Source organism: Balaenoptera acutorostrata, chromosome 1, assembly GCF_949987535.1.
Source record: "Balaenoptera acutorostrata chromosome 1, mBalAcu1.1, whole genome shotgun sequence".
Classification (NCBI taxonomy): Eukaryota; Metazoa; Chordata; class Mammalia; order Artiodactyla; family Balaenopteridae; genus Balaenoptera; species Balaenoptera acutorostrata.
This window is the reverse complement of record NC_080064.1, coordinates 98,167,808-98,239,896: the sequence shown is the minus strand read 5'-3', so window position 1 is coordinate 98,239,896 and position 72,089 is coordinate 98,167,808. Positions and strand designations below refer to the sequence as shown.

General features: G+C 39.8%; 1 protein-coding gene and 1 non-coding gene across 2 annotated transcripts; both read right to left on the bottom strand.

The window, feature by feature from the left end:
* Window positions 1-19,627: 19,627 nt before the first annotated feature.
* LOC114236230 (U6 spliceosomal RNA) lies at window positions 19,628-19,734 on the bottom strand. The gene has a single exon (XR_003622219.1). It is a non-coding gene; the product is annotated as a U6 spliceosomal RNA (small nuclear RNA).
* A 10,006-nt stretch (window positions 19,735-29,740) lies between these two features.
* On the bottom strand, window positions 29,741-62,655 carry CD53 (CD53 molecule). The gene is made up of 8 exons (XM_007169433.3): window positions 62,568-62,655; window positions 44,145-44,224; window positions 43,065-43,253; window positions 40,929-41,003; window positions 40,259-40,354; window positions 32,585-32,665; window positions 31,453-31,536; window positions 29,741-30,598 (listed from the first exon to the last, which is right to left on the bottom strand). Exons 2-8 carry the CDS (start codon window positions 44,205-44,207, stop codon window positions 30,527-30,529), a joined length of 660 nt encoding a protein of 219 aa, XP_007169495.1. The 5' UTR covers window positions 44,208-44,224; window positions 62,568-62,655; the 3' UTR covers window positions 29,741-30,526.
* Window positions 62,656-72,089: the final 9,434 nt, after the last annotated feature.

Here is a 72,089-nt window from a genome sequence, read left to right as displayed (position 1 = left end):
TTTCCATCCCTTCACTTTCAGTTATGTGTGCCCTTAAAGCTGAGGTACATCTCTGGTACACAGCGTATAGTTGGGTCTTGGTTTTTGTTTTTCGGGTTTTTTGAATCCATGTAGTCACTCTGTGTGTTTTGATTGGAAAATTTAGTCCATTTACATTTAAAGTAATTATTGATAGGCGTGGACTTACTATTGCCATTTTTTTGTAGTGGTATTTTTTGATTCCTTTCTCTTTATCTTCTGTGTATCTACGATAAGTTTTAACTTTGTGGTTATTTTGAGACATATAAAATATATTTATAACAGTCTCTTTTAAGCTGATCACTTGTCTTTGAATGCATACAAATGCTCTACATTTTTACACTCCCTCTCTCCACACTTGGTTTTGATATCACTAATTTATATCTTTTTACAATGTGTATCCATTAACAAATTGATGTAATTATAGCTGTTTTTAATACTGTTGTTTTATACTTTCATATATTTTTCTGTTATTAATTAGAGCCCTTTTGTTTCAACTTGGAGGTGTTCTTTAACATTTCTTGTTAGGTCAGTCTAATGGTAATTAATTTCATAAGCTTTTGCTTGTCTGGAAAACTCTTTATCTTTCCTTCAGTTCTAAAGGCACACTTTGCCAGGTAGTGTATTCTTGGTTGGCAGATTTTTGTTCAACACTTTGAATACATCTTCCTGCCTGCAAAGTTTCTGCTTAAATATTTGCTGAAAGTTTATGGGGGTTCCCCTGTAAATTATAAGTTGCTTTTCTCTGGTTGTTTAAGATTCTCTCCTTGGTTTTTTTTTTTTAATTATTATTTATTTATTTATTTTGGCTGTGTTGGGTCTTTGTTTCTGTGCGAGGGCTTCCTCTAATTGCGGCAATTGGGGACCACTCTTCATCGCGGTGTGCGGGCCTCTCACTTTCGTGGCCTCTCTTGGTGCGGCGCACAGGCTCCAGGCACGCAGGCTCAGTAGTTGTGGCTCACGGGCCCAGTTGCTCCACGGCATGTGGGATCTTCCCAGACCAGGGCTCGAACCTGCGTCCCCTGCATTAGCAGGCAGATTCTTAACCACTGCGCCACCAGGGAAGCCCTCTCTCCTTGTTTTTAACTTTTGACAAGTTAATTATAATGTTCCTTGGTATGGTTTTTTGGGTTTATTTATTTGGGTCCCTCTCTGGGATTCCTGAACTTGGATATCTTTATCTTTCTCCAGGTTAGGGCAGTTTTCAGCCATTATTTTTTGAAAATAAGCTTTCTGCTCCCTTTCTCTCTCTTGTCTCCTTGTGGGACCTCTATAATGCATATATTGGTTGGCTTGATGATGTCTTCTATCATCATCAGGCTATATTCACTTTTTTTCATTCTTTTTTATTTACTCATCTGATTGGATGAATTCCACTGCCTTAGAATTCTTTCTTCTATTTGGTCTAGTCTGCTATTGAACCCTTCTAGTGAAATTTTCAGTTTAGTTATATTTTTCATCTCTATGGTTTCTTTTTGGTGCTTTGTAATATTTTCCATCTCTTCATTAAAATTCTCCCTTTGTTCTTACATTACTCTTCTGATATCACTGAGCATCTTTATGACTATTATTTTGAACTCTCTATCAGGTAAGTCACTTATCTCCAATTCATTAAGATCTGTTTCTGGAGATTTATCTTGCTTTTTTGTTTGGTACTTACTCCTCTGTTTCTTCATCTTCCTTGACTGTGTTGGTTTCTGTGCATTAGATAAAACAGCCACCTCTCCCCATCTTTTTTTTTTTTAACTTTTTCAATTTTTTTTTTTTAAGAATTTCACTTATTTATTTATTGGCTGTGTTGGGTCTTCGTTTCTGTGCGAGGGCTTTCTCTAGTTGCGGCAAGCAGGGGCCACTCTTCATCGCGGTGCACGGACCTCTCACTATCGCGGCCTCTCTTGTTGCGGCGCACAGGCTCCAGACGTGCAGGCTCAGTAGTTGTGGCACACGGGCTTAGTTGCTCCGCGGCATGTGGGATCTTCCCAGACCAGGGCTCAAACCCGTGTCCCCTGCATTGGCAGGCAGATTCTCAACCAGTGCGCCACCAGGGAAGCCCTCCCCATCTTGATAGAGTGGTCTTTTATAGGAGATTGAACCTCATTGATGGTTTGGCCTGAGCTCCTAGCTGTCTTTCAAACTTCTGTGACTGTCCAAGTCTCCTTCTTCATTTTCAGTGGCTCCCAGTAGTTTAGGGTATGCCAAGACATCTCAGTGTCCCAAAAGGGAGGATTTCAATCAGCACCTATATGCAGGTTGATTAGAACCTGGATCCTCAGGTAGCAGCTGGGAAAGTATGCATTTAAGCTCCTCCAAGGGAGAAACTGGGAGATGGTCATTTTGCCTGTTCCTTCTGTACTGATCCTTGGTGTATAGCCATGGAGAAGGAGATGCTCCTACACCTGTTAAGAAAGTGTTTCTATATTTGTTACAGTCCTGTGAGACTCATGAATGCAAGCACCACTGGCTATAGAGCCAAGTGATCCAGTGACCCATCCCTCATATGGGACCTGCAAATCCTGGGGCACTATATGTGTGTATAAGCTCCTTTCAGGAAGACACTGTCAACTTAATCTTGTTATTGGATCAGGGTGTACATAAGCTTTCTTGGTCTCTGGGGAAGATTGCAGTCAGTCCCTAGTGCCTGCTAAATTAGAAGTCTGGCCTTCAGACAGTAGTTTTTAAAGTATGCAAATAAACCTCTTTCAGGGAAAGACTTGGAGATGTATGATTTTGCCTGCTCCCTTTGCACTAAGCCTTGGGGGATAGCCTGTTAAGAATTGTTTCTTTTTTTTTTTTTTTTTTTTATTTATTTATTTATTTATTTATTTATTTATTTATTTATTTATCTATTTTTGGCTGTGTTGGGTCTTCGGTTCGTGCGAGGGCCTTCTCCAGTTGCGGCAAGTGGGGGCCACTCTTCATCGCGGTGCGGGGACCGCTCTTCATCGCGGTGCGCGGGCCTTTCTCTATCGCGGCCCCTCCCGTCGCGGGGCACAGGCTCCAGACGCGCAGGCTCAGCAATTGTGGCTCACGGGCCCAGCTGCTCCGTGGCACGTGGGATCTTCCCAGACCAGGGCTCGAACCCGTGTCCCCTGCATTAGCAGGCAGATTCTCAACCACTGCGCCACCAGGGAAGCCCAAGAATTGTTTCTTTATATGCTGTATGAGTCCTGTGGGACTTTTGAAGGAAATCTCTTTGGTTATCAGAGCCAGGCAATCTGGAGACATACCACTTTTGTGGAAGCTCTAAAAACTGGGTTGCACACATGTGTACAATTTCCTTCCAGTCAGATACTAATAATTTGGAATGGGCTGAAAGGAGAAGGTAGGATGGATGTTTGCCATCTTCCCTGGTCTTTGGGGAGAATTGCAGCCAGTCCCTAGTACCTGCAAAACTGGAAGGCTGGCCCTCAGATAGTAGATTTCAAAGTATTCCGATAACCTTATTTCAAGGAAATACTGGGAGATGCGTGATTTTACCTGCTTCCTCTGTGCTGAGCCCTGGAGGGAGAGGCATGGTGAGTTCTCATGCACCCATTAGGAATTGCTTTTTTTGGTTTGGCATTGTATCGTGGGTCTCTTGGACACAAGCCCCACTGGGTTTCAGAGCTAGGTGTTTTGGGAACCTGTCCTTCTGATGGGAGTCTCAAAAGTTGGGGTCCAAGCTTTTGTGGGGTCCAAACTCTTCACTCTTTGAAAAGAATCTGGGAGTTGGGTGTTCCCTCCCAACTGTATGGCACTGTGCTAAAGGTGGGGTTTATGGTGTAAGAGAGTGTCTCAGTCTTTCCTACCCATTTCAGTGTCAGTATTTTCTCATTCGTCTGTTGTGTAGAAATCACTCAGCTAGTTTCTGGATCTCTTTCAGAGGGAATTTTTATGTGTGTAACTGTACATTCATTGCATCCGTGGGAGGAGGGAAACTCAGGAGCATCCTATATCACCATCTTGTTGACTCCCAATCTAGAATTTCTTTTAATGAGGTTTTTCTGGTGATAAATGCCTGTATTATTTTTGCCTCAAATTGTCTTTATTTCACTTTCATTTTTTAGATTGCAAACTTTATTTTGTATTTTTTTATTTTTTTTCAAACATCTTTATTGAAGTATAATTGCCTTACAATAGTGTGTTAGCATCTGCTTTATAACAAAGTGAATCTGTTATACATATACAATATGTTCCCATTTCTCTTCCCTCTTGCATCTCCCTCCCTCCCACCCTCCCCATCCCACCCCTCTAGGTGGTCACAAAGCACCGAGCTGATCTCCCTGTGCTATGCGGCTGCTTCCCACTAGCTATCTATTTTACATTTGGTAGTGTATATATGTCCATGACACTCTCTTACCCTGTCACATCTCACCGCACCCCCTCCCCATATCCTCAAGTCCATTCTCTAGTAGGTCTGTGTCTTTATTCCCGTCTTGCCACTAGGTTCTTCATGGCCTTTTTTTTTTTTCCCTTAGATTCCATATATATGTGTTAGCATACTGTATTTGTTTTTCTCTTTCTGACTTACTTCACTCTGTATGACAGCCTCTAGGTCCATCCACCTCACTACAAATAACTCAGTTTCGTTTCTTTTTATGGCTGAGTAATATTCCATTGTATATATGTGCCACATCTTCTTTATCCATTCATCTGTCGATGGACATTTAGGTTCCTTCCGTGTCCTGGCTATTGTAAATAGAGCTGCAATGAACATTTTGGTACATGACTCTTTTTGACCTATGGTTTTCTCAGGGTATATGCCCAGTAGTGGGATTGCTGGGTCGTATGGTAGTTCTATTTGTAGTTTTTTAAGGAACCTCCATACTGTTCTCCATAGTGGCTGTATCAATTTACATTCCCACCAACAGTGCAAGAGTGTTCCCTTTCCTCCACACCCTCTCCAGCATTTATTGTTTCTAGTTTTTTTGATGCTGGCCATTCTGACCGGTGTGAGATGATATCTCATTGTAGTTTTGATTTGCATTTCTCTATTGATTAATGATGTTGAGCATTCTTTCATGTGTCTGTAGGCCATCTGTATATCTTCTTTGGAGAAATGTCTATTTAGATCTTCTGCCCATTTTTGGATTGGGTTGTTCGTTTTTTTGTTATTGAGCTGCATGAGCTGCTTGTAAATCTTGGGGATTAATCCTTTGTCAGTTGCTTCATTTGCAAATATTTTCTCCCATTCTGAGGGTTGTCTTTTGGTCTTGTTTATGGTTTCCTTTGCTGTGCAAAAGCTTTTCAGTTTCATTAGGTCCCATTTGTTTATTTGTGTTCTTATTTCCATTTCTCTGGGAGCTGGGTCAAAAAGAATCTTGCTGTGATGTATGTCATAGAGTGTTCTGCCTATGTTTTCCTCTAAGAGTTTGGTAGTGTCTGCCCTTACACTTAGGTCTTTAATCCATTTTGAGTTTATTTTTGTGCATGGTGTCAGGGAGTGTTCTAATTTCATACTTTTACATGTTCCTGTCCAATTTTCCCAGCACCACTTATTGAAGAGGCTGTCTTTTCTCCACTGTATATGCTTGCCTCCTTTATCAAAGATAAGTTGACCATATGTGTGTGGGTTTATCTCTGGGCTTTCTATCCTGTTCCATTGATCTATATTTCTGTTTTTGTGCCAGTACCAAACTGTCTTGATTACTGAAGCTTTGTAATATAGTCTGAAGTCAGGGAGCCTGATTCCCCCAGCTCCATTTTTCGTTCTCAAGATTGCTTTGGCTATTCGGGATCTTTTGTGTTTCCATACAAATTGTGAAATTTTTTGTTCTAGTTCTGTGAAAAATGCCAGTGGTAGTTTGATAGGGATTGCATTGAATCTGTAGATTGCTTTGGGTAGTAGAGACATTTTCACAATGTTGATTCTTCCAATCCAGGAACATGGTATATCTCTCCATCTATTTGTATCATCTTTAATTTCTTTCATCAGTGTCTTATAATTTTCTGCATACAGGTCTTTTGTCTCCTTAGGTAGGTTTATTCCTAGATATTTTATTCTTTTTGTTGCAATGGTAAATGGGAGTGTTTTCTTAATTTCACTTTCAGATTTTTCGTCATTAGTGTATAGAAATGCAAGAGATTTCTGTGCATTAATTTTGTATCCTGCTACTTTACCAAATTCATTGATTAGCTCTAGGAGTTTTCTGGTAGCATCTTTAGGATTCTCTATGTATAGTATCATGTCATCTGCAAATAGTGACAGCTTTACTTCTTCTTTTCCGATTTGGATTCCTTTTATTTCTTTGTCTTCTCTGATTGCTGTGGCTAGGACTTCCAGAACTATGTTGAATAATAGTGGTGAGAGTGGGCAACCTTGTCTTGTTCCTGATCTTAGTGGAAATGGTTTCAGTTTTTCACCATTGAGGACAATGTTGGCTGTGGGTTTGTCATATATGGCCTTTATTATGTTGAGGAAAGTTCCCTCTATGCCTACTTTCTGCAGGGCTTTTATCATAAATGGGTGTTGAATTTTGTCAAAAGCTTTCTCTGCATCTATTGAGATGATCATATGGTTTTTCTCCTTCAATTTGTTAATATGGTGTATCACATTGATTGATTTGCGTATATTGAAGAATCCTTGCATTCCTGGGATAAACCCCACTTGATCATGGTGTATGATCCTTTTAATGTGCTGTTGGATTCTGTTTGCTAGTATTTTGTTGAGGATTTTTGCATCTATGTTCATCAGTGATATTGGCCTGTAGTTTTCTTTCTTTGTGACATCTTTGTCTGGTTTTGGTATCAGGGTGATGGTGGCCTCGTAGAATGAGTTTGGGAGTGTTCCTCCCTCTGCAATATTTTGGAAGAGTTTGAGAAGGATAGGTGTTAGCTCTTCTCTAAATGTTTGATAGAATTCGCCTGTGAAGCCATCTGGTCCTGGGCTTTTGTTTGTTGGAAGGTTTTTAATCACAGTTTCAATTTCAGTGCTTGTGATTGGTCTGTTCATATTTTCTATTTCTTCCTGGTTCAGTCTCGGCAGTTTGTGCATTTCTAAGAATCTGTCCATTTCTTCCAGGTTGTCCATTTTATTGGCATAGAGTTGCTTGTAGTAATCTCTCATGATCTTTTGTATTTCTGCAGTGTCAGTGGTTACTTCTCCTTTTTCATTTCTAATTCTATTGATCTGAGTCTTCTCCCTTTTTCTCTTGATGAGTCTGGCTAATGGTTTATCAATTTTGTTTATCTTCTCAAAGAACCAGCTTTTAGTTTCATTGATTTTTGCTATTGTTTCCTTCATTTCTTTTTCATTTATTTCTGACCTGATCTTTATAATTTCTTTCCTTCTGCTGGCTTTGGGGTTTTTTTGTTCTTCTTTCTCTAATTGCTTTAGGTGCAAGGTTAGGTTGTTTATTCGAGATGTTGCCTGTTTCTTGAGGTAGGCTTGTATTGCTATAAACTTCCCTCTTAGCACTGCTTTTGCTGTGTCCCATAGGTTTTGGGTCGTCGTGTCTCCATTGTCATTTGTTCCTAGGTATTTTTTGATTTCCCCTTTGATTTCTTCAGTAATCACTTCGTTATTAAGTAATGTATTGTGCAGCCTCCATGTGTTTGTATTTTTTACATATCTTTTCCTGTAATTGATATCTAGTCTCATAGCGTTGTGGTCGGAAAAGATACTTGATACGATTTCAATTTTCTTAAATTTACCAAGGCTTGATTTGTGACCCAAGATATGATCTATCCTGGAGAATGTTCCATGAGCACTTGAGAAAAATGTGTATTCTGTTGTGTTTGGGTGGAATGTCCTATAAATATCAATTAAGTCCATATTGTTTAATGTATCATTTAAAGCTTGTGTTTCCTTATTTATTTTCATTTTGGATGATCTGTCCATTGGTGAAAGTGGGGTGTTAAAGTCCCCTACTATGATTGTGTTGCTGTCAATTTCCCCTTTCATGGCTGTTAGTATTTGCCTTATGTATTGAGGTGCTCCTATGTTGGGTGCATAAATATTTACAATTGTTATACCTTCCTCTTGGATCGATCCCTTGATCATTATATAGTGTCCTTCTTTGTCTCTTGTAATAGTCTTTATTTTAAAGTCTATTTTGTCTGATATGAGAATTGCTACTCCAGCTTTCTTTTGATTTCCATTTGCATGGAATATCTTTTTCCATCCCCTCACTTTCAGTCTGTATGTGTCCCTAGGTCTGAAGTGGGTCTCTTGTAGACAGCATATGTATGGGTCTTGTTTTTGTATCCATTCAGCCAGCCTGTGTCTTTTGGTGGGAGCATTTAATCCATTTACATTCAAGGTAATTATCGATATGTATGTTCCTATTCCCATTTTCTTAAATGTATTGGGTTTGTTATTGTAGGTGTTTTCCTTCTCTTGTGTTTCTTGCCTAGAGAATTTCCTTTAGCATTTGTTGTAAAGCTGGTTTGGTGGTGCTGAACTCTCTCAGCTTTTGCTTGTCTGTAAAGGTTTTAATTTCTCCATCGAATCTGAATGAGATCCTTGCTGGGTAGAGTAATCTTGGTTGTAGGTTTTTCTCCTTCATGACTTTAAGTATATCCTGCCACTCCCTTCTGGCTTGCAGAGTTTCTGCTGAGAGATCAGATGTTAACCTTATGGGGATTCCCTTGTGTGTTATTTGTTTTTTTTCCCTTGCTGCCTTTAATATGTTTTCCTTATATTTAATTTTTGACAGTTTGATTAATATGTGTCTTGGCGTGTTCCTCCTTGGGTTTATCCTGTGTGGGACTCTCTGTGCTTCCAGGACTTGATTAACTATTTCCTTTCCCATATTAGGGAAGTTTTCAACTATAATCTCTTCAAAAATTTTCTCAGTCCCTTTCTTTTTCTCTTCTTCTTCTGGTACCCCTATAATTCGAATGTTGGCACGTTTAATGTTGTCCCAGAGGTCCCTGAGACTGTCCTCAGTTCTTTTCATTCTTTTTTCTTTATCCTGCTCTGTAGTAGTTATTTCCACCATTTTATCTTCCAGGTCACTTATCCTTTCTTCTGCCTCAGTTATTCTACTATTGATCCCATCTAGAGTATTTTTAATTTCATTTATTGTGTTTTTCATCATTGCTTGGTTCCTCTTTAGTTCTTCTACATCCTTGTTAAATGTTTCTTGCATTTTGTCTATTCTATTTCCAAGATTTTGGATCATCCTTACTATCATTATTCTGAATTCTTTTTCAGGTAGACTACCTATTTCCTCTTCATTTGTTAAGTCCAGTGTGTTTTGAGCCTGCTCCTTCATCTGCTGTGTGTTTTTCTGTCGTCTCATTTTGCCTATCTTACTGTGTTTGGGGTCTCCTTTTCACAGGCTGCAGGTTCGTAGTTCCCGTTGTTTTTGGTATCTGTCCCCAGCGGCTAAAGTTGGTTCAGTGGGTTGTGTAGGCTTCCTGGTGGAGGGAACTAGTGCCTGAGTTCTGGTGGATGAGGCTAGATCTCGTCTTTCTGGTGGGCACGTCCACGTCTGGTGGTGTATTTTGTGGTGTCTGTGGCCTTATTATGATTTTAGGCAGCCTCTCTGCCAATGGATGGGGTTGTGTTCCTGTCTAGCTAGTTGTTTGGCATAGGATGTCCAGCACTGTAGCTTGCTGGTCGTTGAGTGAAGCTGGGTCTTGATGTTGAGATGGAGATCTCTGGGAGATTTTTGCCGTTTGGTATTACGTGGAGCTGGGAGGTCTCTTGTGGACCAGTGTTCTGAAGTTGGCTCTCCCACCTCAGAGGCAAGGCCCTGATGCCTGGCTGGAGCACCAAGAGCCTTTCGTCCACACGGCTCAGAGTAAAAGGGAGAAAAAATAGAAAGAAAGAAAGAAAGAGGCTATAATATAGTGAAGTAAAATAAAGCTATTGTAAAGCAAAGCTATACAGACAAAATCTCACCCAGAAGCATATACATATACACTCACAAAAAAAAGGAAAAGGGGAAAAATTAATATCTCCTGCTCCCAGAGTCCACCTCCTGACTTTGGGATGATTCGTTGTCTATTCAGGTATTCAACAGATGCAGGTACATCAAGTTGTTTGTGGAGTTTTAATCCGCTGCTTCTGAGGCTGCTGGGAGAGATTTCCCCTTCTCTTCCCTGTTCGCACAGCTCCTGGGGTTCAGCTTTGGATTTGGACCCGCCTCTGCGTGTAGGTCGCCTGAGGGCGTCTGTTCCCCGCCCAGACAGGACGGGGTTAAAGGAGCAGCTGCTTCGGGGGCTCTGGCTCACCCAGGCCGCGGGGAGGGAGGGGTACAGAGGAGGCGGGGCGAGCCTGCGGCGTCAGAGGCCGGCGTGACGTTGCACCAGCTCGAGGCGCGCAGTGCGTTCTCCCGGGGATGTTGTCCCCGGATCCCGGGACCCTGGCAGTGGCGGGCTGCACAGGCTCCCGGGAGGGGCGGTGTGGAGAGTGACCTGTGCTCACACACAGGCTTCTTTTTTTTTTTTTTTTTGGAGGCGGCAGCAGCAGCCCCAGCGTCTCACGCCCGTCTCTGGGGTCCGCGCTGATCGCCGCGGCTCGCGCCCTTCTCTGGAGTTCGTTTAGGCGGCACTCTGAATCCCCTCTCCTTGCGCGCAGCGAAACAAAGAGGCAAGAAAAAGTCTCTTGCCTCTTCGGCAGCTGCAGACCTTTTCCCGGTCTCCCTCCCGGCTAGCTGTGGTGCGCCAACCCCTTCAGGCTGTGTTCACGCTGCCAGCCCCAGTCCTCTCCCTGCGATCCGACCGCAGCCCGAGCCTCAGCTCCCAGCCCCGCCCGCCCCGGCGGGTGAGCAGACAAGCCTCTCGGGCTGGTGAGTGCTGCTCGGCGCCGAGCCTCTGTGCGGGAATCTCTCCGATTTTCCCTCTGCGCCCCTGTTGCTGTGGGATCCGCGCTGATAGCCGCGGCTCGCGCCCTTCTCTGGAGTTCGTTTAGGCGGCGCTCTGAATCCCCTCTCCTTGCCCGCCGCGAAACAAAGAGGCAAGAAAAAGTCTCTTGCCTCTTCGGCAGCTGCAGACTTTTTCCCGGACTTCTTCCGGGCTAGCTGTGGTGCGCTAACCCCTTCAGGCTGTGTTCACGCCGCCAGCCACAGTCCTCTCCCTGCGATCCGACCGCAGCCCGAGCCTCAGCTCCCAGCCCCGCCCGCCCCGGCGGGTGAGCAGACAAGCCTCTCGGGCTGGTGAGTGCTGCTCGGCGCCGAGCCTCTGTGCGGGAACCTCTCCGCTTTGCCCTCCGCACCTCTGTGGCTGCGCTCTCCTCCGTGGCTCTGAAGCTTCCCCCCTCCGCCCCCCGCAGTCTCCGCCCGCGAAGGGGCTCCTAGTGCGTGGAAACCTTTCCTCCTTCACGGCTCCCTCCCACTGGTGCAGGTGCCGTCCCTATTCTTTTGTCTCTGTTATTTCTTTTTTCTTTTGCCCTACCCAAGTACTGGGGGAGTTTCTTGCCTTTTTGGAGGTCGGACGTTTTCTGCCAGCGTTCAGTGGGTGTTCTGTAGGAGCAGTTCCACGTGTAGGTGTAATTCTACTGTATCTGTGGGAAGGAATGTGATCTCCGCGTCTTACTCTTCCGCCATCTTCTCTATCGAGTCCAAACTTTATTTTTTAGAGCAGTTTTAGATTCACAGAAAAATTTAGCAGAAAGTACAGAGTTTCCATATACCTCATGTCCCCATACATACACATCCTCCCCCCACTGTCGGCATCCTTCTCCACAGTTGTACATTTGTTAAACTTGATGCACCTACATTGACAAATCATGATCATCCAAAGCCCATAATTTACATAAGTGTTCACTTTGGTGAACATTCTATGGGTTTTGGCAAATGTATAATGACATGTATCAGCCATTATAGTATCATACATAATGGTTTCACTGCCCTAAAAATACTCTTTACTCTGCCTATTCATCCTCCTTCCCCCCAACCCCTGGTGATCACTAATCTTTTTTATTGTCTCCATAGATTTTCCTTCTCCAGAATGTCATATAGTTGGAATCATATAATATGTAGCTTTCAGATTGGCTTCTTTCACTTTGTAATATGCATGTAAGATTCCTCCATGTCTTTTCATGACTTGATAGCTAATTTCTTTTTAGCATTGAATAATATTCTAATTTCTTTTTAGCACTGAATAATATTCTATTGCCTGGATTTACCACAGTGTGTTTATCCATTCACCTACTGAAGGACATCTTGCTTGCTTCCAAGTTTTTGCAATTATGAATAAAATTGCTATAAACTTGTGCACAGGTTTTTTTGTGGGCATAAATTTCAACTCCATTAACCCCATTAGCCAGGGTGTCTGAGTGACTTCAGTGAGAAGTGGCCCTCTCCCAACAATAAATATGTAACACAAGCAAGAAATAAATCTGTGTTGTTTTCTGCTACTGTAGAATTATCTAGCTTATTCTAATAGATGATGCTCTTATTATCTGTTTAATGTCATTGCAGCATCTGTAATGATGTCCCCCATTCCATTCCTGGTATTTGCTTTTTCTCTCTGGTTTTTTCTCTCTCTCTCTCTCCCCACCCCCACCTCTCTTTCTCCTTTCTCCCCACCCCACCCCTAAGTCTCACCTCCAGAAGTTTGTCTTTTCAAAGAACATACTTTGGACTTTGCTTATGCTTGTTTTTTATTTTTTAACTTCTGCTCCTTTGTTTAATTTTCTTCCTTCTGCTTTAAAAAAATGTTTACGTTTAATTATTTTGCTTCTCTTTTTCTAACTTCTTGAGATGTTAGCTCATTAATTCTCATCTTTTCTTTTTTTCTAATATATGCATTTAAGGCTGTAAATTCTCTCCAAATTGCAGTGTCTTCCCATAGATCATGATATATAGTATTAGTGTTATCATTCAGTTCAAAATATATTCTAATTTATATTAGAAAATTTATATTTAATTTATATTTCTTCTCTGTTCCATGGGTTTCTAGGAAGTGTACTTCTTAAATTCTAAATGAATGGAAGTGCTTTTTTGTCTTTCTTTAGTAGATTTCCAGTCTAAATGGATTATGAGCAAAGGACATATCTTATATATTTTCATTCCTTTGAAATTTTAGATATTTCTCTTGTAAACAATATATAGTTTAATGTTAAAAAAATTCAGTATGATAATTTGTCCTTTGACTAGTTAATATCATTTATATACATTCAATTTAATTACTTATAAATTAGGGTTTCTTTCTACCCTCTTATTTTGTTCTTTACATTTATCATATATGTTCACTCTGTTTTATTTTTTTTCTTGACTTTGCTTTAATTGACTAAATATTATTTTATCATTATTATATTCTCTTGGAAGTTTTAAAATGTTATTTCTCCTCTTATGGTGCCTACCCTAGAAATTATAACATGCACACTTTACTTTTCAAAGTCTGAATTTAAAAAATATTTATCTACCTCCTAGATATACAATGAACATTTTAACTCCATTTATCCTCTTCTTGACTTGTTGTTGTCTAGTGTTTTAAATCTATCTCTTTTTCCATCCCAACAATACATTATTATAATTATTCTACAGAATCAATGGTCATTTACATTTACCCACATATTTACTACTATTTTTCTCTCCTTGATTCTATTTGTATTTCAGATCTTCCATCTAGGATCACTTTCTTTATGCCTGAAATTTATCCTTTAGAATTTTCTTTAGTGAACATCTGCTGATGACAAATTCTCTTGACTGTTATTTCTCTAAGAATATTCTTATTTCAAACTCAGCACTTTGAAGTCCACTGTCTTCGGAGAGATTTACTACTGATCAATGGTCAATCTGTCATTTCTTCAGAAATAATCTTTCTTTGGCTACTGTCAAGATTTTTCTGTCTTTGGTTTTCTTCAGTTTTCATATGATAGTCATGACTGTGGATTTATTTTTACTTATCCTTGAAATTAAATGGACGTTTTCAATCTATACATTGGAGCCTTTCATCAATTCTTAGATATATTCTCTTCAAATATTTCCTTTGGCTCATTTCTCTCTATTCATTCCAGGACTAAGATCAAATGAACTCAAACTGTATTTTATGTATCTCTTGTCCTCTGTACATTTTCTACATTTATATATATCTATGCTGCATTCTCAATATATTTTTCTCTTCTATCTTCCTGGTCACAAATTCTGTCTTTTGTTTGTATTCAATCTGTTACCACATACATCTGTTGAGGTTTTTAATTTCAGTTATTGCTTTTTTCATTTCTAGATGTTATTTGGTTCTTTTTAAAGTCTGTGATTTTTTCATAGTTTCTTATTTCTGGTAGAAATTTTAACATTTGTGACTTTTTTTTAAAACATCTTTATTGGAGTATAATTGCTTTACAATGGTGTGTTAGTTTCTGCTTTATAACAAAGTGAATCAGTTATACATATACATATGTTCCCATATCTCCTCCCTCTTGCATCTCCCTCCCTCCCACCCTCCCTATCCCACCCCTCCAGATGGTCACAAAGCACCGAGCTAATCTTCCTGTGCTATGCGGTTGCTTCCCACTGGCTATCCATTCCACGTTTGGTAGTGAATATATGTCCATGCCACTCTCCCACTTTGTCACAGCTTACCCTTCCCCCTCCCCGTGTCCTCAAGTCCATTCTCTACATCTGCATTTTTATTCCTGTCCTGCCCCTAGGTTCTTCAGAACCATTTTTTAAAATTTAGATTCCATATATATGTGTTAGCATACGGTATTTGTTTTTCTCTTTCTGACTTACTTCACTCTGTATGACAGACTCTAACTCCATCCACCTCACTACAAATAACTCCATTTTGTTTCCTTTTATTGCTGAGTAATATTCCATTGTATATATGTGCCACATCTTCTTTATCCATTCATCCGATGATGGACACTTAGGTTGCTTCCATGTACTGGCTATTGTAAATAGAGCTGCAATGAACATTTTGGTACATGACTCTTTTTGAATTATGGTTTTCTCAGGGTATATGCCCAGTAGTGGCATTGCTGGGTCGTATGGTAGTTCTATTTTTAGTTTTATAAGAAACCTCCATACTGTTCTCCATAGTGGCTGTATCAATTTACATTCCCACCAACAGTGCAAGTGTGTTCTCTTTTCTCCACACCCTCTCCAGCATTTATTGTTTCTAGATTTTTTGATGATAGCCATTCTGACTGGTGTGAGATGATACCTCATTGTAGTTCTGATTTCCATTTCTCTAATGATTAATGATGTTCAGCATTCTTTCATGTGTCTGTTGGCAATCTGTATATCTTCTTTGGAGAATGTCTATTTAGGTCTTCTGCCCATTTTTGGATTGGGTTGTCTGTTTTTTTTTTGTTATTGAGCTGCATGAGCTGCTTGTAAATTTAGGAGATTAATCCTTGGTCAGTTGCTTCATTTGCAAATATTATCTCCCATTCTGAGGGTTGTCTTTTGGTCTTGTTTATAGTTTCCTTTGTTGTGCAAAAGCTTTTAAGTTTCATTAGGTTCCATTTGTTTATTTTTGTTTTTATTTCCATTTCTCTAGGAGCTGGGTCAAAAAGGATCTTGCTTTGATTTATGTCATAGAGTGTTCTGCATATGTTTTCCTCTAAGAGTTTGATAGTGTCTGTCCTTACGTTTAGGCCTTTAATCCATTTTGAGTTTATTTTTGTGTATGGTGTCAGGGAGTGTTCTAATTTCATACTCTTACATGTACCTGTCCAATTTTCCCAGCACCACTTATTGAAGAGGCTGTCTTTTCTCCACTGTATATGCTTGCCTCCTTTATCAAAGATAAGGTGACCATGTGTGCATGGGTTTATCTCTGGGCTTTCTATCCTGTTCTATTGATCTATATTTCTGTTTTGTGCCAGTACCAAACTGTCTTGATTACTGTAGCTTTGTACTACCCAACTCATTCTACGAGGCCACCATCACCCTGATACCAAAACCAGACAAAGATGTCACAAAGAAAGAAAACTACAGGCCAATATCACTGATGAACATAGATGCAAAAATCCTCAATAAAATACGAGCAAACAGAATCCAACAGCACATTAAAAGGATCATACACCATGATCAAGTGGGGTTTATTCCAGGAATGCAAGGATTCTTCAATATACGCAAATCAATCAACGTGATACACCATATTAACAAATTGAAGGACAAAAACCATATGATCATCTCAATAGATGCAGAAAAAGCTTTTGACAAAATTCAACACCCATTTATGATAAAAGTCCTCCAGAAAGTAGGCATAGAGGGAACTTTCCTCAACATAATAAAGGCCATATATGACAAACCCACAGCCAACATTGTCCTCAATCTTGAAAAGCTGAAACCATTTCCACTAAGATCAGGAACAAGACAAGGTTGCCCACTCTCACCACTATTATTCAACATAGTTTGGGAAGTTTAGCCACAGCAATCAGAGAAGAAAAAGAAATAAAAGGAATCCAAATTGGAAAAGAAGAAGTAAAGCTGTCACTGTTTGCTGATGACATGATACGATACATAGAGAATCCTAAAGCTGCTGCCAGAAAACTACTAGAGCTAATCAATGAATTTGGTAAAGTAGCAGGATACAAAATTAATGCACAGAAATCTCTGGCCTTCCTATACACTAATGATGAAAAATCTGAAAGTGAAATTAAGAAAACACTCTCATTCACCATTGCAAGAAAAAGAATAAAATATCTAGGAATAAACCTACCTAAGGAGACAAAAGACCTGTATGCAGAAAATTATAAGACACTGATGAAAGAAATTAAAGATGATACAAATAGATGGAGAGAAATACCATGTTCTTGGATTGGAAGAATCAACACTGTGAAAATGACTCTACTACCCAAAGCAATCTACAGATTCGATGCAATCCCTATCAAACTACCACAGGCATTTTTCACAGAACTAGAACAAAAAATTTCACAATTTGTATGGAAACACATAAGACCCCGAATAGCCAAAGCAATCTTGAGAACGAAAAATGGAGCTGGAGGAATCAGGCTCCCTGACTTCAGATTTACTTTTACAACACGGTAAACACAGTTGATTTAAAACATGTGTCTGAAAATTTCAACATCTGAACTCTGTCTCTGCTGACTCTGGTTTATGTTGGTTCTTGCTCATGTTATATTGTTGCTCTCTTTTTTGGCTCAGAAACTTTGATTGCTTGCTAGCCATTGTCCTTGAAAAATTATTTTGGGACATTTCCTGAGGCATAACATGGATTTTCCCTCCTCAATATAGGTTTTTGATTCACCTCTCTTAGGTCTCTGGGCATGTTTAGTTGGGACAACTTCAAACCAAATTTAAGTTCTGCGAGTCATTAGTTCACTTAGACCTTGCTTTCTTAGTGTGCAACAACATGAGAGACTTGATCTGCTGTTATAACCACACAGGTATGTTTCTTTTTGTTTTTCCTGTTCTTTTTCCTTTCCTACTTGGTTCAAAACCACAGCAGTCCATCCACAATTAATCAGAGTTTGAAGGAAATATAGTGGGTCAACCTCTGGTTTGCTATGACTGAGGGTGTGGTTCAATATAAAGGTCTCCCACAAGACTTTTTCTCCAACCCCAAAAAATCAAAATGCAAGTACTTGTGGCATTAGTTCATACCTTTGGACATAGGCAACTTTGGTGTTCTAATATTATACTTCTGTTTGCCCATTACTAGAACCACAACTTCTATGGCTTTTTAAAAAGTCTTTTCTTTATTTTTACTGGGCGTCATCATGCTATGTCTAGGTTTGAGTTTCTATTTTCCCTCATGAAAATAATTCATTGGACTTCTTATTTATTAGTTGTATTTTTCATCATTTCTGGAATATTCTCAGCTGTTATCACTTCAAGTATTGTGTCTACCATGCTTTGTATCTCCTCTCTCTGGAATTCCAGTTACACTTACATTAGACTCTCTAACTCAGTCCTCATCATTTCTTAACTTTTATATTTTTCACTCTTTCTGTGTGATACTGTGTTCATTTGCTAGAGCTGCTGGAACAAACTACCATGATTTTGGTGCCTTCAAACCACATAAATTTATTTTCTCATGGTTCTGAAGTCCAGAAGTCCAAAATCAAGGTGTCTTCAGGGTTTGTTCCTTCTGGATGCTCTAGGGAAGAATCTGTTCCATGTCACTCTCTTACTTCTTGTGGTTGTTGGCAATTCTTGGTGTTCCTTGGCTTGTAGACCCATCACTCCATTCCCTGCCTCTGACTTTACATGGTCTTTCCTTATGGGTCTTCTCATCTGTATCTGTGTTTCAAATCTTCCTCTCCTTTCTCTTACAGAGACAACAGACATTGGATTTAGAGCCCACCCTAAAATTAGGATGAACTCATCTCAAGATTGTTAACTTAATCACATCTGCAAAAACCCTATTTCTGAATAAGGTCATATTCATAGGTGCCAAGGATTTTTTTTTAAGATTTATTTATTATTTATTTATTTATTTTTGGCTGTGTTGGGTCTTAGTTGCAGTGCACGGGATCTTCATTGAGGCATGCGGGATCTTTCATTGCAGAACATGGGCTTCTCTCTAGTTGTGGCGTGTGGGTTTTCTCTTCTCTAGTGTGGCGTGCAGGCTCCAGGTGCGTGGGCTCTGTAGTGGTGCACGGGTTCCAGAGCATGTGGGCTCTGTAGTTTGTGGCACGCAGGCTCTCTAGTTGAGGTGTGCAAGCTCAGTGGTAGTGGCACGCGGGCTTAGTTGCCTCATGGCATGTGGGATCTTAGTTCCCTGACCAAGGATTGACCCCATGTCCCCTGCATTTTAAGGCAGATTCTTTACCACTGGACCACCAGGGAAGTCCCAGTGCCAAGGATTTGAACATATCTTTTTTGGGGACACAATTCAACACACTGCAGCTACATTCTGATTAATCTACTTGTATAAATCTTCCTGTTTATTAATCTATCTTAGTTGAATCAAATCTGCTGTTAAACGTATTCATTTATGTTTTTAAATTTTCAATTATTAAATTTTCATTATTCAAAATGCTTAGTCTTTTAGATTCTTCTCTGCACATTTTTAAAAACTGTCCTTAATTTTTGTAAATATATAAAAATATGACTATCTATATTTTGTGTCAAGTTACTGCAATATCTGAAGTTTCATGCGTCCTTTCCTATTTTGTTGTTTCTCTTGGTTAAGAGTGCCTTGTTTTCTCATGTGTTTAGTGAATTTTGTCTGTGAGTAGTTCAATTTCATTGAAAATTTGCTTTTTAAGATTCATGGAGACCTGGTATTATGTGGGTTCCTTCAGAAAATGTGTGCATTTTGTTTCTGCCAGAGCTAAGGATAACATTTTATTTGGAACTATATTAAATTTTTAGTTTGAGAGTTTAAGAATGATTCAGACACTATAAGTTTGCACCTTAAGTGCAAATTTAATCTCACACCTTAAGCCAGATTATGAATTCAGTTTTTTAGGGCTGTTGCCTTCCTCTGCTAAACTGCCAAGTTTCAGACAGATTTTCGTGTAATCTTTGGTGAAAGTGAGCAGTATTTCTAGTTCTCTCTTACACTAAGGTGAAACCGTTCGGGGTCTTTGACTTAAAGGGGGAAAGATCTCTTCTTATACTCCCTATTTTGAGCAGATCACAAAATTTTCCTCCTGTACTCCATGTGCCATGAGACTATGAAAACTGATACCCAAGTTCATCTAGTTTGGCAAAGGCCCTCAAATTCATTTTACCTCTCTGGTTCACACCATCACTATATCCCTGGATTGAGAATTTCTTACTTTCTTTACAGCTCAAAAGTGCTTTTTTTTTTTTTAAATATGGAACGCTTCGCAAATTTGTGTATTATCCTTGTGCAGGGGCCATGCTAATCTTCTCTGTATCATTCCAATTTTAGCATATGTGCTGCTGAATCAAGCATTCAACAGTGCTCTTAATAAAACATTTTAAAGTTTTTATCTAGCATCTTAGTTATTTAAAATAGGAAGTTTAGTCTAGTAATATTGTCTGTTGTCTTATCAGAAACAGAAATCCTCTTTTTCTTTTTGAATCAATTTGGATGATTTCTATTATTTTAGAAAATTATCTCCACCACCTACATTTAAAAAATTGATTGGCCTAATTTTTTTTACCATATTATCTCAAGGGCTGTAAAATTTTAACTATATCTGTGGTTATGGCCCAATTTTTATTTATAGTTAATTTGTACATTTCCCCTCTCTTTTTCTTTTTTTAAACTAATTAATTAATTTATTTTTGGTGTGTTGGGTCTTCGTTTCTGTGCAAGGGCTTTCTCTAGTTGCAGCAAGCGGGGGCCACTCTTCATTGCGGTGCACAGGCCTCTCACTGTCACAGCCTCTCCCATTGCGGAGCACAGGCTCCAGACGCGCAGGCTCAGTAGTTGTGGCGCACAGGCTTAGTTGCTCGGCAGCATGTAGGATCTTCCCAGACCAGGGCTCGAACCCATGTACCCTGCATTAGCAGGAAGATTCTCAACCACTGCACCACCAGGGAAGCCCTCCCCTCTCTTTTTCTAATGTGATCAGGCCAATATAATTAATATAGACAAATAGTTGACAAAAGAAAATGTGGTAAGAACTATGAAATTTCTATGAGTGTGTTATGGAGGTAAACACAAGAGACATTTTGTCAAGATTTAAATAGGAATACGTATGTAAAGCTCTTAGCACACTCTCATACTTGATAAAATCTCAATAGATATTGATGCCGAAAGCTCAGCCTCTGTGCACCAGTGTGAAATCGAATCTTGGAGACAGAGTTTTGGGTGAAGTAGAAAAGAATAGCTTTATTGCTTTGCCAGGCAAAGGTGGACATAGTAGTCTCCTGCCCCAACAACTATGTGTCCCAACAGGGGAGGATTTGATGAGGAGTTTTATAGCAATGGTTCAAGGGTGAGGTTGCTGATAAGATTAGGGTGTATGCAGGGCCTGCACTCCTCTAATCTGATCTCAGGTAATCTTCTTGATCAGTTTCTCTGGTTCCTTTAATGTAGCCTCAGGTGGTCTTTCTCTGGTATGAAGAATGATGACATGTTAAAGAGCTTAAAGACATTGTTATGTGCATCCCTTGAGGTGGAACCAGGACCATGCCTTAAGACTGCACTATTGTTTCCTGGCTGCCCCTCCCTTGTCTTTGCATCCCTTCCGTTCCCAGATTAACAACTGTTGGACTCTGCCCTTTGGAACCCAGGGAAGGTCATGGAGGCCGGAGTCAAGAAACAGGAGACAGAAAGGCTTTTGAGCCCAGGAGCCCCACAGGGTTCTGCTCAATTTCAATACTAAACTTTACAGTATTAAGGAAAACTTTCTTAGAGAAAGCAGAGGGTAAGAATTATCCAGACAAAGTGGATCAGTGGATGAGTGGGAAAAGTTTAGTACTGATAAAGCTTAGAGCAACTAAATAAATTTTAACATAACTAAAGCATAGAATAAAAGAGTGGTAATGGCAGGGGGTGAGGTTGAAGACCTAAGAGTAAAGCATATCATGTAGAGCCTGGTAGGCATAATAAGGAATCTGGACTTTATTCTAAGAGAAACATAGTTATTGAAGGATTTCAAGCAGGAAAGTCTCCTGATTTTTTTTAAAGTTTTTTTTTATTGTGGTAAAAGTCACATAATATAAAATACATGATTTTAACCATATTTAACTGTACAGTTCTGTGGCACTAAGTACATTCACATAGTTGTGCAAATCTCACCATCATTCATCTCCAGAATTTTTCAACTTCCTAAACTGAAACTTTGTCCTCATTAAACACTAACTCCCCATTCCCCCTCCCCAACCCACCCCTCACTCCTTGGCCCCTGGCATCATTCAATGTACTTTCTGACTCTATGAATTTGACTATTCTAGGTACCTTGTATAAGTGGAATCAAACAGTATTTGTCTACAACTACTGTATATTAAAATGCATTTTTAAGGTTACCTTAATATATGTCTTACAAACAGATTGTATCTTCTTCCCCCCCCCCCCGTGCTATGCAGTAGGTTCTCATTAGTTATCTATTTTATACATAGTAGTGTATATATATCAATCTCAATCTCCCAATTTATCCCACCCACCCCCTTTCCTCCCTTGGTGTCGATACGTTTGTTCTTTATGTCTCTGTCTCTATTTCTGCTTTGCGAATAGGTTCATCTGTACTATTTTTCTACATTCCACATATATGTGTTAATATACGATATTTGTTTTTCTCTTGCTGACTTACTTCACCCTGTATGACAGTATCTAGGTCCATCCATGTCTCTGCATATAGCACAATTTTATTCCTTTTTATGGCTGAATAATATTCCATTGTATATATGTACCACATCTTCTTTATCCATTCCACTGTTGATGGACATTTAGGTTGCTTCCATGTCCTGGCAATTGTAAATAGAGCTGCAATGAATATTGGGGTGCATACATCTTTTGGAATTATGGTTTCCTCTGGGTATACACCCAGTAGTGGGATTGCTGGGTCATATGGCAGCTCTATTTTTAGCTTTTTAAGGAACCTCCATACTGTTCTCCATAGTGGCTGCATCCATTTACATTCCCACCCACAGTGCAAGAGGGTTCCCTTTTCTCCACACCCTCTCCAGCATTTATTGATTGTAGGTTTTTTGATGATGGCCATTCTGACCAGTGTGAGGTGATTGTAGCTTTGATTTGCATTTCTCTAATGATTAGTGATGTTGAGCATCCTTTCATGTGTTTGTTGGCAATCTGTATATCTTCTTTGGAGAAATGTCTATTTAGGTCTTCTGCCCATTTTTTGACTGGGTTGTTTGTTTTTTTGAAATTGAACTGCACGTGCTATTTGTATATTTTGGATATTAATCCCTTGTCAGTTGCTTCGTTTGCATATACTTTCTCCCATTCTGAGGGTTGTTTTTTCATCTCGTTTATGGTTTCCTTTGCTGTGCAAAAGATTTTAAGTTTCATTAGGTCCCATCTGTTTATTATTGTTTTTATTTTCATTACTCTAGGAGGTGGTCAAAAAGATCTTGTTGTAATTTATGTCAAAGAGTGTTCTGCCTATGTTTTCCCCTAAGAGTTCTGTAGTGTCTGGTCTTACATTCAGGTCTTTAATCCATTTTGAGTTTATTTTTGTGTATGGTGTTAGGGAGTGTTCTAATTTCATTCTTTTACATGTAGCTGTCCAGTTTTCCCAGCACCACTTATTGAAGAGGCTGTCTTTTCTCCATTGTATATTCTTGCCTCTTTTATCATAGATCAGGTGAGCATAGGTATGTGGGTTTATCTCTGGGCTTTCTATCCTGTTTCATTGATCTATATTTCTGTTTTTGTGCCAGTAGCATACTGTTTTGATTACTATGGTTTTGTAGTACTGTCTGAAGTCAAGGAGTCTGATTCTTTCACCTCCATGTTTGTTTGTTTGTTTTGTTCTGTTTTGTTTTTTTCTCAAGATTGCTTTGGCTATTTGGGGTCTTTTGTGTTTCCATACAAAGTGTAAAATTTTTTGTTCTAGTTCTGTGAAAAATACCATTGGTAATTTGATAGGGATTGCATTGAATCTGTAGACTGCTTTGGGAAATAGAATCATTTTGACAAACTTGTTTCTTCCAATCTAAGAACATGGTATATCTCTCCATCTGTTTGTGTCATCTTTGATTTCTTTCATCAGTATCTTATAGTTTTCTGCATACAGGTCTTTTGTCTCCTCAGGTAGTTTTATTCCTAGGTATTTTATTCTTTTTGTTGCAATGGTAAATGGGATTGTTTCCTTAATTTCTATTTCTGCTAATTCATTGCTAGTGTATAGGGATGCAAGTGATTTCTGTGCATTAATTTTGTATCCTGCAACTTTACCAAATTCATTGATTAGCATCAGTAGTTTTCTGGTGGCATCTTTAGGATTTTCTATGTATAGTATCATGTCATCTGCAAACAGTGACATTTTAGTTCTTTTCCAATTTGTATTCCTTTTATTTCTTTTTCTTCTCTGATTGCCATGAATGGATTTCCAAAACTATGTTGAATGATAGTGTCAAGAGCGGGCATCCTTGTCTTGTTCCTGATCTTAGAGGAAATGCTTTCAATTTTTCACCATTGAGAATGATGTTTGCTGTGGGTTTATCATATATGGCCTTTATTATGTTGAGGTAGGTTCCCACTATGCCCACTTTCTGGTGAGTTTTTATCATAAATGGGTGTTGAATTTTGTCAAAAGCTTTTTCTGCATCTATTGAGATTATCATATGGTTTTTATCCTTCAATTTGTTAATATGGTGTATACGTTGTTTGATTTGCATATAGTGAAGAATCCTTGCATTCCTGGGATAAACCCCACTTGTTCATGGTGTATGATCCTTCTAATGTGCTGTTGGATTCTGTTTGCTAGTATTTTGTTGAGGATTTTTGCATCTATATTCATCAGTGATATTGGTCTGTAATTTTCTTTTTTTGTAGTATCTTTGTCTGGTTTTGATATCAGGGTGATGGTGGCCTTGTAGTTTGAGTTTGGGAGTGTTCCTCCCTCTGCTATATTTTGGAAGAGTTTGAGGTGTTAGGTCTTCTCTAAATGTTTGATAGAATTCTCCTGTGAAGCCATCTGGTCCTGAACTTTTGTTTGTTGGAAGATTTTTAATCACAGTTTCAATTTCAGGGCTTGTGATTGGTCTGTTTATATTTTCTATTTCTTCCTGGTTCAGTCTTCGAAGTTTGTGCTTTTCTGAGAATTTGTCCATTTCTTCCAGGTTGTCCATTTTATTGACATATAGTTGCTTGTAGTAATCTCTCATGATCCTTTGTATTTCACAGTGTCAGTTGTTACTTCTCCTTTTTCATTTCTAATTCTATTTTTCTGAGTCATCTCCCTTTTCTTTCTTGATGAGTCTTGTTAAAGGTTTATCAATTTTGTTTATCTTCTCAAAGAACCAGCTTCTAATTTCATTGATCTTTGCTATTGTTTGCTTTGTTTCTATTTCATTTATTTCTCCACTAATTCTTATGATTTCTTTCCTTCTATTAACTTTGGGTTTTTTTTCTTCTGTTCTTCTGTCTCTAGTTCCTTTAGGTGTAAGGTTAGATTGTTTATTTGAGATTTTTCTCATATCTTGAGGTAGGATTGTATTGCTATCGACTTCCCTCTTAGGACTGCTTTTGCTGCATCCCAGAGGTTTTGGATGGTTGTGTTTTCTTTGCCATTTGTCTCTAGGTATTTTTTGATTTCCTCTTTGATTTCTTCAGTGATCTCTTGGTTATTTAGTAACGTATTGTTTAACCTCCAAGTGTTTGTGTTTTTTATGCGTTTTTTCCCCTGTAATTGATTTCTAATCTCATAGCGTTGTGGTCAGTAAAGATGCTTGACAAGATTTCAATTTTCTTAAATTTACCGAGGCTGGATTTGTGACCCAAGGTGTGATCTATCCTGGAGAATGGTCCATGTGCACTTGAGAAAAAGTGTTATCTGCTGTTTTCAGATGGAATGGCCTCTAAATATCAATTAAATCTATCTGGTCTATTGTGTCATTTAAAGCTTCTGCTTCCTTATTCATATTCTGTTTGGATGATCTTTCCATTGGTGTAAGTGAGGTGTTAAAGTCCCCCACTATTACTGTGTTACTGTTGATCTCCTCTTTTATAGCTTTTAGCAGTTGCCTTATGTATTGAGGTGCTCCTACGTTGGGTGCATATATATTTAAAATTGTTATATCTTCTTCTTGGATTGATCCCTTGGTCATTATGTAGTGTCTTTCTTTGTCTCTTGTAATAGTCTTTATTTTAAAGTCTATTTTGTCTGATATGAGAATTGCTACTCCAGCTTTCTTTTGATTTCTATTTGCATGGAATATCTTTTTTCCATCCCTTCACTTTCAGTCTGTATGTGTCCTTAGGTCTGAAGTGGGACTCTTGTACACAGCATATATACAGGTCTTGTGTTTGTATCCATTCAGCTAGCCTGTGTCTTTTGGTTGGAGTATTTAATCCATTCACATTTAAGGTAATTATCGATATGTATGTTCCTAGTACCATTTTCTTAATTGTTTTGGGTTTATTTTTGTAAGTCCTTTTCTTCTCTTGTGTTTCCCACTTACAGAAGTTCCTTTAGCATTTGTTGTATAGCTGGTTTGGTGGTGCTGAATTCTCTTAGCTTTTGCTTGTCTTTAAAGCTTTTGATTTCTCTGCCGAATCTGAATGAGATCCTTGCTGGGTAGAGTAATCTTGGTTGTAGGTTCTTCCCTTTCATCACTTTAAATATATCCTGCCACTCTATTCTGGATTGCAGGGTTTCTGCTGAAAAATCAGTTGATAACTTTATGGGGTTTCCCTTTTCTGTTATTTGTTGCTTTTCCCATGCTGCTTTCAATATTTCTTTGAATTTAATTTTTGTTGGTTTGATTAATAGGTGTCTCGACATGTTTCTCCTTGGATTTATCCTGTGTGGGATTCTCTGCACTTCCTGGACTTGGGTGACTATTTCCTTTCCCATGTTAGGGAAGTTTTTGACTATAATCTCTTCAAGTATTTTCTCAGGTCTTTTCTCTCTTTCTTCTTCTTCTGGGACCCCTATAATTCGAATGTTGGTGCATTTAATGTTGTTGCAGAAGTCTCTGTGACTGTCCTCCTTTCTTTTTATTCTTTTTTCTTTATTCTGCTCCTAGGCAGTTATTTCCACCATTCTATCTTCCAGCTCACTCATTCATTCTTCTCCCTCAATTATTCTGCTATTGATTCCTTCTATTGTATTTTTCATTTCAGTTATTGTGTTGTTTATCACTGATTGTTTGTCCTTTAGTTCTTCTAGGTCCTTGTTAAACATTTCTTGTATTTTCTTGACCCATTCCTCCATTCTATTTCTGAGATTTTGGATCATCTTTACTATCATTACTCTGAATTCTTTTTCAGGTAGATTGCCTATTTCCTCTTCATTTATTTGGTCTTGCAGGCTTTTATCTTGTTCCTCTATCTGTAACATATTTCTCTGTCATCTCATTTTTGTTGATGGGTGGGGCTATGTTCCTGTCTTGCTGCTTGTTTGGCTTGAGGCATCCAGCACTGGAGTTTGCAGGCAGTTGGGTGGAGCTGGATCTTGGTGCCAAGATGAGGATCTCTGTGAGAGCTCACAGAGATTATTGTTCCCTGGTGTCTGAAGTTCTCTGTTAGTCCAATGCTCCCACCACAGGTGCTCAGGCCCAACTTCCAGCCTGGAAACTACGATCCCACAAGCCAAGAGGTGCAGCAAAAAGGAACAAAAAAGAAAAATAGACAACAAACAAAAAAGAGCAGAACAATAACAAAGAATAAGAAATAAAATAAAATTAGAAAAATAAAAAATATATTAGAAAAAATAAAAATAAAAATGAAACAACAAAACACAACAGCAAAAAAATTTTTTTTTAACTTAAAAAATATTTTTAAATTAAAATTCCCTGGTGCCTCTGCTATCAATTTCATTGCCCCCACAGTGAGCTACATCCAACCCCTGCCTCCCTAGGAGGGCCTCCAACACCTTTAGGTAGCTATCTGGACCCGCTGTGTCTGCCCCACCTCTGTGTGTGTTTCTTTCACCAGTGTCTGCTCCTGAAGATGGCCCAGAGCACATATGCTCGTGCAAGCCAGCTTGGGGGCAGGCTTCCATGGGTGTGTCCACAGGGGCCATCATGGCTTGAGGAGGCTTTGGAGAATGGCGGTGCTCGGCCTGCCTGGACCCTTGCAGCCCTAAGAGGGGCTTTGTCAGGGGCGGCACATGGGCCACCAGGACCTGTGCAGCCTTTGTAGGCTTTGTGGGGGACAGTGCTCAGGTCCACCAGGACCCGAGCAGCCCCCAGAAGCCCTGGGGGGTGTTGTACTTGGGTCCGTTGGGACCCAAGAAGCCAGAGGAGGCCTCAGCAGGGGCAGAGCTCAGGCATGGGACCTATATGGCCTGAAGAGACCTCCATGAGGTTAGGGCTCAGGCCCAGCACCCTAGCAGGCTTGCTGGTGCCCAAGTGGTGGTGGGGAACTCTGGTTTGAGGGGCGGGTGAGCCTGCTCAGGTGTGTGCCCCTGCCACTGCCCAAGGAGGCCAGGCTGGTGGACAGGGAAGGGTGTTGCAATGGTGGCCTTTCCCTCTGCGCACCACTCAACAATTGCGCCCCACTTCCCTGGTGGCCTGGGCCTCCTCCACCAACCTTCCTGGCTGTGGAACCCTTCCCCCCTGCCACCCCAGGTCATCTCCCCACCTCCCACAACTGTCCCCTCCCTGGGTCCACCCTCCAAACCCCACTGTCCAGCACCCAGCCCTTCTCCCCACCAGGGGACACACAACCCGGGCTGGCGTGCGTAGGGGCCTAGCACAGACCACACACAGGCCCCACCCCTCTCTCCCCCCACAGACCTTTGCAGGGCACCCCTCTGACCCCCCGCCCCTTGAAGGTCCCCCCGTCTCTGCTGATGCCCCCACCACTAGTGGGTCCCCCTGAGTGCTGAAACCTCTCCTCTCCCCCAGACCCTCCCCCTAGGGGTGCCAGCTCTGTCCCGTCTCCATCACTCTTCCCTCCCACCTTCCCTCCCTCCTTCCCTTCCATGTCCCACCCAGCTGCACAGGGACCCCTCCTGTCCCCCAGGTGTCCAAGGTTCCCCATTAATGCCTAGCAGGTGCTCTGTGAGAACTGTTCTGATGCACCCCTGCTGTACCTGTGAGGAGATGCAAACTCCACTTTCTCCTACTCTGCCATCTTGACCCAGAGTTCGAAAGTCTCATTATTATATTTACGTTTTAGAAATATTATTTTGGCTACTGTATGGAGAATAGCTTAGATGGGGTCAATAGTGGGTACTAGGAGAACAGATAGCAGACAACTGAGGGAATATAGGTAAGAAATGAAATGGGGAGAGTGGATGAATTAGGTATTTTGCAGCTGAATCCTTAGAACTTTATGACTGAATGGATGTTGGGAGGGAAGGACAGGCTAGAGTTAGGACACAGCCCAGGTTTCTGGCTAGGGCAACCAGAAGGTGGTCTTATCACTCACTGATATGGGGGAACAAAGAAGAGAAACAGGCTTGGAAGATACAATAAGTTTTATTTTGTGCATGTTGAATGTGAGATATGTTTGATACTTGTGATAATCATTAGAATGTCCCCTCTGCTCCTTTGCCTCAGGAAAGTACAAAAGATATAGATTTCCCTATAAACTGCTATGAATTTGACCAATTTTCCTAAAAGGAAGTTGGAGATCCTACACAAATCTTTGAGAATAGAAACCAATTCTGTCACCCCTTTCTTTAACTTCTCTACATTTGACTCTGTATTAGATGTGGTCTGATCTTTTGCTTTCAAAGTATGGTTATCATATAGACAATTAAATTTAGCTTCTCCTGACCCAACAAACATGGTGTAGTTGACCACCTCTAAGATAGCCCCCAGTGATCTCCACCCCATAGTATCTACACACTTGTGTAATTTCCTCCCCTTGAGTGTGAACTTTTCAACTTACTTCTAAGGAATAGTATACAGCAGGACTGATGTGATGGCACTTCTGAGTTAGGTTATAAAAGGAGTGTATGGCTTGTTTTGGGTGCTGTATTTCATGCTGTCTCTTGAATACCTTACTATGGGGAGAATGAGCCTCCATGTCATAAGGCAGTGCTATGGAAAGGTGCATGTGGTAAAGAACTGATGCCTATCAGGAGCCATATGAGAACTTGGAAGTGTGTCCTTTTCTAGTTGAGACTTGAGATGACTGCAGCTGATTGTAGTCATGTGAGAGATCACGAGCCAGAATCACTCAGTAAAGCTGCTCCCAGATTCATGATCAACAAAAACTGTCAGATAATAAATGTTCATTGTTCTCAGCGACAAGTATTGGAGTAATTCATTATGTAGCAATAGATAATTAATATCCCTAACTTGCTGGCAGGGCAATCAGGCTGAGTCATGGAAATTATATTTGAGACAAAGGAATGAGAATGTAGTGATTGACAGAGCATAAGCTATTTTATTTATTGAAGAATTAAAATAGTACATTAACAAAACCTTATCTGAAAGAGAAATAACATCAGAACTCTTTTGAATGTGATTATCACCTAAACCACCAGAAATACCTATCCTGCTGAATTCCTTCATATTTATGTAAATCAAAGGCTAAGAGATTGGCAGAAATCAGGATGTGAGTCATTGGATAGTTTATTTTGGAAAGACTTAGATGAATCAATAAGACCCTTTAATAAAGAAATTGAAATGAAACCTAACCTTTGGAGAAAGGGTACTCTGTCATTCCTGTAGCCAAGGCCCCCAGCCAAAAGGAAACAGAGGATTGTGACAACGATCCAGTGAACCTGGCCCCAGAGCTCCCTTAAGCTTATCTCTTGATTGACTTTGGAGAGTGGGCTGGGCATGATTTAGAGGCCAGAGACTTGTTTGACAATGGGAAGATGCAAAAACTCAAGCTGCAGACCCATCCTTTGATCTTGAGCCATTAGTACCACAGGTTCTCTTGGACTTTCATGTCTGATAAATGCTCAGTTATTAATGAGTGACAAGGCTGCTGCCATGAATGGTAAAGGATTGTCTTGCTATCTGAGATGGGAAGTGCCTGACCAACACCCTCTTCTCTGGTTGTATGAGACAGGGACTCAACAGGGAAGAGATGGGAGGGGGACAAAGACACCAGTTCAGGAGGTGGTCATTTAGGGCTTCATGTTACAAGTGGTTTTGGATTTCCAGTGATGAAACAAGTCTCTCCAGCACAAGGCAGCCGCAGGTCATAATCCTAGGACCTGGCTGGTTTTGTCAATCTGGCAATTCAACGTCAGTGCAAAGGACATCCCCAATACCTGAGGGAAGAGTTGGGAAAATGTGAGGTCTTTACAGGTGGAAACATCTCACCCACATTCCCTGGGATCAGTCCCAGAGAAAAAGAAATTGTCCATCACACTGAGACTACCCTTCCTACTATCACTTCTAATTCTTTCTCAGGAGTTTTCTCCTTTAGCTTTAGAATGGCAGTGGGGAGACAAGTGGGGGTAATGATGGCAAGACAGTAGCGTATAAAGTATTGGGACATCTTTTGTCTCCTTAAGAAATCACAGAAGTCCTGCTGCTGGTATAATCAAGCTCTGCACAGGTCAACACTTTGTGCAGTGAGTGATCTCTACCCTTGCCTTAGGCCTCTTTGGTTTCCAAGCAGAGAAAAATCATTTCTCTCTGAGCGTCTTGATTAGGTCTTAGCTAATCTGTGATACACTCAAGACACTTGGGTATAAAAATGGTAGAAATATCACATAATAAAAAAAACAAAAAACTACCCCCCATTCACCCTTGACTTGTCAAACTAAGCAGAGAAGCAATGAGGAAATTGATTACAGTTTTCATCACCAACTCCTGCTTAGCACACAAGGCCAATTTTTCAAGTGGAATGCTTTATTCATCACAGGCTTTTCCAGACCAGCTCTGTGAGGGACCAAAGTAAGGTTCTGCTTGGTGGTTTTTAATTTGACAATGAAATACTCATTTCCCTTAGGGATAAATTAACCAGATAGATCTTACAGCATATTTTCTGTATGCCTTAAACTGGTAATAACATCATTTTCTACTTGACTGGGGGAGCTCATATTTATGTACCTGGTACCGTTCTAAAAATTACATGACTTATTAAATCCTCAAAGTAGTCCTCTGGTTAAGCTCTTACCTGGATCACACATACACAGATAGTGATGATTCCGATATACAGGAAATTGGAGTGAAACCACAGTTTTGCTTTTACATAGCAACCCTAGAAAAAATTACAAGTACAAATGACACTACTATATTACTCAACTTTATCAGGAGGCTTATTTGGGAAGACAGTTTGTATTTTGCCTTATGCCAAGAGACTTAGCCCAGGCATTATATTTTAATTTTTTTATATGGATGAAGAAATGGGCATAAAATAGAAAATATTAAACTAGAAACTTTTCTGGGATTGTTATCATTACAGTGTCATCTAAAGTAGAAGTCTTAGATCTTTACACACTGAGTTAAACTAGATCCTAAGAGGCAGGTCAACAACATATGTCTTTGTGTTTTTTGAATATTCACTAGTGTCTTGGGATTGACAAATGGGAATATAGGTTATGCAATCCTAGGACTGGTTGCATTTCAGCTTCTGCTTCAAAAGCCAGTAAACATATAATAGGCCTGCCAAGCTGCAGGGCAGTTGCTGGTTGGTAGGTGTCCCAGTCTTTCTTCACAGACCCTCCCAAATTCCATAGATTTCCAAACAACCTCAAGTGAGCAACATGGGGTAACAGGACCTTAGGGACTTAGTCTAGTTGAAAGTTGATTTGGGCTTCTTCTCTGGGTCTAGTCAGAAGTTCCATCAACTCTCTCTTCCCCAGCTCCTCACTCCTTCACTTATGATTCATTCTGCTAAAGGGTTGGATGCTGCCATCTCCAAGGAAGGAGAGCAGGGAAACAGGTAGAGAGAGAAGCTTTTCTGCTTCAACCTTACAATTTCACTTTCAACCATAAGAAGACCTAATTCTTGCTCAAGAAAAATCTAGACATAGTCTTCTGCCACTATCACATAAAATTTCCCCTCTAATGTAATAGTTTAGAGTAGCAAGATTCTTCATGGCATCTCTAATCTAGATGAACTTACTCTTTTTTTTGTTTGTTTTTCTTATTTGTCTAGTTATATGAGTTGTTTCCCTGGTCTCTCTTTTGTTTAAGGTTTCCTGTTTCTGGCTGGGAGGACTAGGTCCTGTATGACTGGAGTTTCTAAGGTAATTAAAAGTTTAATCACAGTGGCCAATAGCAGAAAATTTCTAAAAATAAATTACCTTAACTTGTGGGTCTGAGGGGCAAGATGCTGGTGGGCTGCCCATCCAATCACTCGTGCCATTTACACCACAACATTGCAGCTGAAAGCCAAACCCCAAACAAGTGATGGTTAGTAAGATAACAGAAAGAAAACCATGGGCCAGAATTGGCCTGACTACTATGGCTCCTTAAAACTAAGTACTTTCAAACCTGTGATACCATTTCCTTCACACAAAACTTCTTGAAGTAGAGAGGGCATATTTAATTTATTCACATTTTACAAATAAAAAATTAGGCACACAGGAGACTTTATAATGGAGGGATCAGGCTGACCACAGCTAGACCCATTGTATGGCTGTTAGCATAGCTGATGCTATCTTGGGCCCTTACAGTTTCTCCTGTCCTACCGCTGACCCTACCCAGGGTACAGTAAATCACTTCTATGTCATAAAGAGCTTTGTAATTAATAGATATTGTGGCCTCTATGCTCTGTTAGTCCCCAAACAATGATGATAACCTTTGCTGATGTTCTCCCAGTGCCCACAAGACTAGTTACCATTCATTCTGACTTAGGAATGTATGTCCTGTTTCCAAGCATCTACCTCCATACACTAAGTTAACTATAAAATTGTCCCGATGGCTCCTTGGCAGTGTGGAGTGTAGCTGCAAATGCTTCCTGATCCTTGTCTTCCAGATCCTAATACTACCCTGTGAGTAAGTTACCCTATAATAAACTGATCCAGTGATTATATGGAGCTGCCTGCCTTGTTTTTTGGTCTCAAGATGCCTCCTCAGTTCACTGGGCACTTTTCGTTCCCTCCATCCTTGGACAATTGGCAAGCCAGGCAGGAGACTGAAAATAATGCAGGAATGGGTGAAGGGGCCAAACAGGGAAAAGCTTGTTGTCTGTGGGGGAAACCCCAGGTTGGCCAGCCATTTCCATGTGGGGTGATCTGGCTATATTTATGGAACACTTCAGGCTGGTGCAAGAGTAGAAGGATACCCTGAAAACACCAAAGGGCATACTAGATGTATTAACCGAAGAGGTAGCAAAGTGAAAGTGGGGTGGAAAAAAAGTGAGCAAGCTATTGCAGCTGTTGCATGGCCTTTGTTATGGACTCTAAATATTAGCACAGAAAAGGAATTACAGTTCACCTGGGAACTAGAGAAGACTAAAGAGACGCTGGCACTAGAGAGGACTGTCTGGATGGCATGTTCTGCAACTTAGAACATTATGTCAAAGAAAATACAACAAGAGGAAGAACATATTGAAGTGATGGAATGTAAGATGGCTAATCTTGACTTAGGAATGCACGTCCTGTTTCCAAGTATCTACCCCCATACCCTAGGTTACCTATAAGACCATCCCAATGGCCCCTTGACAGTGTGGAATGCATCTGCAAATGCCTCCAAATCATCTGCCTACTCCCAATCCCACTCTGTAAGTTACCCTATAATAAGCTGATCCATTGATTATATGGAGCTGCATCCTTCACTTTTTGGTCTCAAGATGCCTTCTCAGTTCGTTGGGCAGTTTTTGTTCCCTCTGTCCTCTGACACTCACCAACAAGTCTTAAGATCACAAAAAGTAGGACAATCAGATATTCTGTGCCTTCTTATGTGATGCTGTAGGAAATATCTATGTTAGTCTCACCACAAATAGAACCTTTATCAAGCCTCCAGATTCACAAGTATGGGAGACAGAGACTCCCTGTTGCTAAAATACTTTGAGAAGCAAATAGCCGAATCCAGAAATTGGGGAATTCTACAGGACAAACAACCTAATTTCTTTCCACAAGTAAATAGCATGAACACAGAGAGATACTATCATAGATTAAAAGAGATTTAGAGACATATTATCCAAATATAATATGTGGACCTCGTTTGGATCTTGGTTGGAAGAAACCAATTAAAAATAATATTTTTAGGTAAATGATTATAGACATTTATTAATGATATTAAAGAATTATTGTAAAATTTTAGGTGTATTAAAAATACATTATTTTACTAGAAGATTAAACAACACACTTCTAAATAACACATGATCAGAAAAGAAATCTCAAGAGAAATTTTAAAATATTTGAAAACATATATAAAAATGAAAACACACATGGAAACACAACTTATAAAAATATATGGGGGCTTCCCTGGTGGCGCAGTGGTTGAGAATCTGCCTGCTAATGCAGGGGACACGGGTTCGAGCCCTGGTCTGGGAAGATCCCACATGCCACGGAGCAGCTGGGCCCGTGAGCCACAACTACTGAGCCTGCGCGTCTGGAGCCTGTGCCCCGCAACGGGAGGGGCCGCGATAGTGAAAGGCCGGCGCACCGCGATGAAGAGCGGTCCCCGCACCGCGATGAAGAGTGGCCCCCACTTGCCGTAACCAGAGAAAGCCCTCGCACGAACCGAAGACCCAACACAGCCAAAAATAAATAAATAAAGTAGCTATAAAAGGATTTACATGACATGTTAAAAAAAACAGGAAACTGATTGATTTAAAAAAAATATATATATGGGATGCAGCAAAAGCAGTGCTTAGAGGGAAATTTATACACTGAATAAAAATATTAGAAAAGAAGAAAGATCAAAAAATCAATAATCTCAGTGTATATCTTAGAAAACTAGAAAAAGAAGAGCAAATTAAATGCAAAGTAAGAAGAAAAATAAATGAGAATTAAAGCAGAAATCAATAAAATTGAAAACAAGAAATCAATAGAGAAAATCATCAAAATTAAAAGGTGGCCTGGGGCTTCCTTGGAGGCGCAGTGGTTGGGAATCTGCCTGTCAATGCAGAGGACACGTGTTCAAGCCCTGGTCTGGGAAGATCCCACATGCCGCAGAGCAACTAGGTCCGTGAGCCACAATTACTGAGCCTGCGCGTCTGGAGCCTGTGCTCCGCAACAAGAGAGGCCGTGATAGTGAGAGGCCTGCGCACCACGATGAAGAGTGGCTCCTGCTTGCCGCAACTAGAGAAAGCCCTCACACAGAAACGAAGACCCAACACAGCCAAAAAAAAAAAAAAAAAGTGGCCTGGAGAGATTGATCAAGATGGTGGAGTATGAGGACGTGAAGCTCACCTCCCCCTATGAACACATCAAAAATACATCTACATGTGGAAAAATTCTCACTGAAAACTAACTAAAAACTGGCAGAAGGACTCCTGTACAACCAAGGCTGTAAAGAAAATACACATATAATTGGGTAGGAAGGGAAAAAAAGTGATTAGGTCAGGACCTGTGCCCCTGGGAGGGGACTCAGAGTGAAAGTGAGAATGCATGGGTGGGATACCGACCCTGGGGAGTGAGTGGTGAGAACCACAAATTTGGAGCCCCAGTCGTGGGGTCCTATGCTTGGGAGAAAAGGTGCCTTGTCTGACTGGAGTACTGGTTGGATTAACAGGAGGGCTGTGGAAGCCTGGACTCCACTCGTGAGGAGTGCATGCATGCTGGCTTGCCTCCAAGGCAGGGTGGAGAGATGTCTGCTTTAGCAGCTGCCAGATTTCTTGCAACCACCTACTCGCATGCCCTAACCCAAGCCAAGCAAACGCTCTGGCCCCACTCATTCCATGTCACAGTGCAACACTGGATCTGGGGTGGCCATGACCAAGGAGAAGATGCAAACCATGAGACACAGAGGTGACCCAGTATCGTGGCGGAGCCTGGGTGGGGCAGCAGCTGCCATTGTTGGTGTTTACTCAAGCAGTGCATCAGAAACATCCTAGATCTCTGATGGAGGCTGTTCTACCACCTTCCCCCCCGCCCGCCATACACTGAGAGTCCATGTGGACCCCACCTACCCTGAGGTGTGGCTCCACAACAAGGCAGGGGAGGCAGAGGCTGGGGGCAGTGATTGGCTGTGAGGGACAAGGGGATTTGCAGCCAAGGCTGCTTCTGAGCAGAATGAGGGAAACAATTGCAGGTGTCTGTGAAGCAGCACATCAAAGACAGCTCAGATGTCTGTCTTCAGCTGACATGAGCCAAGAGCCCATATGGGTCCCACTTGCTTCAGCACTTCCCCTTTCTGGGTCAAGGGTCCCAGTGCAGGCAGAGGGGAAAACACACACTAAGGGAACAGAGCCAGTTCAGGTCTGACTCTCAGGGCTTTGGCTCCAGCAACTTGGATCAGACCCTGCCACTGATAGGGCAGTGATGATCACTGAGCAGAGGGGAAGTTCCACCTTACATCTGGCTCTAGATCTAGCCCTTCCACCTCTAGTCCCACTCCCCACCAAGGTGAGAGCTGTCAGCACACACTAAGGAAAGACGTGACTTGCATCCCCATCAAATCCAGCTCTCCCACCAAAGGCTTTGGGCATGCATAGTCTATACAGGGACACTCCCACATAACAACACCCCTTCAAGACTGCAGTAGGTAACTCTTTCACCTAAATTCATAGAGGCAGAGAAAGTTAAGCAAAATGAAAAGGCAGAGAACCTGCTCTCAATTGAAAGAGCAAAAGAAAACCCCTGAATAAATAAATAATGCAATAGAAATAATTTACAGATAAAGAGTTCAAAATATTGGTAATAAAAATGTTAACTGAATTAGGGAAAATAAGAGATGTACACAGTGAAAACTTTAGAGGGGAACACAAAAATATAAAAAAGAAAGAAAGAAAGAGTATACAGAGTGGGAAGGAAGACATAAAACTGTTTTTGTTCACAGGTGATATGATCATCTATGAAGAGAATCTGAAAGAATTGACATAAAAAATTCCTGGGACTAACAAGCAATTATAACAAGGTTGCAGAACATAAAGTTAATATACAAAAGCCAATTGCTTTCCTATATTACAACAATGAATAAGTGGAATTTGAAATTAAAAACACAATACCATTTACATTAGCATCCCCCAAAATGAAATACTTAGGTATTCAATATAAATCTAACAAAATATGTATAGATCTGTATGAGGAAAAAACTCATAAAACTCTGATGAACAAAATCAAAGAAGAACCAAGTAAATGGGGAGATATGCCATGTTCGTGGATAGGAAGACTCAATGTTAAGGTATTAGTTCTTCCCAACTTGATCTATAGATTCAGTGCTACCCCAATCAAAATCCCAGCCGGTTATTTTATGGATATGAACCAACTGATTCTAAAGTTTATATAGAGAGGCAAAAGACCCAGAATAGTCAATACAATATTGAAGAAAAAGAACAAATTTGGAGGACTGATGCTACCCAGCTTCAAGACTTACTATAAAGCTACAGTAATCAAGACAGTATGGTATTGGTGAAAGAATAGACAAATAGATTTAGAGAGCCCAGAAACAGGCCTGCATAAATATAGTCAAATGATCTTTGACAAAGGAGCAAAGGCAATACAATGGAAAAAAGAGTCTGTTTAACAAATGGTGCTGGAATAACTGGACATACACATGCAAAAAAAAAAAAAAAGAAAGAAAGAAAGAAAGAAAAATATCTAGACTGAGACCTTACACCCTTCACAAAAATTAACTCCAAATAGATCATAGACCTAAAAGTAAAACACAAAACTATAAAAATCCTAGAAGATAATACAGGAGAAAACCTACATGACCTTGGTTATGATTATATATTTTTTGAAACAACACCAAAGGTATGACCCATGAAAGAAATAATTGATAAGCTGGACTCAGTTAAAATTAAAAACTTATATTCTGCAAAAGACAATATCAGGAGAATTAGAAGACAAGCCACAGACTGGGAGAAAATATTTGCAAAAGACACATCTGATAAAGGATTGTTGCCTAAATATTAAAACAAAAAAAACCTCTTAAAACTCAACAATAAGAAAACAACCAACCTGATTAAAAAATGAACCAACGACCTTAACAGACACCTCACCAAAGAAGATATACAGATGGCAAATAAACATATGAAAATCCACATCATACGTCATCAAGGAAATGAAAATTAAAACAATGAGCTACCAGTACACGCCTATGAAGGTGGTCAAAATCTGGAACACTGACACTAAATACTCATGAGATGTGGAGCAACAGGAACACCCATACATTGCTGGTGGGAATGAGAAATGGTACAGATGCTTTGGAATAACATTTGGAGGTTTTTTACAAATTATACATACTTTCACCAAATGAACAAGCAATCATGTTCCTCGGTATTTATCCAAAGGAGTTGAAAAGTTATGTCCACAGAAAAAAAACTGCTCATGGATGATTATAGCAGCTTTATTCATAATTGCCAAAACTTGAAAGCAACCAAGATGTCCTTCAATAGGAGAATGAATAAGTAAACTGTGGTATATCCAGAAAATGGAATATTAACACTAAAAGTAAATGAGCTATCAAGCCATGAAAAGACATGGAGGGATCTTAAAAGTATATTAGTAAGTGGAAGAAGTCAGCTTGAAATGATTATATACAGTATGACTTCAACTATATGACATTCTGGAAAAGGTAAAACTATGGAGACAATAAAAAGATCAGTGGTTGCCAAGGATGAGGGTAGGAGGAGGTATAAATAGGCAGAGCACAGAGGATTTTTATGGTAGGGAAACTACTCTGTATGATATTATAATGATGCACATATGTCATTATAAATTTGTTCAAATGAATAGAATGTGCAACACCAAGAGTGAACCCTAATGTTAACTATGGACTTTGGGTGATAATTATGTGTCAATGTAGGCTCATTCTTCATTTAAAAAAATGTACCATTCTGGTGAGCGATTTGATAATGGGGGAGACTATGCATGTGTGGGAGTATATGGGAAATCTCTGTACCTCCCTCTCAGTTCTGTTGTAAACCTAAGACTGCTCTAAAAAAATAAAGTGTTTGTGAAAAAAGAACTTATCTTTATATTTAATTTTAAATGATATGATATCTATTATTTGCTTTAATAAATACTAGCAAAAAAAGCATAGAGGGTTAGCTAAAACGCCATCGGCAACATGTTGACTATTGAAGCTTTGTGATATGTACCCAGAGATTCATTTTTCTATTATTCTCTTTTCTTTTGTATAAGTCTAGAAATTCTATAATAAGAAGGCTTCTAAACAGGATTTTTTTTAAAAAAAAAGGAAAGAAAAAGAAAGAATTGGGGATCCAGAAAGGTTAAGTGACTTTTCCAAGACCACCCAATCCTGGTCTCTGGGCTTTAATTCCTGTGCTATTTCTTTTACTCCACACTAAGCAGGCATAGCAGGGCCACAGGCGACTCCATGTGGTCATAATGGTATTGTCTGAGACACAAGCTATGCCAGTATCATGCTGGGTCCCTGACCCCAACACACCAAGGCAGGAATACCAATTTAATATATATGTTTGTTGGTGGGTTAGGGCATGAGGAATGGGGTGCTGGTGAGCTAGATAACAAGAATGATTTGGGATACTCAGGACTTCAAAAAAGATTTCTTGCATTAAACAATTTCTGTTTTCAGAAAAAATTTGGAAAATACATAAACGAATCCAGTATAACATGTTTGGGTCTTTCTTACATCTTAGTAGGGCTTTAAAAATGAGCCTGAGTGGGTGAAGGGTAAAAGAGAGAATGTAGACAACTTTGTACCAATCAAGCTGATTCCTGTGCTCTCCTGTTTGTGACAGCCAAGCATTATTCTGAACCTAGGGGCTGTGGACCTTAGATTCTGAAACTTTCATGAAAGGAAGACCCGTCTAGTCCCCAGGGACTGAGGTTGGAAAATTATGTCTGGGCTGAGCTGAGGAGGATTCCACTTGTACTCACAAATGACTGGATGGAGTCCCATGCCGCCTTGGTGCTGTTGTCTGAGTAATATTGCTGGATGCTCTCAGTCAGACCCTCAGCCACATAGTCATTCAGCTGGGTGGGGCACATTCCAGCAGAGAAGACATTGTAAAAAGCAAGTGAGTTCAAGGAACAAGGAATTTCTAATGTAGGCTAATAAAATGGTTCCATCTGCTCCTCCCTTCCAAATGGTCTCCTCAGAACTAGGAAGTGAGGGGAGGGAGCTTATATATAGGAAGAAATGCTGAGGATGAGATGCCACTGAAGGAAGAAGTACACAATGGTCTCTTGTCCATCCAGAACTCTGGTTTTACAAAGGAGGAAAATGGACAATCAAAGCATGTGTTCTCTCAGGCACTGAGACAGATATTCTGTACTGCCAAACACATGGAGAAAAGTAAATAGGTAACTAGGAGGAAGATAAACTTGTTTTTTTACTGTTCTTCCTATTCATGCTTGAAAACACCACTCAAATGCAATCTCCTTCATGATTTTTTTTCTCTCCCCAATTGCAATTAATCCCTCTTTCCTTCATCCTTCTACTTTGATTCTAACTCTATTATAGGACTTATTTTGTGCCAATTTCTTCTCCACTGCACACTACCCACTCTTCGCAATACAGCAATGAGTTTTATTCTTTATAACTTACCTTCTGTTCATACACGAAGAGCAGGATGGCCAAGGTCACCTCAGCAAGGAGGATAATCAGCAGCAGGACAAAGAACTGGGGCAAAGCAGAGAGATGCTCACAGCACTGATCCTCATTCCTCCCCCACTTCTACTTCACCCTGGGAGCATCCAGGCATGTCTCTGCACATGTGCTGCAGGTTCTGTTCCTGCCTGTTCGAGCCTTCATAAGCTTTCTCTTGTTTTGTGAGGAATATTTGTTCTTTTCCTACAACTAGACTCCAAGACTCTAGAGGGCAGATCAGCTGTCTTCTAACTTTGTTCTCTTCTTCCCATTGTGCCTACTGAGTTACATGTGCATAATGAATAGGCAATACCATTTGTTGAATCAGTGAAGAAGTTTTGGCATCAGCCTATTGAAACAACTGAGCAAAAACTAGTAAACTAAACCATGTGTCTTTAGAGTTTGGGGCCTGGTCCTTTCTGCAAGCAAAGGGCTATTTTGGGGTGGAGGAAGGTGATGGTAGAGGTTGAGAATAGCCCTGTACAGATGGGGAGAAAAGGTGCTCTAATCATGGTCTTAACTCATATTTATCTCCAACTCTAGGTGCTTACGCTAATCACAATTAACAGAAAACACATTTTCACTTATTCACTTTCCTTCATTTTTTACCCCAACACAAAATTTGACTGCTGAAAACCTTTTTCCCAAGTCTATAATCTTCCATCTTTTGCCACTAGTCTGGGAACTATCTGAGAACAAGGACTTTCTTATTCTATCCCCCTTTTTGTTTCTTTTTTAATTAATTTATTTATTTTTGGCTGTGTTGGGTCTTCGTTGCTGTGCGCCGGTTTCTCATTGCGGTGGCTTCTCTTGTTGCAGAGCACGGGCTCTAGGCGCACGGGCTTCAGTAGTCATGGCTCGCAGGGCTCTACAGTGAAGGCTCAGTAGTTGTGACACACGGGCTTAGTTGCTCTGCGACATGTAGGATCTTCCCAGACCAGGGCTCGAAGCCGTGCCCCCTGCATTGGCAGGTGGATTCTTAACTACTGTGTCACCAGGGAAGCCCTCTTATTCTATCTCTTGACTCCAGTTTAACAGTTGACTCATAATGGAAAGAAGATTAACCACATGACTTGAGGAAAAAGAAAGGTGATTGGGAATCCATATTTATGGATAGAGTGACACTGTTATACCAAGCTCTGTTCTGAGCACAGCAGAGAAATGAAGAGCTCTTCCTCCATAGATCTTACAGGAAAAACCTAAGTCTAAAGGTGATCCTTAGGATAGGTAACTGACAGGGAGCAAGTGAAAAGCTTTAGCATCTCTCATGTTAGACCTCAATGGCTGCAGCCTAGGCCTTCACCCGGTTGGGTCACTCAAACTAAGGTGTATCTAGTGCAGATATCAGATAGGTAAGCATCCTCTGCCATTTTAGGAGGGTTACAGCACTCAGAAGAATCTAGAGACTATATTTTCCATCAGTTAGTGACTCTGAGTCAGATCCTGGAAATATATAATAATGTGAGGAGGATTTAGGCAGATGGATGACAGTTGATTTCAACCAGATATAAATAAGAAATGGGGGGGGGATAAATTGGGAAATTGGGATAGACATAGAAACACTACTATATATAAAATAGATAACTAATAAGAACCTGCTGTATAGCACAGGGAACTCTACTCAATACTCTGTAATGGCCTACATGGGAAAAGAATCTAAAAACAAAAAAAGAGTGGATATATGTTTATGTATAGCAGATTCACTTTCCTGTACACCCAAAACTAACACAACATTGTTAATCAATTATACTCCAATAACAATTTTAAAAATAAAATAAAATAAATGATGAAATCTATAGAAAAAAAGAAATAAAAGTTATGAAGGCAAATTATAATGACAAGGTCGTCATTAACAGTGTAACATGGATGTCAAGGAGGATAGCAATGCCCTCTCTTATCCATCCCTGGGACCCCAGTCAAAAACAAAATACTACTGGTCTAGACAGAGTGGACTGACCTGAGGTGCCAATTTTATGTTCCTATGATTTCCCTGCACTAATAGGTGAGCTGCCAGAAAACATCTTGCCTGTGGCTTAAGCCAAGGCATCATGTCACCCCACTTAGGACACCACATCAGCTGTGAGAGTAACTCACCGACATAAGCAGGCACTTATTCTCCTTGATGGATCCCATGCAGCCCAGGAAGGCAACCACCATGATAATGGAACCCACGATGACAAGCACATTGCCCAGCGTGAGAGAGGGGAGGTTATGGAAGAGCACTCCAAAGTTGTTATGGATCAGGAGGTAGATCCCAAAGCCCAAAATGCAACAGCCACAGAGCTGAAAGGAAGAATCACATAACATTCTGAAATAAAATGTGGTTCTTGAATATCTCCTCATAGTCACTTAATTGAGATTAGAATCACCTTTTTCTATTGGTTCTACCCAACAAACTCTTTACCCAGATTTCCCCATGCACCTAGAAAAAAAGTTATCATCTCCTGGATGTCCCACTCATGCCTCATCTTACCCATATCAGATACCAGGGAAAGCTCATTCTTATGGGTAACACAGTATCTTCATGCATCAGATTCCCACTCTTGCTTCCAGATCCTCATGATTCAGATCTCTACTCCTTGTTCCCTCAGCTGCTTATATATGGTCTTCCCTTTGGAAACCACAACCATGTAAAGAGAATACCCTGGTTGAGAAGTTCATCTTTCTTGGCAGAAAACTAGAGAAGCCAAACTTTTAAGAATCTTCTCATAGAAACATGAGTACCAACCTATTCTATGTCTGAAATTCAATTGCTGAATCTGGTATAGTGACACCTCCCCAGAAAAGGTGACTTCCTTTTCAATCAGCTATTTTTTCCAGGGGGTCAGGTTTGGGCATTGGGGGAGCAAGAAAAAAAGAGCCATTCAATACAGAGAATGTAGAGTCTTAGGTTTCTCACCCATAGATGTCAGCAGTGAGCGGTAATAGCCTAAAGCTCCCAGAGAAACAGTATCCCCAACTGCACTGGTATCTTTCAATTTTGCAGGCTTATACTATGGCAGGATGGAAAGAGGGGAGAAAATTATCATTCCCTTCTTCTTAGGCTGGGTATACTGCACCTGACCTGGGCATGTGTGGGTTCCACTCCACACCAGGCTCTTCAGGAGAGGAGAGAGAAGTAGAGTGTAGCTAGGAAGAGGTGAGTTCAACCATACTCAGAAGAGACAGACTTACCCAAAAGATCAAATTGAAGAAAAACAGGACATACTTCAGCAATTTCAAGCTACTCATGCCCATGCTGAGATATTCTTGCCCTAAAAAGTAGAAGGAAGAAAAGAGGACATAAGTGACCTGGCTCTGCAAAGTGGCACCAGAGATCAGAGGACACATATGTCCAGGGTTCAAAGATCTCCAGCATCACCTTGGGTTTGAGCTGTGAATCTTTTCTGGAAAGTTTCCCCAAACTTCTTGCTCTTTTAGTCTCTGAACTGAGGAACCAATTGTTTCATCTTGGACACTCACGTTTGTTTCAATTCAGCAAGCTAAAGATGCTTAACCTTGAATTAAGCACTCTAGAAGTAAGCAATAGAGCGATTCTTAGAGGAGGGTGAGTCAGTGACACATACCAGGCCAGTGCTCAGGGACTGAAGGCAGCCCTGGGATCAGGGATAGGCTAGTCAATCAGCTGTGGAGAAAGTCAGTGACTTGATCCACCAGTTTCTTAAATACCCTGAGATGCATATACATTCTACATTTGGTCTATGAACTTCTCCACATGAAAACGGGGGGAACATATCTATGCCTCATTCATTCTTCTACTGAAGAAACATATATGGTGTTTTCTGTTCTAGGTGCTGTGGGAGATATAAACATGACTAAGCAATAGCTATCCTCCAGAAAATGTCAATCTTACAGCAGAGATAACACTGACCAACAAATATCCAGTGAAGAAACAAAAAGAGATTACAATGAGAGCTTGAATTTTTTAAAAATAGAATTTTGTTTTTCAGTGAGGACATCAGTATCCAAAGTCTGGTCCTCAATTCTAGAGATCCAGATACACAGTTTTGAATTTTCTCTCAGAAGTAATGAGTTTCTGTAGCATGACTCATATTTTAAAACTGCACATAAAACTGATATACAAAGCAAGAAAGTCAATTTATTGTTTTTTCTCCTATTAGAACTATGCTTTTTCTAGTGCATAGATTGCCTTTATAATCCATCATACCCTTGTTACAGTGTCAAGATACCCAGAAATCAGATGGTCTTAAGGGATGGTTCATTCAGGCTGTAAATAAGCCTGATGAGATACTTATGTTACATAATAGAGTAATCTTCTCTGTTAAAAAGGTCAAATACTTATATCTATCTCATACCATTTTCCTATTTCTTTATCTTGTCCTTCTCTTTTCCCTTCCTTCTTATCTTGACCCTCAGAATTATTCTTAATTGTTAATAATTACTTTAACCAAGTTAAAATAAAGGTGGATTTTAATTTTATTTGGAAATGCTTAAGAGGTAAAAAAAAATAAAAGTATGATGATTTATTACATAAGCTTTGAAGTCAAACTTGAAGTCAACTTTCACATATGCCACTGAACAAGTGTGTGAGATTTGTAAACCTACTTAACATTTCCAGTTACAATTTATCCCTGTGTAAAATGGGGTAATACTTATACGTTATAGGGTAGAAGTAAAGGTTAAATCATCTTACCACAGAGACTGATATATGACCAGTACTCAATAAATGGAACCCAAGTTTATTTAGATGGATTTGAGTATTTCCCAGGCCTCATAGTCAAGGGTTAGCTGCTCAAAAAGACTACACTCATTTGAATGTATTCACTTGAATGTCACCTCCTTCATCAATCCAGCTGAAAATCTTTGTATTTCCATGGCACTTAGTACTGTTCTTTGGGACTTGACAAATTCATCTTTCATTACTTGATATTGCCTGTGCAAAGAGCTATCATAAGGAATCTCAAAAATTTGGAGATAAGGACTGGTAAATTTCACATCTTAAGAGTTAAATTAATTAAAAATTCTAGCTAAACAAATAATTTATCCATAGATATATCTTAGTCTGGGAGATACTTGGTCAATGTACAGAGAAAAAAGAACAAAGCTGGGATTATAACCCTCCCAGACTTCACATGTACTATTGGGTTGGCCAAAAAGTTCTTTTGGGGTTTTCTATAAGATCTTATCCATAAGATCAATGCAAACTTACAGTAATCAAAACAGCATGGTATCGGCCCAAAAACAGATACATAGATCAATGGAACTGAATAGAGAGCCCAGAAATAAACCCATGCACCTATGGTCAATTAATATATGGCAAAAGAGGCAAGAATACACAACGGAGAAAAGACAGTCTCTTCAAAAACTTGTGCTGGGAAAACTGGACAGCCACATGTAAAATAGAGAGGTTAGAACATTCTCTTACACCATATACAAAAATAAATGCAAAATGGTTTAATGACCTAAATGTAAGACCGGAAACTATAAAACTCCTAGAGCAGAACATAGGCTGAACACTCTCAACATAAATCATAGCAATATTTTCTTGCATCAGTTTCCTAAGGCAAAAGAAATAAAAGCAAAGATAAACAAATGAGACCTAATTGAAGTTAAAAGATTTTGCACAGCAAAGGAAACCATCAACAAAATAAAAAAACAACCTATGGGATGGGAGAAAATATTTGCAAATTATGAAACCAACAAGGGGTTAGTATCCAAAATATATAAACAGCTCATACAACTCAATATCAAAAAACAGATAATCCAATCAAAAATGGGCAGAAGACTTGAACAGACATTTTTCCAAAGAAGACATGCAGATAGATGGCTAACAGGCACATGAAAAGATACTCAGCATCACTAATTATTAGAGAAATGCAAATCAAAACCACAGTGAGGTATCACCTCACATCTGTCAGAATGGCTGTCATCAAAAAGTCTACAAATAACAAATGTTGGCGAGGATGTGGAGAAAAGGGAACCCTTGTACACTGTTGGTGGGAATGTAAATTGGTGCAACCACTAAGGAACTATGGATGTTCCTCAAAAAACTAAAAATAGAACTACCATATTATATAGCAGTTCTACTCATGGTTATATACCCAGAAAAACCAAAAACTCTAATCCAAAAAGATAATTGCACCTTAATGTTCATAGCAGCACTATTGAAAATAGCCAAGACATGGAAGCAACCCAAGTGCCTATCAACAGACGATTGAATAAAGGAGATATTGAATTGAATAAAGAAATATATATTATATATATATATATTAGCCATAAAAAAGAATGAAATACTGCCATTTGCAACAATGTGGATGGACCTAGAGAATACTGTGCATAGTTAAATAAGTCAGAGAAAGTCAAATACTATATGATATTGCTTGCATGTGGAATCTAAAAAATAATACAAATGAATGTATATGCAGAACAGAAACAGATTCATAGACATAGAAAATAAACTTGTGATTACCAAATGGGAGAGGGAAGACGGAGGAACAAATTAAAGGTATGGGATAACAGATACAAATTACTATATATAAAATAGATAAGCAGCAAGGATATACTGTATAGCACAGGGAATTATATCCATCATCTTGTAATAACCTATAATGGAGTATAATCTGCAAAAATACTGAATCACTATGCTGTACACCTGAAATAACACAATATTATAAATCAACTATACTTAAATAAAGAAAGAAAATCCATAGTACTTCTGTACATTAGCAACAAATAATCAGAAGTCAATTTTTAAAAAATACATTTACAATAGCATCAAACTATGAAATATTTAGGAATTAATCTTACAAAAGATGTGAAACACCTACACACTGAAAACTAAAAAACAAAGACAAACATAAATAAACAAAAAAACATTGCTGAGAGAAATTGAAAAAGATATAAATAAATGGAGAGATATACCATGTACATGGGCTAAGAGACAGTGCTGTTAAAATGTCAATCCTTCCCAAATTTATCTATAGATTCATTGTAATTGCAATCAATGTCACAGCAGACTTCTTTGTAGACGTTCGAATATTGATTCTAAAATTCACTTGGGAATGCAAAGGTCTTAGAATAGCAAAAACAAATTTGATAAAGAACAAAGGTGGAGGACAAGCACTACCTGACTTTGCTACTTTCTATGAAGTTACAATAAAGAAGGCATAGTATTGGCATGAAGATAAACAAATAGATTAATGGAACAGAATAGAGAACTAGAGATATGTGAACAACTGATTTGCAACTAAGATACAAAGTTAATACAACAGAGAAAGGATATTTTTTCAACATGATACTGGAACAATTGGATATTGCAAATATGCAAAAAAAATTAATTTGGATACATATATCTCAAAAATTAAGTAAAAAAAAATAGATCATAGACCTAAACATAAAACCTACAACTATAATACTCCAGAAGAAAATATAGGAGAAAATATTTGCAACCTCGTTAGGCAAAGAATTCTCCGATAAGGTGCCAAAAGCAAAATCCATAAAAGAACTGATAAATTGGACTTCCATAAAATTTTTAAAAACTTCTGCTCTTCAAAAGATACTGTTAAGAGAATGAAAAGACAAGCCACAGATGAGGAGAAAATATTTCCAAATCACATATGAGATAAAGGGCTTCTATCCAGATTTCAAAAAGAGGTTATGGGAACTTCTGACTTATAGGAAGTAGGTCAGAAGCACAGGTAACAACCTGGGCTTGGGACTGGTATCTTAAGTAGAAGGAAGTCTTGTGGGACTGAGCCCTTTACTAATGGAATCTGATTCTATCTCTGGGTAGACAGTGTCAGAATTGAGTTGAATTCTTGGACACTCTGCTGGTCTCCAAGGATTGCTTGTTAGTGTGGGGAAGCCGCCACACACACATATATTGGAATTAGGTCCAGGAAGCTAATTTACAACCTAGAGCTCTAACAACAGATGAATGGATAAATAAACAGTGGTATAACTATATAATGGTATACTACTCAGGAATAAAAAGGAATGAACTGTTGGTACACTCTAGAGCATAGTGAATCTCCAAATGATTAAAGTGAGTGAAAGAAGTGAGACAAAACAGGAGTACCTAATGTGTGATTACAGTTATATAACATTTTAGAAAATGAAAACTATAGCAACAGAAAGCAGATGGATGATTGCCTGGGGACTGGGGTAGAGGAGTATGGGGTGGGGTAAATAGAGGGGGAGCAGGGAAGGACAGGAAGAAGAGATCACAAAAGACTGTGAATAATCTTTTGTGAGTGATGAATATGTTTGTTACCTTGACTGTAGTGACGGTTATTTTTTTAATTTTTTTAGGTAGCTACTGCATGCAGTCTGTATTCTTTTTCTATTGCTGTCACAACTTAGCATCTCTTTATTTTAATTTAAAAAAAACTTTTTTTTATATAGCAGGTTCTTATTAGTCATCAATGTTATACATATCAGTGTATACATGTCAATCCCAATCGCCCAATTCATCACACCACCACACCCACCCCCCCACAACTTTCCCCCCTTGGTGTCCATACGTTTGTTCTCTACATCTGGGTCTCAATTTCTGCCCTGCAAACTGTTTCATCTGTACCATTTTTCTAGGTTCCACATACATGTGTTAATATACGATATTTGTTTTTCTCTTTCTGACTTACTTCACTCTGTATGACAGTCTCTAGATCCATCAACGTCTCAACAAATGACCCAATTTCGTTCCTTTTTATGGCTGAGTAATATTCCATTGTATATATGTACCACAACTTCTTTATCCATTCGTCTGTTGATGGGCATTTAGGTTGCTTCCATGACCTTGCTATTGTAAATAGTGCTGCAATGAACATTGGGGTGCATGTGTATTTTTGAATTGTGGTTTTCTCTGGGTATATGCCCAGTAGTGGGATTGCTGGATGATATGGTAATTCTATTTTTAGTTTTTTAAGGAACCTCCATACTGTTCTCCATAGTGGCTGTATCAATTTACATTCCCACCAACAGTGCAAGAGGGTTCCCTTTTCTCCACACCCTCTCCAGCATTTGTTGGTTGTAGATTTTCTGATGAAGCCGATTCTAACTGGTGTGAGGTGATACCTCATTGTAGTTTTGATTTGCATTTCTCTAATAATTACTGATGTTGAGCAGGTTTTCATGTGCTTCTTGGCCATCTGTATGTCTTCTTTGGAGACATGTCTATTAAGGTCCTCTGTGCATTTTTGGATTGGGTTGTTTGTTTTTTTAATATTGAGCTACATGAGCTGTTTATATATTTTGGAGATTAATCCTTTGTCCGTTGATTCATTTGCAAATATTTTCTCCCATTCTGACAGTTGTCTTTTCATCTTTTTATGGTTTCCTTTGTTGTGCAAAAGCTTTGAAGTTTCATTAGGTCCCATTTGTTTATTTCTGTTTTTATTTCCATTACTCTAGGAGGTGGATCAAAAAAGATCTTGCTGTGATTTATGTCAAAGAGTGTTCTTCCAATGTTTTCCTCTAAGAGTTTTATAGTATCCAGTCTTACATTTAGGTTTCTAATCCATTTTGAGTTTATTTTTGTGTATGGTGTTAGGGAGTGTTCTAATTTCATTCTTTTACATGTAGCTGTCCAGTTTTCCCAGCACCACTTGTTGAAAAGACTGTCTTTTCTCCATTGTATATCCTTGCGTCCTTTGTCATAGATTAGTTGGCCATAGGTGTGTGGGTTTACCTCTAGGCTTTCTATCTTGTTCCATTGATCTATATTTCTGTTTTTGTGCGAGTACCATATTGTCTTGATTACTGTAGCTTTGTAGTATAGTCTGAAGTCAGGGAGTCTGATTCCTCCAGCTCCGTTGTTTTCCCTGAAGACTGCTTTGGCTATTCGGAGTCTTTTGTGTCTCCATACACATTTTAAGATTTTTTATTCTAGTTCCATAAAAAATGCCATTGGTAATTTGATAGGGATTGCATTGAATCTGTAGATTGCTTTGGGTAGTACAGTCATTTTCATAATATTGATTATTCCAATCCAAGAACATGGCATATCTCTCCATCTGTTGGTATCATCTTTAATTTCTTTCATCAGTGTCTTATAGTTTTCTGTGTATAGGTCTTTTGTCTCCCTAGGAAGGTTTATTCCTAGGTATTTTATTCTTTTTGTCACAATAGTAAATGGGAGTGTTTCCTTAATTTCGCTTTCAGATTTGTCATCATTAGTGCATAGGAATGCAAGAGATTTCTGTGCATTAATTTTGTATCCTGCAACTTTACCAAATTCATGGATTAGCTCTAGTAGTTTTCTGGTGGCATCTTTAGGATTCTCTGTGTATAGTATCATGTCATCTGCAAACAGTGACAGTTTTACTTCTTTTTTTCCAATTTGTATTCCTTTTATTTCTTTTTCTTCTCTGATTGCTGTGGCTAGGACTTCCAAAACTATGTTGAATAATAGCTGTGAGAGTGGATATCCTTGTCTTGTTCCTGATCTTAGAGGAAATGCTTTCAGTTTTTCACCATTGAGAATGATGTTTGCTGTGGGTTTGTCGTCCATGGCCTTTATTATGTTGAGGTCGGTTCCCTCTATGCCCACTTTCTGGAAAGTTTTTATCATAAATGTGTGTTGAATTTTGTCAAAAGCTTTTTCGGCATCTACTGAGATGATCATATGGTTTTTATTCTTCAATTTATTAATACGGTGTATCACATTGATTGATTTGCGTATATTGAAGAGCCTTGCATTTCTGGGATAAATCCCACTTGATCATGGTGTATGATCCTTTTAATGTGTTGTTGGATTCTGTTTGCTAGTATTTTGTTGAGGATTTTTGCATCTATATTCATCAGTGATATTGGTCTGTGATTTTCTTTTCTTGTAGTATCTTTGCCTGGTTTTGGTATCAGGGTGATGGTGGCCTCATAGAATGAGTTTGAGAGTGTTCCTTCCTCTGCAATTTTTTGGAAGAGTTTGAGAAGGATGGGTGTTAGCTCTTCTCTAAATGTTTGATAGAATTCACCTGTGAAGCCATCTGGGCCTGGACTTTGGTTTGTTGGAAGATTTTTAATCGCAGTTTAAATTTTATTACTTGTGATTGGTCTGTTCATATTTTCTATTTCTTCCTGGTTCAGTCTTGGAAGGTTATATCATTCTAAGAATCTGTCCATTTCTTCCAGGTTGTCCATTTTATTGGCATAGAGTTGCTGGTAGTAGTCTCTTAGGATGCTTTGTATTCCTGCAGTGTCTGTTGTAACTTTTCCTTTTTCATTTCTGATATTTTTGATTTGAGTCCTCTCCTTCTTTTTCTTGATGAGTCTGGCTAATGGTTTATCAATTTTGTTTATCTTCTCAAAGAACCAGCTTTTAGTTTTATTGATCTTTGCTATTGTTTTCTTTGTTTCTACTTCATTTATTTCTGCTTTGATCTTTATGATTTCTTTCCTTCTGCTAACTTTGGGTTTTGTTTGTTCTTCTTTCTCTAGTTCCTTTAGGTGTAAGGTTAGATTGTTTATTTGAGATTTTTCTTTTTTCTTGAGGTAGGCTTGTATAGCTATAAACTTCCCTCTTAGAACTGCTTTTGCTGTATCCCATAGGTTTTGGATCATCGTGTTTTCATTGTCATTTGTCTCTAGGTATTTTTTGATTTCCTCTTGGATTTCTTCAGTGATCTCTTGGTTATTTAGTAACATAGTTTTTAGCCTCCATGTGTTTGTGTTTTTTATGTTTTTTCCCCTGTAACTGATTTCTAATCTCATAGCGTTGTGGTCAGAAAAGATGCTTGATATGATTTCAATTTTCTTAAATTTACTGAGGCTTGATTTGTTACCCAGGATGTGATCTATCCTGGAGAATATTCCATGCACACTTGAGAAGAAAGTGTAATCTGCTGTTTTTGGATGGAATGTCCTATAAATATCAATTAAATCTATCTGGTCTATTGTGTCATTTAAAGCTTCTGTTTCCTTATTTATTTTCATTTTGGATGATCTGTCCATTGGTGTAAGTGAGGTGTTAAAGTCCCCCACTATTATTGTGTTACTGTCAATTTCCTCTTTTACAGTGGTTAACAGTTGCCTTATGTATTGCGGTGCTCCTATGTTGGGTGCATATATATTTATAATTGCTATATCTTCTTCTTGGATTGATTCCTTGATCATTATGTAGTGTCCTTCCTTGTCTCTTGTAACATTCTTTATTTTAAAGTCTATTTTATTTGACATGAGTGTTGCTACTCCAGCTCTCTTTTGATTTCCATTTGCATGGAATATCTTTTTCCATCCCTTCCCTTTCAGTCTGTATGTGCCCCTAGGTCTGAAGTGGGTCTCTTGTAGACAGCATATATATGGGTCTTGTTTTTGTATCCATTCAGCAAGCCTGTGTGTTTTGGTTGGAGCATTTAATCCATTCACGTTTAAGGTAATTATCGATATGTATGTTCCTATGATCATTTTCTTAATTATTTTGGGTTTGTTTTTGTAGGTCCTTTTCTTCTCCTGTGTTTCCCACTTAGAGAAGTTCCTTTAGCATTTGTTGTAGAACTGGTTTGGTGGTGCTGAATTCTCTTAGCTGTTGCTTGTCTGTAAAGCTTTTGATTTCTCCATCGAATCTGAATGAGATCCTTGCCGGGTAGAGTAATCTTGGTTGTAGGTTCTTCCCTTTCATCACTTTAAGTATATTATGCCACTCCCTTCTGGCTTGTAGAGTTTCTGCTGAGAAATCAGCTGTTAACCTTATTGGAGTTCCCTTGTATGTTATTTGTCATTTTTCCCTTGCTGCTTTCAATAATTTTTCTTTGTCTTTAATTTTTGCCAATTTGATTACTATGTGTCTCTGCATGTTTCTCCTTGGGTTTATCCTGTATGAGACTTGCTGCACTTCCTGGACTTGGGTGGTTATTTCCTTTCCCATGTTAGGGAAGTTTTTGACTATAATCTCCATAAATATTTTCTCTGGTCCTTTCTCTGTCTCTTCTCCTTCTGGGACCCCTATAATGTGAATGTTGTTGTGTTTAATGTTGTCCCAGAGGTCTCTTATGCTGTCTTCATTTCTTTTCATTCTTTTTTCTTTATTCTGTTTCTCAGCAGTGAATTCCACCATTCTTTCTTCCAGGTCACTTCTCCGTTCTTCTGCCTCAGTTATTCTGCTATTGATTCCTTCTAGTGTAGTTTTCATTTCAGTTATTGTATTATTCATCTCTGTTTGTTTGTTCTTTAATTCTTCTAGGTCTTTGGTAAACATTTCTGGCATCTTCTCGACCTTTGCCTCCATTCTTTTTCTGAGGTCCTGGATCATCTTCACTATCATTATTCTGAATTCTTTTTCTGGAAGGTTGCCTATCTCCACTTCATTTGGTTGTTTTTCTGGGGTTTTATCTTGTTCCTTCATCTTGTGCATAGCCCTCTGCATTTTCATCTTGTCTATCTTTCTGTGAATGTGGTTTTTGTTCCACAGGCTGCAGGATTGTAGTTCTTCTTGCTTCTGCTCTCTGCCCTCTGGTGGATGAGGCTATCTAAGAGGCTCATGCAAGTTTCCTGATGGGAGGTAATGGTGGTGGGTAGAGCTGACTGTTGCTCTTCAGTTTTTTTTTTTAGAGGAAAATTTACAACTTTATTTTATTTTATTTTTTTGTATTAAAGTATTGTTAATTTACAGTGTTTGTAGTTATGGTTTTATGCATGTATACATATGTTAAAAGGTCCTTCCTAACTTGCTCCTGTCCATCTCTCCAAATTCATTGCAACATTCTCAGTCTTATACTTTAAAATCTAGCAAGTAACATTGAATACTTTTCTCCATGCTTCCTTCCTTACCTTTGCTCAGCAGTCCTTTGCTGGAATTTGCCCCTTTCTTTCCCTCTGACCCCTTAATTAGGTTAGCTACTAATCATCCTGAGACTCAGCTCCCTAGACTGTCAGCTTCTTGAGGGATTCAACTTTGAATCCTCGAGGCCTAACACAGTACCTAATTACACTAAAAAAGTAAGATGGTTGAATGAACAAATGACTGGAACTTTGCTCATTAACTCTAAATAATCTGGTGTAGTGGAATGAACATGACACTGCAGAGTGAGGAGCTTTGGGCTTGAGATTTATTGTGCCATTAAACTAATTTTTTAGACATGGAAAATAACCAACACAGAAGAAAATTGGACCAGATGCCTCCTAGAGTCACCTCATGTCCAATATCTTCAGATCCTGTGACAGCTGCTTCAGGACCTTGTAATCTATTGTCCACAGAGCATCAACTAATGAGGTGCCCACAAATCTGCAGATATCCCCACTGATTCTTTCCTTCACAGACAGGAAAAAGAACCTCTTTCTCCTTCCTGATTTTCCACTTAGACTTGCACCAAACTGAAGGAGAAAAGCTGCCCGTTTTGTGAAGATCATTATTACTTTTACCATATACAACAATGAACCCAGCTTTTACATAAATCAAGAGAGAACGTCACATAAATCAAGAGAGAATTCCCCTTTCCTTTCTTCACTGTAGCTGGTCAGTTATTGAGTTCCCACCCCTTCCAACCCCACTGGAAAAACTGACACCCCTCTGCAGTCAAAATCTGTGACTCATGTGGCCCTGTGAAGAAAGTCCCTGACGTCAGCTTCCAGGAAACCTCTGTGACTGAACTGCAGTTAATTGCAGCACCTCCCACACCCGACGTGGAGGCCAGGGAGGAAGTTCACCCTTTACTAATTTTCCTCCAAGCAAAGAGCTCAGGCTGATAAGCTGTCTCATGGATTTCTAGTTCAGTCTCTTTGTTTTCTTTAACCCATACTTGCAGGTCATCTAATACAGTCTTGAAGGTAATCAAGCTTAGAAGTGGCTAAAGTTGGACAGAAGTTCCAAGAAACTATCAATTCTTGCTCTCCAGCCTTATATGATCCACTTTTAGATTTGGAGCCACAGCAAGACAGCTTTGGTGTTACACGGACTATTAGACTTATGAGATGTTAATAAATATTCCTCAAACAAAAAAACCCAAACAAAACCATAGGGAGTGAGGGGAATCCATGGTCAATAATTTTGGAAGTGAGATTAAATAAAAATAAAACATAAAATAATAAACAGTTTTTTTAATGAGTGACTTCTGTGAAAACTGAGATATACTAACGTACATTGTGGGTGTCTAAGAGAAAAGTCTACTTATATAACTACAAACCTATTCATATATTACAGATTACTTATTAACAGCTCAGAGAACATAGTGTTCCATGGAAAACAGTTTGACAAACACTAGTAATGGACGCGGGCAGGTTTAGTTTTGAATTCTAGCAGTGGAAAATGTGATAAAACGTTAATATTTGAGAAATCTGAAATACCAAAATGGAGAGACAGTCTAGAAAATACTTGCCTGTACTCTTCAAGAATATCAGCTTCCTTTTTAAGCTAAGGGTACACGCATATTCATGATGGGGCTTGGGCGGTAGGCAGAGTCCAAGCTTTAGCTGATTGAGGTCACCAGAAAAGGTCAACATCATCATCCCTTAGGTTCCAGTTATCTGGTGGTGAAGCGCTTCAGGCTAATCTTTATCATTGGAACAGAACTGGGAGTCTTTACAATTGATATATTACCTTTGCTATTGTTAACTTCTCTTGCTTGTTCCTGCATTCTTTTGTCTGCTTAAGATCCTTAATTACTGAGATCTGTTCAAGGACAAGCATTGTGGCCAGGCTTAGATCACAAAGTGGCTTAGGCCAAAAATGGCTTCTCTTATGTCAAGAAAGCCGTGCCTGGTTATCTTTCTCCGGGAACCCCCTACGTTATCTGTTTACAGTAAGGCCAGCGAGAAGAGAAGGCGCCGTCTACAAGCCAGGAAGAAAGGTCTCAACAGAAACCAGAAACCAACCCTTTTTGCGACTTTGTTTTGGACTTCCAGCCTCCAGAACTGTGAGAACATAAAATTCTGTTGTTTGAGCCAAAACAACAACAAACAAACAAAAGTGAAAAAAAAAAAAAAAAAAAAAGAATATCAGCTTCCTTAATCTCTCTAACTTTTCCAATTTCCTCATCTTTAAAATGGTGATTCATTAATACATACCTCATAGGTTGTTCTGAAAGTTAAATGAGATAATATTTCCTGGATGGTTCAGTATCAGGGTGCCTGGTTCAGTGAAAACTGAGGAAAAGATCAAGTTCAGAGCCTCCCTAACAGTCCATTCTTAAGGGTGACTCTGAAATTTCTGCTAGATTTTCAGGAATAAAATACATTAGGTGCCAGAAGGCCTTTTTAGTATCCTTTGCTTGTTTCATTTTTTGTAAATATCTTTTAAAAAAAGTTTCGTGTGTTCTTGTGAAAAAATTTAAACCATAAAGAGAGTACAAAGAAGAAAGCATAAAATCTTCTGAAACTCTACATCCCAGAGATAACCACCATTAACATTTTTGGTGCACATCTTTCCAGACATTTCTTGATATACAGATCTATTTGCTAATTTACATAGAAGAACATGTAATGTTCTTACATCCAGCAAGGTAATTATTGGCTTCCCATTTACTCCTACACAGAATCTGTTGAGGTCTTTAATTCATTGCTGAACAATATTGGGACCATTATTAACATAAGTTTTTTCTAAATAGGAAAGGAAATCTGTTCTCCATGAGGGCTCCCAAATTATGGCCGTCTTGACAAAATAAATTTAGATAAATGATATAGTTCACTGAACTCTGCAAAATGCCAAGCTCTTCATAAATAAATTTTATTTATAATCCTCATATCAACCTCATAACTTAGGTGTCAATAGCCCCACTTTTCAAACAGGAAGTCCAAGACACAGACAGCCTATGTAACTGGCACAAGATCACCCAGCTAATAATCAGCAACGACAGGGCACAGGCCAAGGTCTTTCAGTCTCCCAAGCCTACATTCCTTCCATTGTCCCAGGCTCCGAGTTCTTACCTCCCACTTCCCAACTCAACTCCCCCCACTGCAATGTGATGAGCCTCCAGGAGGACTCCTTCCATCTTTCACAGTTTGAACCCCTGTGAGCAGTGGCTGAGGTAGGATGTGGGTTTTGCATGTATGTCTATTCATGGAGTAATAAGCAGTTACAGGGGGAAGGGTGATACTAAAATTAAACCAAATCAAACCATCAACTTTCATGCATTAGTTTCCTCTCACCTCTCCATAACTTTGTCAAAGGAATGTGTCTGTCATCTTATTCTTCCCTGAAATTGTGTTCCGGTGAAAATTTCCTTTCAAGGCTGTTCTCAAGGGAGAGGAACTGGTGATTTATAAAAGAGAGAAAGAAGGAAGAAGCAAAGAGAAGAGAAAAAATGAGGAAAAACAAATCCAGATGATCTTGGGGGTCTCATTTTCCTCCATTTGAGAGCTTAGGAAGATAATCACTCAACAGAAAAATCATAGATGTTCCCAGCAGCTGAGCTGAGACAGGGACTTATATAACAAGGCCTCTCTGTAAATCAGGAACAGTTCCACAAAACAGTTACCATTGTTCCAGAGTCAGTGGACTAGTGGTTCTCTTTCCTTAGCATAAAATGTGTAGAATTTTGCTGTGGAGGGTCCCTGTCCTAGAGACCTGTCCATGGTGTGTTCAGGCAAGCTCTGCCCACGGTGGACAAGGCTCTCTGTGGGATAACGAAAGCCGTTTCTGTGATATTCCTATCAAAAGTTGGAAGAGCCTGAATCTAGTCACAAGGAAACATCAGAAATACCAAAATGGAGAGACAGTCTAGAAAATACTTGCCTGTACTCTTCAAGAATATCAACGTCATGAAACACAAAGAAAGACACAGGAACCGTTCCAGATAGGAGACTAGAGAGACGACGGTGAAAAACAATGTATGATCAGAGATTTCCCTTTGCTGTAAAAAATATTAGTGGGCAATTGGTGGAATCTGAATAAAATCTATAGAGTGGTAATAGTATTGTATCAGTGTTAAAATCTTGATTTTGATCATTGTAAAGTGGATATATAAGAGGATGTTTTCGTTTGTAGAAAATACACACTAAAACACTTAAGGGGAAAAGATATCTTGTCAGCAAATGGGAAAGCTGGAGAAGGATAAAGAAAATGTGATAAAACGTTAATATTTGAGAAATCTGAATGAAGGGGATTCAGAAATTTTTGGTATTGTTTTTGTAACTTTTCTGTAAGTACAAATTTTTGTCAAAATTAAAGGTAAAAAAAAAAAAGTTGAACATAAGTAAATGATCTGAAGGATTCCTATCTTGAAATCATTACGATTTAAGTCCCTCATGGTATAAATACTGCGATTCTACAATAACTATTTTAAGAAGAATAAACCAGGGGATAATTCTTTAAGGCCTCTATTTGTTCCTAATATAGAGTAAATATTAAGCCATGAGTTCAAATTTACTTGAACAAATTTTAAAAGATGTGAGTTATCAAAATCATTTCTCACCTTTATTCTTCAATCTAGTTCTCCTGAAATATAAAATGTCAAACAAAAGTTTGACAAATTAAATAAATATTAAATACTTGATTTGTTAGCATATTGATTTCAGATCATCTGGATTTATAGTTAAGTTGTATTTTCATGTCTACCTATGTTAAAAAGCACTGGAAACTTCTTTATGTGAACAAATAACACAGTTTAATGATGCCTATTTAAAAAGAAGTCTATAAGAAAAAGGTGTATAGTGTAGTGTGGAGAAAATAACATTTCACAGAGACTCAGGAAACATTCTAGATAACTAGTTAAGTAATTTTATGACTTTGGACAAGTCACCTGACCTGAAAAATACACAAATTGGAACGTTATAATAGCAAAACAGGGCTCCCACTATGAGTTGGACATTTTATTTAAGCTTAAATAATCTCTAAGTTCCCTTTAAGTATCAACATTCTAACACTTGGAATATAGTGCATTTATTTTAAATGGTTATGGAAATGTATCATTGTGGCTGAACAACTTTTGGCCATAGCTAGGATGTATTGTTGCTACTGCTTGGGGAGGAACTCTACTGTGAAATGGGAAATGAATAGAGGAATTGCCTCTATATCCCAACACAGAGATGGACAGCCTGAGGGCTCACCCACTGGCTTTGGAAAAATGTTATCTTCCTCTTTCTGAAGGCCTACTTCCAGATGGACTTCCCAAACTGACCACCCAACCTCCAGTTGCAATCCTCTCCTCCTCTGTCCTAGCAGCCACCCTGGAGGCCCACTCTGCAGAGCTGTCTAATGTCTCTGCATTACTCTGCTTCAGTGCTCTGCACCTGCAGTGGCAGCTGGGTCCTGGAGGTTCCTGAAGGCAGGTGTCCAGTCTCTAGACCCATGGTGATCTGCACAAATTGGACGCTCACTCGGTACAGGAAGTACTGTAGGCTGACTAATTCAGGAACATAAACCAAACCATCCTAACTAAATCAACACAGCATTTCCGGAAACAGAAGCTGAGAGAAAGAGAATGGCTGCAACCTTGCAAAAAGCTCCACCTTTCACTTAAATCTAGGGGGAAAACCTAGGTTGAAGAAGAAGAAATCTGACTCTCACCCTCATTTCAAGCCACATTCCATCAAGCCTGTCAAGTGGAGGTTTCAGGCATAGCTCCGTCCAGGGCTGGGCTTGGGACCCTCCTGGTTAGAGATCTTGCCTTCCACTTTCAGGTGTTGGGGTTCTAGAACCAAGTAGGAGAAATTTCCTACTTCCTGTGGTCCTGCAACCATGGTTTGTTATAGTCCAATCTCATTTGCTTACTCTCATTTCTAGCATGCCTGGGTGTTCACATTTCTTTGAGTTTGCATACACTGTGTCTTGTCTGAAATGCCATTACCCCCAGTCTCCATAGCAAACTCATCCTTCCTTGAAAATGAACCCAAGCAGTCACCTCTCCCAGGGAGTCTTTGGCACACTCCTGAACTCCTACATTTTGTGCACACGCTTGCTCCATTATAGAAAAGATCACATTGTGTCATATTTGTGTATTGCTGTGTCTGTCCTTCATGTTACTCTACAAATGCTTTGAAATTGTTAACCACATCAGTTATCCTTGGGTCTCCAGTGCTTAGCATATGCCTAGCTGCTGGCATGTTACAAAGTAGGAGTGAGGAAGGTTAAACAGACCTCAGGTCCTAGTCTGAAGCCCTCTGCACGGTCAGAAGTCAACCTGAAGACATAAGAAACTACAGACCAACAGAGTTTGAGGTTTCCAGTGTGTGTCTCTTGTCAATTACCAAATGCAAGGTCACTTAGATAGTAGTAGATGTAAAAGGCTGGGCTTTGAATCATTCCTTGCTGGTATAAAGATGTCCAATCCTTTCATTTAAAGGTTAAATACTCTAATTGGCCCACACAGGAAACATCACAGGAAATCATGTTTCAGTTCAGCCTCTGCTCTAATTCAACCACAATTTCAAAATAGTGCAGATTCTGGTAGAGATTGAGAAAGCAAAACTTCTTTGTTTAGCCAGCAGCTAAGATTCTGCTTTTGCTCAGTTCTCTTCCAAAGCCCTTGCATACATATCTGATATTTCTTATGTCCCAAGGGAGTTCCTTAAGGGCAAGATTGTTTGCTGGACAAATATCTTCCTTCTACTTTGCCCCCTTCCGCCCAGGCACAGTGCCTGGCCCTAGGAGGTACTTAACATCTGATTATTAAATTAATTCATTAAAAAGTTTAGTCTTTATTTTTTAAATTCAAAGCGCAATAACCCCTGAGGTGCTTTGGGAATCTAGAGCCCTTTTCCCCATTCCCATGCCTCATTGTTAGGTGGGTGAGTATGGTTCTAGGGGACTTTCCTCTCCATTCCCAGTAAGATGCTTGCAAATATTGGAAGGAGAAAGTTTTCATCTAGAGTTCCCTGTGGTAACCTTACCCCCAGTGACTATAGTGGTTACAGAAAGCCAGGACCAAAGCTTAGCTATCACTTTCTGAGTCCATAAGACCTCAGTTATTAGTTATGGGGCCTGAATTAGAAATCATTGCAATATCAAGTTTGTTTTGCAAGTCATGCAAAGTTGGTGCATGTCATATTATATTTATCAATATTCTTGTTTTGAATACTAAGGATAATTTTATTTGGGGGAAACCTGAGGATCACAGTGGTCTTCCTGCCCTTTAAAAACAACCAATCTAAGCATCTCTTAGTGGTGTCTAGCTTTTACTTCTCAAAATACAGGTTCTGAGCATATCCTGTGTCCTTGACTCTGAGCTGGGTATTATGATTTATAGCAGTCCTTCTGTTTAGTGTCTCTAGGAATCACAGTGGGAGTCACTAACTTTACTTTTGAAAATTTCTCAAATGAAGAAGATCTGCATCTCCCAGCTGCCATTTAAAATAGCTATGACTGTTGGTTCTCTGCTCACTTTAAAATCACAAGACAAATCTTCTGAAGACCAGCGCATGTAGGAAATCTCCCCAGCTTCATCTTGTACAGATGGCTCTGGTCAACAGAAATGACCAGACAGAGAAATTCAAGTTCTGAAGCAATTTAAGCACATAAATGCCCTGACCCAAAGAGATATCAGATAATGGGAATCCGGTTAATTGAAACTCCTTCCGGCCTGATTGCCTTTTGAGGGTCACTAGAATCTTGTTCATAATTTTACTACCTGCAGTAAATATTTGCAAAAGTTTCAGGAAATTGTAAAGTTACTAGAGAGGTATATAGAGACTCCTAAGAAGATACCCTAGCCCACATAATATGGTTCAGGTCTCTGCTCTCAAACCAGATTAAAATATCACCAATCTTACCTTTTGCAGACTCTTTTCCTCAGTCCTTTAGGCAGAATTGGTGATTATCAACGAGGCGCCAAGACAAGGCTGGTGACACGGATGTCGGGGCTATTTGTGTAAAAGGAGAAGTGAAGGGGGAATAAATGTGATCACACTGTGACGACAGGAAGCCCAGATGAGGAGACGGAGGAAGTGGGGCTGGGCCCGCCCTCTTTAGCCTCAAAGATACAATCCTTCCCCCGTGGGTTTTAGAAGCTTACTCTACAACCCACCCAAATGTCTAAACCAGTTTCTCTGCAACTCAGGAAAAACTCGAAGTCCAAGTTGGTTCAGGCAGGAATCTATGAGAACTGGTGGGTTCTGGGGAGATTTTGGCATTGATTTTTGTCTAAAAAAGGGCAGTGCTTCTCAATCAAGGTGACATCTCAGAATTACCTGTGGATCTGTTCAAGAATAAGTATGCCTGACCCCACCATACTTCTTCAGTCCCATTCAGGTAGACAGACTGGAGTGGAACCCAAGAATCAATATTTTAAGAAGTTTTCTAGGACTGAGACTTAGGAATGTCTCTTAAGCCACTCCACCTTCTCTCCACCTTCACTCCAACTACCTTCCAGAAGATCTGTAGTCTCCAGTTTGATTGGGTCACTATTTTCAGATTTCCATGTCTCAAAAGCTGGACTGTCCTTATGTAAGGGTATAGTCAGGGGCAAACTCCAAGGCACAATCCAGCGGGCACTAGTAGAAATGATTTGGTTAGTAGAGGGAGCTCCAGGTTTAGAGTCCCAAGATCTGGGTTTCAGTCCCAGCTTTATTTCTGTTAGCTGTGAGATACTGAGAAACTCTCAACCTCTCAGCTTCAGTTTACTAATAGTAACATCCAATAATATTTCTGCTATCTTCCTTTGCCCTGAGACATAAAGACTCTGGAATAACTTCTGGCCAGGGTTGGCTCATGGGGAAAGCTGAGTTAAACAAAGAAGAAAAGGTTCTTTACTGCAGACTGTGTTGTGTCAGTCCTTAATATTCTCTTAACATTCCCTAAATATGTAGCTTTTCCCAAACTTGTTTGATCATAGAACAATGTGTGTGTGTGTGTGTGTGTGTGTGTGTGTGTGTGTGTGTGTGTGTGAGGTATTTCTCAGGGAACAATTTTTCAGTGTAACTATACTTCAGGAAATGCTGTTATAAACTCTCCTCTCTTCAGCTGGCATCACTCTGAGAAATCACTGCCCCTCATCTGAGGCTGCTGTCACACTGACAGGCCCCTGAAGTGGAGTAATTGAAGAAAGACTTCTTGATGAGTTTGATTACTATCTCTCTGTGTCAAAGATGCACATCTCTATGTGCAACCTGGTCTCTCACTTGAGTGCCACACAGGCACCTCAAGTACAGTATCCAAAATTCAGCTTAGTAAACTCAGCTTCCTCCCACTCAGCCTGATTTCCACCCCCTCACCCCCATTACCATCTCAGGGAAAGCTTGACTAAACTCTCAGTTCCCCAAGTCAGATTCAAAGCATCCTTTTAGGCTACACTCTCTCCCACACTACCACATATTATTGCTAAAAAATGATTAAAGAAGACAATTTTGGTGACAGGAGCAAATTTTATTTAACACTTCTTGAAGTAGACAGTCTCTATTCAGAGAACTGCAAAGTGGGGCAGAAAGCAGGAAGCTTTTATAGAATAGAAAATAAAGAGCAAAGAAGAGATAAAGAGAAAAATATCTGGTTGACTGGGGCCACATAGTCAAACTTGTTTGGGGTGAGAAGGAACAAGGAAATAAGTATAGCGCCTAGAGTTGATGTGTTGACCAGTCAAGCAAAGCATTTACAAGGACACAAAAGTTATAAAAAATTTCAGTTTGCTGACATGGCACCTGGGGCAGGAGCAGCTCCATCCTGGGCCTAAAGAGTTATGTCAATGCTATCAACCACCAAGTCTTTTAAATTTTACCTTTGCCTAAATGTTTTTCAAATCAGGTTACTTCTTATCACTCCAGGGCCATTACACTAATCCTTGTCTCTCACCTGGGTCACTGGATACCAGCCTCCTTCAAGATCAGCTTGGATGTTTTCTGCCTCAGTCCCGAAGAGCACCTTCTAAAAATGCATATTTAATCATGTCACTCCCCAGTTTAAAACTCTTCAATGGCTTCCCATAGGTTTTAAGCAGGTCCTATTAACTCCTAACACTCAGCTGTCCAGTCCTTCCCCACTCCCACCCCCACTGTACTGCCATACTGGTTATTGAATTCCTTTGAATTGCTTGAACAAATCACTCTAGTTCTCTTTCTTTCTCTCTCTCACTCGCCCTCCCTCCCTCCCCTCTTGTCTTTGGAATATTCTCTCACCTCTAGACTCAAAGCTCTGTAAACCTCTGTGTTGCTCTGTGTATGTTGAACAATTGTGTCTGGCACATAAGAGGTGCTCTATAAATGTTTGAATAACTTCAGGCCTGAAAGTTAGGAGAACTGGAGATTTTGGAAGGGAGGAGAAAGTAAGAGAAGGAGAGAGAGATAAGTAGAGTGAACATCTATGGAGAGAGAAGTGGTTATTAGAGAGAGGATTTTAGGAATATCAGGAAGAATATCTCAAGACAAGAGTTCCTCATAGCAGAAATGGATGATCATTTTGATGGAGAAAATGTTTTCTTTAATGTACTCCTCTCCATCATCCCAAGTGCTGATACAAGTGCTCGACAACCAGAGGCAGCTGTGGCCTGGGAGTCAGGGAAGGGTAGAGAACTGTACACCCACTCAGACCCAATCCTACAAGGTTTCATTGAGAACTTAATGTTGTTTCTGACCATTAGATGTTTACAATCCATTTGGAGGAACAAGAAAAAAAATGGAGAATAAGACAATGTCAGGGCAGCCCATGTTGTTGAATAATCCAGAAGAATGCTCAAAAACTATGAAAAAAACTAAATTAGAAAAAGGATATAGCAGAAGGTCAGACTCATGGTTTGGTTTTCTCAGTTCATGTTATTGATCAAGCATCACAGGTGATAACAGAACCTGGGTGTTTAGGAGACTTAAAGTTGGCCAGATAAGGAGTGGGAACACAAAATATTGATGCTGCATTATCATGCAGTAGTACCTGCCAAAATGCCTCCTGAATGGACAAAACCTCACATAGACATGGAGAAATCACTGGGTTCCCATTTAGGCCTTCTTTTTTTTTTTTTAAGATGAGTGAGTCTGTTTTTATTATTGGAAAATATTGAAATATGAGAAGAATACAGATAGAATCCCAAGCTGAGGGTAGAGAGCATTTTTTTTTAAATTCCAGCTATAATAACCAACAATGATACTGCCTTGCTTTTAAGGCATAATCCAATGTGACACTGGGATTGGGAAACTTGCATCCAAAGCAGCCCCCTACTGGCATCATTGTCCCAGATGACATACTGCCAAAAAGTTTGGCACTTTTTTTTTTTTTGGCTGTGTTGAGTCTTCGTTGCTGCATGCGGGCTTTCTCTAATTGTGGCGAGGGGGTGCTACTCTTCGTTGTGGTGCACAGGTTTCTCATTGTGGTGGCTTCTCGTTGCAGAGCATGGGCTTTAGGCACGTGGGCTTCAGTAGTTGTGGCACACGGGCTCAGTAGCTGTGGCTCGTGTGCTCTAGAGTGCAGGCTCAGTAGTTGTTCCCCACGGGCTTAGTTGCTCCACGGCGTATGGGATCTTCCCATATGGAAAGACACGGCTCAAACCCGTGTCCCCTGCATTGGCAGGCGGATTCTTAACCACTGTGCCACCAGGGAAGTGCCTGGCACTTTTTAATGTAATGTCTATGATATATTATGCCTACCTGATTTAGGCCCTAAGAGTGATATGGGCTGTAGAAGTAGAAATACAGTGTTGTACACTGAAACTTATAGCATTATAAACCAATGTTATCTCAATAAAAAATAAATTTAAAAAGTACTGTCTTAGTATGTTCAGTCTGCTATGACAAAAATACCATAGATTGGGTAGCTTATAAACAACAGAAATTAATTTCTCATAGTTCTGGAGACTGGGAAGTCTGAGATCAAGGTGCTAGCAGGTTTGGTGTCTGGTGAGAGCCTGCTTCCTAGTTGATAGAAGGTCGTTTTCTTGCTGTGTCCTCACAAGGCACAGAGGAGAGATGGAGAGCTCTGGGGTCTCTTTTATAAGGACACTGATTCCATTCATGAGTGCTCCACCCTTATGACCTAATTATTTCCCAAAGGCCCCACCTACTAATACCATCACATTGAGGATTATGTTTCAACATATGAATTTGGGGAACACTTTCGGTTTATAGCACATACCCGGAAAAGAATAACTGAATTATGGAACTCAGAGCTAGGAGTACACTGTAAAGGAAATAACAGAAGGTTGGAAACCAAAAGGCATTCAGAGAGATACTTTTTTTTTTTAACTTTTTTGGGTTTTATTTATTTATTTATTTATTTATGGCTGTGTTGGGTCTTCGTTTCTGTGTGAGGGCTTTCTCTAGTTGTGGCAAGTGGGGGCCACTCTTCATCGCGGTGCACGGGCCTCTCATTATCGCGGCCTCTCTTGTTGCGGAGCACAGGCTCCAGACGCGCAGGCTCAGTAATTGTGGCTCACGGGCCCAGTTGCTCCGCGGCATGTGGGATCTTCCCAGACCAGGGCTCGAACCTGTGTCCCCTGCATTGGCAGGCAGATTCTCAACCACTGCGCCACCAGGGAAGCCCCAGAGAGATACTTTAAGGAAGTCATTTAACATCTTTGAATCTTAGTTTCTTCATTTGTGCTGTGGGGATCATTTCTACTTTATAGCCAAATGAGAAACTATGTGAAAGAGCTTTATAAAATTTAAAGTATGATATGAATGTTACTTGTTATCTTCAGCATATTCCTTAGAAAACATTTAGCCAACCTTCCCGATTTTTCAGATTCAGAGCCTAAAACCTAAAGTGCTGAAGAGACTTGCCCCAGGTCTCTCAGCTAAGAAAGAACTAAGCAGATACCACAACCCTCCACTCTCTCAGTGGTTAGCGGGGTGGTCAGACCCCAGGAGCATGCACAAGGAGTGGACCTCTTGTGCTGAAGACTCTTGATTTCTGCCTGAAAGTTGTGACTCTCTCTTACTAAGGTCCCATATTCTTTGAGCTCGAGCAGGTGTGGACCAGTGAGAAACCACCAAGATTGTATGTGGGCTTTCTTGCCCTCCTGCCTGAGATCAGAGAGAGCAGGGTGACAGGTCTCTGTGAAAACACAGCTACTCCCTACGATGGCAGGAGTGGCTATGACTTTCTCTCCTGACTCCATCTAGTTGGTTGTACATCTATATCCCTCTCATCTACCAATAAAGGCCTGCACAGCCCTGGGACAAGAATCAGAAACTTACAGGTCATCGTGTAACCTTCCCTTCACTTCTCCTCAGAAGGAATCTAAGTCTGTGAGTGACAAGAGGCTTCTTTTGCAGACCAACCCACTCCTGAGCCTAAAGGCACAAATATGTCAGGGTGTGGTCATGCTACCTGGAGGTATCCAGTGTCCCGCAAGGACAGGCATCTCTGATAAACCTGGGAAAGTCACTGGCAAGTGTTGCTTCAACCTGGTAGAAGTCAGTTACAGAGATTCAGAGGCTTAAAAAATACAGTGCAGGTAATTGACATACAAAATTTCCTGCAGAAATCATCATCCTAGAAGCTGTGGTCTTCTCTAAATACTGTCTCTGTCTTGTCCTCTCAGTCAGGGCGCACCAACTGTCCTTGACTTTATGGGACGTAAACTAATCCAAACATGACCTTCATGTTTTTGTATGTTTTTCCAGCAGGGAAAATAAGGGAAGCTATAATGAAAGGAAAGGTCTAGTAAAAAAAAAATTGTGTGTGTTTGTGTGTGTGTGTACACATATTTAGCAGCAAAAGTCTTTATTCAAATGAAGTTTTAAATGGAATAAATAAGATACATCAAAACAGAATTGCTCAGTGAGTGCAGGGGTGGGGCTCAGAGACTGCTTAACCTCTTCCTCGCCTTTGGTGGCTTCTCAGGCACCTTTGCCCAAATGTAAGGTCAGAAAACCACTGGTTTGGGTGAGATGAGACCCCTGGGTTCTTTGCCAGTGTTGGGGCTTATTTTCAGTTGTGGGAGCAGGGCTGTGGCTTTTCCATTCCTGCAGCCCTCACTAACTTGGAAGAGACTCCCCAGGCTTCATGTTTCATTGCCATGTCTCAATGGAAATCGGAAGCTAGTTCTATCCCCAACATGTCCCCTTCCCCATTTGAGAGGTTGAGAGCTGTGGCTTCCTGCAGAGGGAGTAGTGGAGAAGTTTCTCCCAGTTGCTGGCAATTGTGCTGGCCATAAACATTCTGAGGCTTTGTTACCTGAGTAGAGCTGCAGGCTTGTAGGAGATGGAATGTAAGGCTTGAGGCTGGAGGGGAAGTTCCATGGCTCTGGCATGTGCTGTGATACACTACACTCTCTCCTAGCCAAGTATAACCAAACAGTGATGCTGGCATATACAGGAATGTTCCTTATGTGTCCCTAGGCAAGGAGAAAACCTACTGAGTTGGTAGGTGGTATGGTATAGGGGAGAGGACAGGACTCAGATATAGAATTTCTGGATTCTAGTCTGTGTTACCTGGGGAAAGTCCACTTAATCCCCAAGGGGATCACTTCTTGTGAAGAAGATATTGTGTAATCCATACATTCTCTCTGGGCCTTAAACATTCTGAATATTTATTACTTTGTAATATCAAAAATGAATTTTGACTACATAATAGTTTTGACTGGGATTTGGTACAGAAGGTGGAGCCTAGAAGAAGCGTTACAAGAGCTACCATTTACTGAGGACTTGCTATGGGCCAGACAGACAGTGCATGTTCTCACTTAGGGACAGTGTGAGATGGGCATGGCTTGTCCTCCTTTACAGATGAGAAAGGCTAAAATTGGTGAGTTTAAGTAACTTGCCCAAAGCACATTACAAGAAAGTGGCAGAGCTAAAATTAAAAACTTTCCCATGACACAAAGCCTGCTCTCCTATCCAATTTCCTGCAGAGCTAGTCTGACATTAACCCTTGCTCCCAATGAGCCACCTGTGGATAAATGAAACCTGACAAGTTTTACTTTTACCGGGAGTACCCTAAGATGATCACACAATATTTTCCTAGTTTACAAGAGGAGCAAGAAGAGGGCAATTCTCTCTTCATAAAGCAAGGTCTGAGAATGTTTTCAGATACCCATCACAGTCTTGTATGTGCTGTTTCCCATCCAGGGTTTTGAGTAACCCCTACGCATGTTGAACATAATCTCTTTGCTTAACTCAAAAAAAGAAGAAGGCTTCAGAAGAAAGTTTAGGCAAGAGATAATCCTAACCTCAGCACTAGGGAAGCATAATTTGTAGGAGCCAGAAAAGAAGGCAGGCAGCATCTGAGTGTGCAATGCTGACCTCAGCTTTTCTACTCAGAAGTCAACTCAGCTCTTTAGAGTTGCATAGAGCAAAAAACACATGCCCACCACACCCTATGTTCTAACTTACCGAGAACATGTGCCAGTAGGAGGGGGAGCAAGTTCAGGCAAGAGCCTGGCAGAGGGCCTAGTAGGAAGAGGTGGAACTCAATAAATACAATGCTCCAGCTTCCAACTGAGCCTGCCACCATAATAGCAGGAGAGATGGAGCATCATAGATTCATCATGGGTCCTCTGCCTAGCCCTCATTTCCCCAAATCTTTGTTTCCCACTTCTAAGTCTTGAGTGCAAGACTGGCAACCACTGATCTTTTTACTGTCTCCAAAGTTTTGCCTTTTCCAGAACATCATATAATTGGGATAAAACACTATATAGCATTTTCAGATTGACTTCTTTCACTTAGTAATATGCATTTAAGTTTCCTCCATGTATTTTCATGGCTTGATAGCTCATTTCTTTTTAGTGCTGAATAACATTCCATTGTCTATGTATCACAGTTTATTTTTCCATTCATCAGCTGAAGGACATCTTGGTTGCTTCCAAGTTTTGGCAATTATAAATAAAATTGCTATAAATAGGTGCAGTTTTTTGTGTGAACATACGTTCTCAACTCATTTGGGTAAATACCAAGGGGTGTGATTGCTCAAACATATGGTAAAAGTATGTTCAATTTTGTAAGAAATGCCCAAACTGTCTTCCAATGCATTTGTACTGTTTTGCATTCCCACTAGCAATGAATGAGTTTCTGTTGCTCCGTATCCTCACCAGCATTTGGTGTTGTCAGTATTCTGGACTTTGGCCATTCTAATAGGTGTGTAGTAGTCATCTTATTATTTTTAATTTTGAATCACAGGTGTAATTTTATATTTATATATGTAGTTTTATACTAGTTATTTGATTAACGTTTGTCTTCCCCCTATGACTGTGAATTTAATGAGCACAGGGACTTCCTCTGTTTTTGTTTATCTTGCACTTATATTTTGTACAATGCCTTGGACATAGTAGACCCTCAATGAGTATTTGAACAAATGAGTGACCAGCATTATCAGCTCATTTTGGAGATGAGTTTCTACACAAGGGTCCTGGAGCAGAATGGAGCAGAATCTGACCTGCTTAGACCATTCCTGGGACACCAGTTCACCTGACACTGTCAGAATTCAGCAGTGTTCACAGCCATACTCACAGGCATCTGGTCATCAGTCTTTGGTAACTAATAGTTTAGGTAGTTGCCTTTTATGTAGACTCTAAATTACTCAATCCAGTTTATGAACCATTGAACAAATATAGTTCTTTTCTTTTTTGCATCTTCTAAGGAAACCTGGCTTCTTACTCAAGCACTTCTTCAGGGTTTCATGGATGTCTCTGTTTCTCAGGCTATATAGATGATGGGGCGGAACATGGGTGTTAGGATGGTATAAAGTAGAGAAAATCCTTTGTGCAAGAGTTGGGAAGAGTTGGCTGAGGGCAAAAAGTATGTGGCAATCAGTGTCCCATAGAACACCATGACCATGGTAAGGAGAGAGGAGCAGGTGGAGAAGGCCTTTTTCCAGCCTGTGCCAGATGGAGTTCTTAGGACAGCAGCAAGAATGCAGGAGTAGGAGGTTGTGATTAGAAGAAATGGGATCAGAGTCACTGCAGAAGAGGTGGCATAAGCAATGGTCTCGGTCAGTGAAGTGTCCATGCAGGAGAGATGGACCAGAGAGGTGAAGTCACAAAAGAAGTGATCAATTTCATTGGGTCTACAGAAGGTTAGTCTAGACAATAGGACCATCGTGATTGCTGTGAGAAGGAAGCAGCAGAGAAATGTGGCCATTTCTTTTGCCACATCCTGCAGTGTGTGTGCATGTAATTGTGTGAGTAGTTAAGCTCGTCCTGCTATCTCTTATCATACAAAAGCCTTCAATACATTAATCCCATTTTAAAATTGACCCAGTGTCCTAGATACCATTTTGTGGAGATCTGGTTCCAGCTTTTCAAAGGGGCTCACAGAACTAACCTGGAATCTGTGCTGACCAAAATTCCTGGTGCCCAGAAGATGTCCAGCAACTGGCGATTCAGACTGAGCCCATTCAGTGGAGCATGGAGAAGGCACAAAGAGAGAACTTCTCTCAAT

Coding starts and splice junctions, on each gene's coding strand:
- CD53 (XM_007169433.3), bottom strand. CDS start 44,207: ATGGGCATGAGTAGCTTGAAATTGCTGAAGTATGTCCTGTTTTTCTTC. Junction 41,004..43,064: donor ATAAGTGCCTGCTTATGTCG/GTGAGTTACTCT, acceptor GCTTTGCCCCAG/TTCTTTGTCCTGCTGCTGAT. Junction 40,355..40,928: donor TCTTCGTGTATGAACAGAAG/GTAAGTTATAAA, acceptor TGCCCCACCCAG/CTGAATGACTATGTGGCTGA.